At 43.5% G+C, this 63,528-nt stretch overlaps 1 protein-coding gene and 1 pseudogene across 1 annotated transcript; both read left to right on the top strand.

Moving 5' to 3' along the window:
* The first annotated feature begins 20,859 nt into the window (after positions 1-20,859).
* LOC132223611 (farnesyl pyrophosphate synthase-like) lies at positions 20,860-23,572 on the top strand (annotated as a pseudogene).
* Positions 23,573-29,956: 6,384 nt separating this feature from the next.
* Positions 29,957-34,557, top strand: LOC132223326 (uncharacterized). The gene is given in 2 exon segments (XM_059678559.1): positions 29,957-34,517; positions 34,520-34,557. Coding segments are annotated over 2 exon segments (4,437 nt in total). The 5' UTR covers positions 29,957-30,118.
* The last annotated feature ends 28,971 nt before the right edge of the window (positions 34,558-63,528 follow it).

The following is a 63,528-nucleotide window of genomic DNA, read 5'->3' as shown; positions in this document are numbered from 1 at the left end:
TGGCATTGGAGTATCTGTCCCATATCCATCCGGCCATCATGGGAGAGGGATGGGAGCAACAGGATGCACGAATTTCCTGCCCACTCCCTCATGTATGCTACGCTGTGACCAAGGAGTAGGGCGTGGGCCAAGGTGGAGCCACTGCAGGTACAGTTCTTGGTGAGAAATTTGCCTAACCCTGTAGATATTGCAGGCAGGCCTGATGGCAGCTGGATAGCTTGGCTTCTCTGCCCTGAGGGGCATATTGAGACTCAATCATGAGATTCCAGCAGAGATGGTCAATTCTTATTGTGTTTATGCAAATGATCAGACCAAATTGAAATTTGACTTAATGCAATAGATAAATTGGTCTTAATTTGGCTCTTTAATAAAAATAAGGGTGATTTTAGGGAGGAAAAATTACATTTTAATAGGGAATTATAATTAGAATTGAGATTATTTTTTCTTCTACCAGATCATTAGTCATAATTCTTGCTATTACAACTTTTGAGATTTTTCTAACACAGTTTGTCTCTACCAGGTTATAAGCCCTACTCATATTCAGGGAATACCACCTCTAGACATCTCCTTCCATGCCCAGGCCCCATCATCCTGTGACAGACAGCAAGGATCTCTTGGCTCTGAAAGAGAACCTCTGTCCCTCCTCAGCAAGGAAGTAGCTTAACCTTATAGCCCTTTTCCCTGGAAGAATTCAGAGCCAAGATCCCTGAGGGGATGTGGTAGGCAGTTATACAGACATAAGCAGAGCAAGGATGATGGGCCAACTGGAAAAGAAATGGAAGTTACCCTGAGATGTGCTTCTCACCATCCAACTGCTCTGAAGTTGGCAATGGGGGAACCTGTGTAGACTCGCTCTCCCTCTCCCTTCCTCTAAGAAAGCCAACAGGTTTTAGAACAGCTAATGGAGATAGGATCAATTAGTGTAAAAAGAAGAGGAGGGAATTTCTATGAAATGGACCTTTGTGATCCATCTCCAGCATGGTTGGCTTTTGATGGAAGCTGCTGAATTTCACCAGGGCAAACAGAATGTAGGAAGGGGATGTAGGAACAAAGAACTGTGGATGTGGGCTGGCATCATGGTGAAAACCCCTGAGGCATCTGCCTCAGGTAGACAAGGGGAGGTCGAGGCAGCTAGAAAGGCCTCAGCCCAATTTTTTAAAATGGCCTAATGGGAGACAGCAAGACCTAGGTGGCATATGAGGAAACAGGTGACTCCATAGGACTCAGCCAATGAGGAACTGGAGGAGGGACAAAATAAATAGGCTATGTTCACTGCCTCAGGTGTGCCTGTACAATGGGATAGACACCTGCTCCTGAGAACATATTAAAAGTCTTGTTTTAATCATACTTCTGTCTCCAAATCTGTTATTTGAATTTTAACAGGTGAGCATTTTCTCACAAGGACCATTATCCTATATAATAAAAGGGTAATATGCAAATTGACCCTAACAGCAGAAAGACTGGAAATGACTGGTCACTATGACACACACTGACCACCAGGGGACAGACGCTCAATGCAGGAGCTGCCCCCTGGTGGTCAGTGTGCTCCCACAGGGGGAGCTCTGCTCAGCCACAAGCCAGGCTGATGGCTGCCAGCACAGCGGTGGTGGCAGGAGCCTCTCCAGCCTCCGCAGAAGCACTAAGGATGTCCGACTGCAGCTTAGGCCTGCTCCCCACTGGCAAGTGGACATCCCCCGAGGGCTCCCAGGCTGCCAGAGGGATGTCTGACTGCCAGCTTAGGCCCAATCCCCTGGGGAGTGGGTCTAAGCCAGCAGGTGGACATCCTTCGAGGGGTCCCAGACTGAGAGAGGGCACAGGCTGGGCTGAGGGACCCCCCAAGTGCACAAATTTTTGTGCACCCCAGGGGGGAAAGAGGGTTCCCTCAGTCCAGCCTGTGCCCTGTCGCAGTCTGGGACCCCTCAGGAGATAACGCCCTGCTGGCTTAAGCCTGCTCCCAGGTGGCAGAGGGCAGGCCCAATCCCTAGGTGCAGCCCCTGGTCGGGCTCAGAGCAGGGCTGATTGGGGAGTTGGAGCGCCGCCCCCAGTCATGCACAGACCAGGACAGATTGGGAGGTTGCAATGCCACCCTCAGTCACGCTCAGGGTAGGGCCGATTGTGGGGTTGGGGCACCGCCCCCTGTCACCCTCAAGGCAGGGTCAATAGGGAGGTTGGGGCGCCACCCCCTGTCAAGCACAGAGCAGGGCCAATCAGGGGGTTGGGGCACTGGCCCCTGTCACGCCCAGAGCAGGGCCCATCAGGGGGGTTGGGGCTCCGTACCCTGTCACACACAGAACTGGGTTGATAAGGAGGTTGGGGAGCTCCACCCTGTCACGCACAGAGCAAGGTCGATCAGGGGGTTGGGGAGCTCTCCCCTGTCACACACAGAGCAGGGCCCATTAGGGGGTTGAGGAGCTCCCCCCTGTCACAGAGTAGGGCCGATAGGGGAGTTGGGGCACCACCCCCGTCACACACAGAGCAGGGCGGATCAGGGGGTTAGGGCGCCGCCCTCTATCACCCTCAGAGCAGGGCTTATCAGGGGGTTGGGGCGCTGCCACTGTCACACTCAGGGCAGGGCCGATGGGGAGGTTATGGCTCTACCCTATCACACACAGAGCAGGGCCCGCGGGGGGGAGGGGGTTGGGGCACCGCCCTCTATCACCCACAGAGCAGGGCCGATCAGGGGGTTGGGGCGCTGCCACTCTCACACTCAGGGCAGGGCCAATGGGCAGGTTATGGCTCTACCCTGTCACACACAGAGCAGGGCCCATGGGGGGGGGGGGCGGTTTGGGCACTGCGCCCTGTCACACTGATCCCAGTGCCAGGAGGCCTCTTGGCTCTGCTGATCCTGGTGCTGGGAGGCTTCGCAGCTCTGCTGATCCCGGTGCTGGGAGGCATATTACCCTTTTACTATATAGGATAGAGGCCTGGTGCATGGGTGGGGCTGGCTGGTTTGCCCTGAAGGGTGTCCTGGATCAGGGTGGGGGTCCCCACTGGGGTTCCTGGCCAGCCTGGATGAGGGGATGATGGCTGTTTGCAGCTGGTCACACACCCTTCAGGGTGGGGGTCCTCACTAGGGTGCCTGGCCAGCCTGGTTGAGGGGATGATGGCTGTTTGCAGCTGGTCACACACCCTTCAGGGTGGGGGTCCTCACTGGGGTGCCTGTCCAGTCTGGGTGAGGGGCTGAGGGCTGTTTTCAGACTGGCGGGTGACTGAAGCTCCCAACTGCTGCTTTTTTTCTTTTGTTTTTTATTCTGGGCCAGCTTTAGCTCTGGCTCCAGCTCTGAGGCCTCTGCTGCTGAAAGCAGGTATCTGGTTTGTTTGGGTTCTATAATCGAAACACTGTATCAATTCCAGCTCTGAGATCCCAGCCAGCTGAAAGCAGGTTTCTGGGGTTTTGTTTAGCTTCTATATTTGTTACAGTGTTTTAAACTCCAAGCTCAGAGGCCGGCAAGGCAGGCGGGGAACGTTGGAGTCCTCCATCACTGAAGCAAGCAAGCCTCATGTTCGCTTCCAGCTGCCTGGCTGCCGGCCGCCATCTTGGCTGGCAGTTAATTTGCGTATTGCCCTGATTAGCCAATGGGAAGGGTAGCAGTCGTACGCTAATTACCATGTTTCTTTTTTATTAGATAGGATATGTCTGAGCAGTAAAATATAATAAAAGCCATATGACTATACCTTTTATTTGTTTAAAATTTACGCTAAATGATAAATATAATAGCAGATGATTTGAAAATATAAGATCATTCTTTTTTTAAATATACTTTTATTCATTTCAGAGAGGAAAGGACATGGTTAGAGAGATAGAAACATCAATGATGAGAGAGAATCATTGATCGACTGCCTCCTGCATGCCCCTTACTGGGGATTTAGCCTGCAACCTAGGCATGCACCCTTAGCTGGAATTGAACCTGGGACCCTTCAGTCTGCAGGCTGATGCTCTATCCACTGAGCCAAACTGGCGAGGTCTACAAAATCCATCTTGACAAAACTGAATTGTGTGTATACTGCTGTAAGTAAGGTTATTTGAGAATATATAATTGGTAAGATATAAGATATGAATGGATAATAAAGTACTTGTAGCAAACTTTGAAGATGGTGGTAGAGTAGGTGGATCTTGCACTCACCTCCTTTCCCGATCAAAATAGAAATAAAACTAAGTTGGGAAACAATCACCCTGAATAAAAAACTGAACATTAGCTGAAGAGGAATCTTATGACTAAGGGTTTGCAGAAGAAGCCAAGAGGAGAATGCTAAATGGCAGAGAAACAAAAGGGGCTTGCCCTGCTTCCACAGGCAGTGGCTGAGGTGCTCAGCTGTGGGAGGTTTACACTGCGAGGTGTGGGACCTAAACTCCAGGCCAGGCTCCCCAACCCAGAGCACCAGAACCAGGAAGAGGTGCCAATATAGCACCCAGCTGTGAAAAAGCAGCAGGGTTTCTGTCCACCAAGGAGAGACCAAACGCTGGAGACACAAACACTCCCTTAAAGGGCCAACATGCAAAATTTTGTTTTTGCAGCCACTCTCTCAGGGCATCAGCAGAGAAAAGGTGATACAGATTAGAGTCATCTGAGTAGAGTCTGGGATTTGTGGCTCTGGGAAGAGATGTTGAGGGACAGTTGCGGCTATGTCTCCTGGAATCGGTAGAGGTGCCTTGTATAGTATGTGTCCTGTAAGGCCCAGTGGCACAGCCTCCCCAGTCACCTGAGCTGGGCACTCTAGGTGAACTCCTGAGTGGGCCGTGTGCACTGTCTTGCTATAGTTGAGCCTTGATTGCTATGAGCATCAGTAGGAGGAATTGAGACCCTCAGGCCAATTTTCTGTGAGAATCAGCTGTACCTACAGTGGAAGAGCTGCTGTGCGGAAGACAACACTATGGAGCAGGATTTGCTTCATTGGGGCTTTGGTGCTTTCCAAGTCCTCCCCTTGAGTGTGTTGAGTATGATCTACACTAATAAAAGAGAAAAATGGTAATTGGCGTATGACGATACCCTTTTCATTGGCTAATCAGGGCTATATGCAAATTAACTGCCAACTATGATTGGCAGTTAACTGCCAACAAGATGGCGGTTAATTTGCATATGTAGGCACAATGCAGGGAGGCGAAAGGGAAAGCAGGAAGAAGCCCCCTGCCACTGACAGTGATCGGAAACCCAGGGGGGAGCTAAGAGCTGGGGGGCAGGGCAAAGGTGGCCCTGGGGCTGCCTTTGCCCTGCCCCCCAGCCATGATCGGAGAATCAGGTACCTTTTCCGCCCTGGCCAGTGATAGCAGGAAGTAGGGGTGGAGCCAGCGATGGGAGCTGGGCACGGTCGAAGCTGGCAGTCCCGGGAGCTAGGGGTCCCTTGCCTGGGCCTAAAGCAGAGCCCACGATCGCGGGGCCACTGCAGCTGCGGGTCCCCGCTGCCCGAGCCGGACACCTCAGCCAGAGGCGTTAGGCCTGGGCAGGGGCGGAGCCTGCAACTGCGGGGAGCTGGGGGTCCCCTGCCCAGGCCTGACACCTCTGCCAGAGGCCTCAGGCCTGGTCAAGGGGCCGATCCGGTGATTGGTGATCGGAGGGTGATGAGGGTCAACTCCTCTGGCCGAGGCATCAGGCCTGGGTGGGGGGCTGAGCCGGGGTTTGGGGGGATATGATGGTCCCCTTGCCCAGGCCTGAAGCCTGGGTCAGAGGTGTCAGGCTTGGGCGGGGAGTGGAGCAAGCGATCAGAGGGAGATGGGGGTCCCCTGCCCAGGCATGATTCCTGGGCCAGAGGCCTCAGGCCTGGGCGGGGGCCAGAGCCAGTGATCGGGGGGAGATGGGGGTCCCTTGTCCAAGCCTGACACCTCTGTCAGAGGCGTCAGGCCTGGGCAAGGGGCCGATCCTGCGATTGGAGGGTGATGGGGGTCAACGCCTGAGGGCTCCCAGTATGTGAGAGGGGGCAGGCTGGGCTGAGGGACACTCCCCCCACACACACACACCCAGTGCAAGAAATTCGTGCACCGGGCCCCTAGTAGAGTTATAATCTGGTGTGGTCTGAAGCTGTCCACCAGGGCCTGGTGTTTCCCAAGAGGTTCAAAGTCAGCCATTGCTTGTGACCTGCCTGGGGCCACCTGGCACAAGCTGCTGAGTGATTTGTAGATGGCTGCTACTTGTTTTGGGCTTGGAGATGCCCAGGAGTGGCCAAATTATGAACCAAGGTAGGCTGCTGCTAGTGCTGGTCCTGGGGCCATTTATCAAGAGGTATAGGGCATGCTGAGTCCAGCTGCTATTTGTTTGAGAGATTTTAGGAAAGCCTGAAGTCTGTGCCAGGAAAGGCCATCTATATGGAAAAACCACTGCAAATATCTTGGGTGGGGCAAGATCTCAGGAAATCAATAGGGTGGGGAAAATGGTGTGGGACAGGTTGATGGAGACTCAATTATGGTGCCTTCCAGTCAGCTCTGTGGCAGGGGCGCGGTCTCAGCACTTTTGTCTAGGACAGTGGTCGGCAAACTCATTAGTCAACAGAGCCAAATATCAACAGTACAATGATTGAAATTTCTTTTGAGAGCCAAATTTTTTAAACTTAAACTATATAGGTAGGTACATTGTTATTAACTTAATTAAGGTACTCCTAAGGCTTAGGAAGAGCCACAGTCAAGGGGCCAAAGAGCCGCATGTGGCTCGCGAGCCACAGTTTGCTGACCACGGGTCTAGGAGAAAGCTGCCCCTGAGTTTTTGCCCTGATGTCAGACAATTTAGTTCTTCTTCGTATGTCTTAGGATTCTTTCAAGCTGCTGCCCCAATGCTGAAACTCAGAGGGAGTGAATCTGAGTATGTCCAGTACAAAGTTACAGGGACTTCTCTATCTGGCACTGGAATCCTGGCTGAGGAGTCTGATGTGTGGTAGCTGGGTCATCTTGCGCCTCAGGGGAGCACCTCCACAGCCAAGATATCCCTCCCAATTAAAAGCATGGCACTTGTGGCAATTAGACGAGCCCATTCTGTGCCTCCATCCTCCTCTTAGTCTCAATGTGCCTTCTTCTTTAATTCTCTAGTTGTAGGACTTCCATTCGGTCAGATTTCAGGCAGTTCTGAATTATGATTGTTCTGTATTTTAGTTGTACTTTTGTTGTGGTTGTGGGTGGTGGTGAATACCAGCATTTACCTATGCCATGATCTTGGTTCCTCCTTCTTTTTATTTCTTATTCCTTTTATTTTTTTGCCTTTAACTTTTCTCATTCTTTTTTTTTCCTTTTAATTTTTATTGGAATGCACCTGCACAATAGCTTGCATGCCATAGACAATGTTGTGCCTCACAGTCAGCCAGCCTGAGGGTCGATCACACTCATGAATGAATCAACAGCATTCAAGCCTGAATTATACCAGTAGGGCCCACATAACCCACACAAAGGACATTCCCAGAACAACCAGCTCAAAATATCAAGGTGACCACACCACTGGGTACTACAAGATATCTACTACATAAGGCTGCCTCCCCAAAGCCTAGAAGTTATAGTAGGTCCACATAATACATAAAGTCAAATACAAAGAGATAGCCTAAATGTGGACACAAAGAAACAGACCCCAAATGAAAGAATAGAAGTAATCCCCAGAAAACCAAGTACATGAAATCTATCAGATAGAGTTCAAAGTAATTTTTATTAAGATGCCCTAGAAACCTAGTGAGAATTACAGCAGCATGAAAAAGGACATAGAAACCATGAAAAATAACCAGACAGAAGTGGAGAATACCACATGTAACATCAAGAATACAATGAATGGAATGAAGCAGAAGAACAAATCAGAGATTTGGAAGACAAGGTAGAAAATAAACACCCACTCAGAGCAGCAAAAAGAAAAAAGAATTGCCCTCACCCCCTTGGTGTCTGTGTCCATGGCATGAATGGGAGTGGGGTGGAGGGGCAATGGGGGGACAAGGACACATATGTAATACCTTAATCAATAAAGAAAAAAAGAAAATATAAAAAGAATTGAAAAGAATCAGGATAATTTAAGAGAACTTTGGGACAACATGCAGCATAACAACATTCACATAATAGGGGTACCAGAAGGAGGAGAGAGGGGGGAGAGAGGGGGAGAGAGGGAGAGAGAGAGAGAGAGAGAGAGAGAGAGAGAGAGAGAGAGAGAGAGAACCTATTTGCAGAAATAGTGATATGAAACTTCCTAACCTCATGAAGGAAAAAGGCACACAAATCAAGGAGATGCAAAGTCTCTCAATCAAGATAAACTCTAAAAGGCCCACACCAAAACACATCATAATTAAAATGTCAAAGGTTAAATACATAGAGAGAATCTTAAAAGCAGAAAGAGAAAAGTAGTTTATTATGTACATTAGAGTTTCCATAAGACTGTCAGCTGATCTCATAACAGAAACATTTAAGGGCATAAAGGAATGGCATAAAATATTCAGAGTAATGAAAAGAAAGAACCTACAACAAGAATATTTTACCCAGAAAGGCTATAGTTTAAAATTGAAGGATAAATAAGAGCTTTTTAGGCAAGAAAAAGCTAAAGAAGTTTCTTTCCACTAAACCAGTATCACAAAAAATGTTAAAGGGACTGCTTTAAGAAATAGAAGAGACCAGGCTGGTGTTTCTCAGCTTTTTGGAGTATGATTTATACATCAGAAGGTGGCAAGTTAAATTCCTTGTTGGGGCACATACCCAAATTGTGGGATCAATCACTAGTCATGGTGTGTGCAGAAGGCAACTGGTTGATATTTTTCTCTGACATCCATCTCTCTCTCTCTCTTCCTCTTTCTCTCTTTCTCTCCCCCTTACTCTCTCGCAAATCATTTTTTTTAAAGTAGAAGGAAAAAGAGTTAAAAGAATAAAATGGCAATAAATATATACCTATGAATAATCACTTTAACTATAAATGGCTTAAATGCTCCAATCAAAAGACATAGGATAGTTGTCTGGATAAGAAAGCAAGGCCAATAGATATGCATTATACAAGAGACCTACCTCAGAACAAAAGATACACACAGTCTAAAAGAAAAGAGATGGATAAAGATATTTAATGCAAAAGGAAATTTTAAAAAGCTGGGGTAGCAATATTTACATATGGCAAAATAGACTTTAAAAAGGCTATAATAAGACACAAAGAAGGTTCATATTTAATGATAAAAGGAGTAACCAACAAGAGGATATAAGCCTGATAAACATTTATGCACCCAACATATGAATACCTAAACATGTAAAGCAAATATCTATGGAGATAAAGGGAGAGATTGACAGTAATACAGTCATAGAAAAGTGTAACACCCAGTTGACATCAATGGACAGATCTTCTAGACAAATAATCAAGTAGTAAATGGTGGACTTAAATAACACACTAGATCATATGGATTTAATTTATATCTTCAGAGCATTTCACCCCTAAGCATCAAAACATACATTATTTTCAAGTACATATGGAATACTTTCTAGGATAGACCACATGTTAGGACACAAAATAAATTACAATAAGTTTAAGAAAATTGAAATCATATCAAGCATCTTCTGTGACCATAATGGTATGATGCTAGAAATCATCCACCGGGTGGAGGGAAAGGAACCTGAAAAACACACAAGGTCATGGAGGCTAAATAACATGATACTGAACAATGAATATGTTAAGAATGAGATCAAGGAAGAAAGCAAAGGTTACCTTGAAATAAATATAAATGAGAATACCACAACCCCAAATCTATGGGACACATCAAAAACAGTCCTAAGAGGGAAAGTCATAGCATTACATGCCTAAGTCAGGAAACAAGAAAAAAAATCAACTAAACAAACTAACATTACATTTAAAGGAACTGGAAAAAAATGAACAAAACACAAAGTGAGTAGAAAGAAGGAAATTATAAAGATCAGAGCAGAAATAAACAACAGAGAGTCTAAAAAACCAAAACCCACAATACAAAAGTTCAATGAAACCAAGAGCTGATTCTCTAAAAATATAAATAAGATTGAATAACATTTAAACAGACTTATCATGAAAAAAAGATAGAGGACCCAAATAAATATAATCATAAATGAGAGATGAGAAATAATATCTAGCACCAAAGAAATACAAAGGATTGTAAAAAAAAAAAATTACAAACAACAATATGCCAACAAATTGGATAATCTGGAAAAAATGGATAAATTCCTAGAAACATAAAACTAAAATCTTCCAAAAGTAAATGAGGAAGAATCAAATAATCTGAATAAGAAGATTATAACTAGTGAAATAGAAGCAGTTATAAAGAAAAACTCCCAATAAAATACAAGCTGTAGATCCAAGGGCTTCACATGTGAACATTACCTAAAAATTTAAAGGTGGAACTGCCTTTTAACCCAGTGATCCCACTTCTGAGACTATCTATCTTATCTACTAATAGACAAACAGGATAATTAACTGTACCTCTGACGCACTTCCCATTGGCTAATCAGGGTGATATGCAAATTAACTGCCAACCAAGAAACAATGTTGCAATTATAGAAGCTAAACAAACCCCATGCTTTCAGCCAGCCGGCCAAGCTGGAGTTGCAACAGTGTTTCAATTATAGAACCCAAACAAAACCAGATACCTGCTTTCAGCAGCCAAGGTCTCAGAGCTGGAGCCGAGACTCAGAGCTAAAGCCGGCTCTCAGTTCCAGTGACAGCCATAGAAGTTAAATAAATCCCAGAAAAAAAAAAAAAAGTAGAGGTTGGGAGCTTCAGTCACCTGCCAGCCTAAAAACAGCCCTCAGCCCCTCACTCAGACTGGCCAGGCAACCCCAGTGGGGACCTCCACCCTGAAGGGGGTGTGACCAGCTGCAAATAGCCATCATCCCCTCACCCAGGCTGGCCAGGCACCCAAGCGGGACCCCCACCCTGATCCAGGACACCCTTCAGGGCAAACCAGCTGGCCCCCACCCATGCACCAGGCCTCTATCCTATATAGTAAAAGGGTAATATGCCTCCCAGCACCGAGATCAGTGGAGCTGCGAGGCCTCCCGGCACTGGGATCAGCAGATCAGTGAGGCCTCCTGTCACCGGGATCAGTGGAGCCTCCCAGCACCAGGATCAGCGGAGCAGCGAGGCCTCACTGCCCCGGTGTCAAGCGGAGCCACTAGGCCTCTCAGCACTGGGATCAGCAGAGCAGCGAGGCCTCCTGGCCCCTGGAGCAGCGTGACAGGGGCCAGCGCCCAAACCCTGTGATCGCCCTGTGGCTCTGTGTGTGACAGGGGGCGGGGCCACAACCTCCCTATCCACCCTGCTCTGTTCGTGACAGGGGAAGGCGCCCCAACCCCCTGATTGGCCCTGCTCTGTGCCTGATAGGGGGAAGCTCCCCAACCCCCTGATTGGCCCTGCTCTGTGTGTGACAGGGTGTGGCGCCCCAACCCTCCCATGGGCCCTGCTCTGTGTGTGATGGGGTGGAGCCTCAACCTCTATGTCTCTTTCTGTTCTGCCCATTCTTAGCATATGGCTTTTTTCTTCATGATCCCATGATGGCTAATGTACCTCAGGCATCATGTCTGTATTCCAAGAATGAAGAAACTATGTGGTAACTAAGAAGTATGATTACTGTGTCATAAAGACTAAGAGATTTCCCAGAATCCCTTGATTTATGACTTGTTAGCCAGTACTATGTTATGTGCTACCTTGGCTGAAATGAATTCTGAGGAAGTAAGCATGTTAACCAGGCACATTTCTGCACTTACTGAATTATAATGAAATTATGTTTTTTAATGAATAACTTTATGTGCCATATATCTACTAGATGCTGAACAATCACATTTCCTATGAAATTAGGCTGGTGTGTGACTTACAAGACTTTGTTTGAAATGAAGTGTTACCATGGTAAAGGAAATATTTTTAAATTTTGATTATGAAATAATACAACACATAAAAATATAGAGATGAGAACAATCACATTTCATGTGTCAATTATCCAGCCACAACACATAGAATCTTGCTTCACTGGCTCCTACCATTCTGTATCATATTGAAACAAATCTCATACTTAATAACAGTTTTTAAGAACTCTGCTTGTTTTATTCATTGTTTTTTTTTCCTATTACCTAGAATATTGCCTGGAAGTAACATGTGCAAAAGAATGTTTATTGAATAAATGCAGGAGACAAAGAGAGAATAGCAACTCACCTTCTGAAGGGAAAATAGTAATATCACAAACACAAATTGAGGGGGAAAAAACGTATCTCATTACTAGGAAAAAAATAGGGTATATATTTCTGTGGCTCTATGGCTCTGGCATTTCCACAGGTTAAACTAATGAGTACTTTGAAGACTACTAATAATATTGGGTTGTAGTTACAAAGTGTTGAGCTCTTCAATTTTATTCTACCTCTTCAAGTTTGTTTTGTTTTGGGGGCTGCTTGAAATATCATATGGATTTTAAGATTGGCTTTTTCATTTTTTAAAAAAGCTATTGTAATTTTGATAGGATTGTTTTGAACTTATAAATTGTATTCGGTAGTATTGATATGTTAACAATATTAAATCTTTTTATCCATAACCATGGATTGTCTATCCATTTATTTAGGTCTTCAATTTACTTTACATGTTTTGCAGTGTATAGTGCAAAGTCTTTTGAATCCTTGGTTAATATTCCCCTAAATATTTATTTAGTTTAGATGCTATTTTAAATATTTTTAAATTTTTTCTTGTCTGATTGCTTATTGCTGGTATTTAGAAACAACTGCTTTTTGTTTGTTTCTCTTGTACCCTGCGACTCTACTAAACTTAGTTATTGTCTCTAATAGCTTCTGTCTGGATTTTGTGAGATTTTCTCTATATAGGACAATTTATTTTTCAAAAAAAATAAAATTTTACTCTTTCTTTTCCAATTAGAATGTTTTTACATTTCTTTAACTTGTCTAATAACTCTGTCTATGACTACTATTGCTATGTTGAACAACTTCAATAAAAATGGAATCCTTGTCTCATTTCTGATCTTAGGGAAAAATCTTTCCATCTTTCACCATTGAGCTTTATGCTAGCTATGGATTCCTCCTATATTTTTAATATGTTAATGCCCCCTATAATTCCTAGAAGATGGTTGTTAGAAATAGATTCTTGATCAGATTCAGATTCACATTTTGGTAACAAATGATAGATGTTGTTGAGTAAATTTCTCATTACATACATTTCAGATTATCTCACTTTTTTCAGATGTTAACAACCATTGGTAATTATTGCATAAACCCCTTAATCCTGACAAGTTTCAGTTTCAGTAATAAATTTAAAATAGGTCTTTAAGGTTTAAAAAAAATTAAGAAGGCAGAGAAGTACTTGATGCCACAATATGTTGTTTAAGTGATAAACACACAATGCAACATGCAGATGATGTATCATACAATTGTCCACTTGAAACTTATGTAATTTTAGTGACCAATAGGACCCAATAAACTTAATAAAAAAGCTATAATAACCAAGGAATTGTGATACTGTATTTGATTATAGTTCAATTCATAAGTCATCAGTACAGGAAAAATGTATTTCTTTTATAATGAATGGTGTTGGGAAACTGTAAAAAAATAAAATAAATAATGATATATTACAGATGGTTCTTTTGTCATAGTCAATACTTCATGGATATGAGCACCAAATGATCCTCCAAATCTCTTCCTTGGTCTCTGACTCATGATTTTATATTGATTCCAGGTTTCCCTATAGGTGGTGAGGCTTGAAAAAGGGGATGAGAGGAAGAAACAGAAGCCAAGAGAAAATTATTTTATCCTATATAATAATAGACAAACGGTAATTAACTGTAACTTTGCTACCCTTCCCATTGGCTAATCAGCAAGATATGCAAATTTTTTTTTGAGTTCCTTTTTTAAAAAATATATTTTATTGATTTTTTACAGAGAGGAAGGGAGAGAGATAGAGTTAGAAACATCGATGAGAAAGAAACATCGATCAGCTGCCTCCTGCACATCTCCTACTGGGGATGTGCCCGCAACCCAGGTACATGCCCTTAACTGGAATCGAACCCGGGACCCTTCAGTCTGCAGGCCGACGCTCTGTCCACTGAGCCAAACCGGTTTCTGCAAAGAGTTCCTCTTTATTCCACAGCCGTGTAGTATTCCTTTGTGTAAATGTACCACAGCTTTTTTATCCACTCATCTGATGATGGGCACTTAAGCATATAAAATCATATGGTAAGATTCCCTCCCTGAAGCAGGCTTTTCCATCTTATTCCTTGGGCAGGAAAGGGGGAGGGTCAAAGGTGCTTTCTGAGTCTTTTATTTCTTAATAACCACTTAAAATCAATATATTGAAAGTCACATTTGGGGTGGCAAAACTTTGGTACCCCTCCCTCAGTATTTATATAGTTGCCTTCTCATTGAAGTAACTTATAGCAGTTTTCCATTTATATTAATAAATACAAGTTTTCCATTTTAGATAAAAGTAAATTTAAAATGGTTGATTTAAAGAAATAATATAGTACTGACATATGACAAATGAAGGCAATTTACAGATGACCGAAGAATAGAAGACCTTAAGAAACATTATATGCTACGTGCAAGCTAATTAATTTTTATTGAGTACTAGAGGCCCAGTGCATGAAATTCATGCACAGGTAGGGTCCCTAGGCCTGGCCAGCAATCAGGGCTGATCAGATTCCCTGCCTCCCGCCATCTCCTTCCCTCGCTCCCTCAGCACCCCACTGCTGCTGGTGCTAACCACGATCCATGCCGCCCCCAGGTGGTCAGCACATATCATAGTGAGCAATCGAACTCCCAGTCTCTCAGTTGAACTCCCGAGGGGACACTTTCCATATTAGCCTATCTATCTATCTATCTATCTATCTATCTATCTATCTATCTATCTATCATCTATCTATCTATCTTTTTTTTTAATCTTTATTGTTCAGATTATTACATTTGTTCCTCTTTCCCCCCCCCATAACTCCCCTCCTCTCAGTTCCCACCCCACCCTCCGCCCTCACTCCCCACCCACTGTCCTCATCCATAGGTGCACGATTTTTATCCAGTCTCTTCCCGAATCTACCACACCCCTTCCCCCCCCAAGAATAGTCAGTCCATTCCCTTTCTATGTTCCTGATTCTATTATAATCACCAGTTCATTCTGTTCATCAGATTATTTATTCACTTGATTCTTAGATTCACTTGTTGATAGATGCATATTTGTTGTTCATAATTTGTATCTTTACCTTTTTCTTCCTCTTCCTCTTCTTAAAGGATGCCTTTCAGCATTTCATATAATCCTGGTTTGGTGGTGATGAACTCCTTTAGCTTTTCCTTATCTGTGAAGCTCTTTATCTGACCTTCAATTCTGAATGATAGCTTTGCTGGATAAAGTAATCGTGTTTGTAGGTTCTTGGTATTCATCACTTTGAATATTTCTTGCCATTCCCTTCTGGCCTGCAAAGTTTCTGTTGAGAAATCAGCTGACAGTCATATGGGTATTCCCTTGTAGGTAATTGGGTTTCTTTCTCTTGCTGCTTTTAAGATTCTCTCTTTGTCTTTTGCTCTTGGCATTTTAATTATGATGTGTCTTGGTGTGGTCCTCTTTGGATTCCTTTTGTTTGGGGTTCTCCGTGCTTCTTGGACCTGTAAGTCCATTTCTTTCACCAGGTGGGGGAAGTTTTCTGTCATTATTTCTTCAAATAGGTTTTCAATATCTTGCTCTCTCTCATCTTCTGGCACCCCTATAATTCTGATGTTGGTACGCTTGAAGCTGTCCCAGAGGCTCCTTACACTATCCTCGCATTTTTGGATTCTTTTTTCATTTTGCTTTTCCCGTTGGGTGTTTTTTGCTTCCTCACATTTCAAATCATTGACTTGATTCTTGCGCTCCTCTGGTCTGCTGTCGGGAGTCTGTATAATATTCATTATTTCAGTCCGTGTTTGCTTAATTTCTAGTTGGTTCCCCAATATAACATCGAGGGTCTCATTAGATTTCTTGAGGATCTCACTACATTTATCGGCGGTCTCACCAGTCTTTTCGAGGGCCTTACTAAGTTTATCGGCAGCTTCTAGACAGTTCTTAAGAGACCTTAAAAGTGTGGTTCTGAACTCAATATCCTCCATTGACAGTTTTGTCCTGTTTCTTTGTCTCTGCATTTTTTATGCTTTCTTGGTACACCCCCTAATGGTCTTTGTGTGCAGTCTTGTTGCCTTTAAGCCTTGATTGATGTCGGCAATACCGGGGGTGATTTGACCTCCAGGCTAACTGGCTATGAGAGTCCGCTGGGTCTGCAGTGGGAGGGCTTCTGTGCTGGATCTCTAAGGCGGTGCTAATCTAGCCTTTGCCTGAGGCTATCCGGCAAATGGTTCTGCGCAGGGCTTGGGCGGGGCGGGTCCCAGGGGAGCTACAGGGCGGGCCGGAGCGAGCAGTTATGGCTGCTCTCAGTTCCTTCCCCAGGGGCTCTGCCTCTCAGAGTCCCAGCAATGGCTGCAAACCTCGGAGAGAAAGCTGCCTTCGAGTTCCGACCGAAGCCAGACAGTCCCGCTTCTCCCGTTTGAGTCTTGGTCCCCAGAGACTCGCCCGGATCTGGAGCTCAGAGTTTGAAACTCCCTCCGGATTGAAAACAACAACCGCGCCCTCCGCCACCAGCCCGCTCCGCGCGCGCACTCTGCACCTGAGTATTTCACTTCAGCACTGCGCCTCCTCTGAGTCTGGGTATGATATTCTCTTTCCTCCTAGTTGTAGAATTTCCACTCAGCCAGCCTTCCTGTGGTTCTGGATGATGTCCGTTCTGTCCTTTAGTTATATCTCTGAAGTGGTTGTTCGAGGCAGCGTTCTCCGGCGTTAACCTATGCCGCCATCTTGGTTTCTCCCTATCTAAGATATGCAAATTAACTGCCAACCAAGATGGCGGCCGGCAGCCAGGCAGCTGAAGCGAACTGGAGGTGCTTGCTCCAGTGAAGGAGGAAGCCAGGTTTCCCTGCCTGCCGCTGCTGGGCTCTGAGCTGCTCTCTAAGAAACAATGTTGCAAATATAGAAGCTAAACAATACCCAGAAACCTGCATTCAACCAGTCGGGATCTCAGAGCTGGAGTCGCAACAAAGTTTCAAATACAGAAGGTAAACAAACCCAGATATCTGCTTTCAGCAGCCGAGGTCTCAGAGCTGGAGCCGAGACTCAGAGCTAAAGCTGGCTCTCAGTTCCAGTGACAGTCATAGAAGGTAAATAAATCCTAGAATAAAAAAAGAAAAGAAAAAAAGGAGAGGTTGGGAGCTTCAGTCATCCGCCAGCCTGAAAATGGCCCTCAGCCCCTCACCCAGACTGGCCAGGCACCCCAGTGGGGACCCCCACCCTGATCCAGGACACCCTTCAGGGAAAACCAGCCATCCCCCACCCATGCACCAGGCCTCTATCCTATCTCATTACCAGGAAAAAAATAGGGTATATATTTCTGTGGCTCTATGGCTCTGGCATTTCCACAGGTTAAACTAATGAGTACTTTGAAGACTGAAGGGTAATATGCCTCCTAGCACCGGGATCAGCGGAGTCACAAGGCCTCCCAGCACCAGGATCAGCGGAGCACCGAGGCCTCCTGGCCTGGGATCAGCGGAGCCTCCCAGCACCGGGATCAGCAGAGCCGAGAGGCCTCCTAGCACTGGGATCAGTGGAGCCACGAGGCCTCCTGGCCCCTGGAACAGAGTGACAGGGGGAAGCGCCCAAACCCCCTCATCTCTCTGCAGCTCTGTGTGTGGCAGGTGGTGGGGCCACAACCTCCCTATCCGCCCTGCTCTGTTCATGACAGGGGAAGGTGCCCCAACCCCCTGATTGGCCCTGCTCTGTGTGTGACCGGGTGTGGCACCCCAACCCCCCCATGGGCCCTGCTCTGGGCGTGATGGCGTGGAGCTGCAACCTCCCCATCGGCCCTGCCCTGAGGGTGACACGGGGGAGTACCGCAAACCCCTGATCCGCCCTACTCTGTGCGTGACAGGGGGAGCTCTCTAACCCCCTGATCTGCCCTGCTCTGTGTGTGACAGGGTATGGAGCCCCAACCCCCCTGATGGGCCCTGCTCTGTACATAACAGGGGCAGCACTCCAACCCCCTCATCAGCCGACTCTGTATGTGATGGGTGGCGGCACAACCCCCTGATCCACCCTGCTCTGTGCATGACAGGGGGTGGCACCACAACCTCCCAATTGACCCTGCCTTGAGTGTGACAGGGGGCGGCGCCCCAACTCCCCAATCAGCCCTGCTCTGAGCCCGACCAGGGGCTGCACCTAGGGATTGGGCCTGCCCTCTGCCACCCGGGAGTGGGCCTAAGCCAGCAGGTCGTTATCTCCCGAGGGGTCCCAGACTGTGAGAGGGCACATGTGGGGCTGAGGGATACCAAACGCCCCCCCCCCCCCCGGCCAGGGCACAAATTTTTGTGCACCAGGCCTCTAGTTATTACATAATATTGATTATTTTAAGAATTTAAGTTAGAAAAAATATTTTTAAAGAAACAACTCAATAAAGAAATAATAGCCTTTTAAACAATGTATTAGACCAAATGGACATTATTTACATTTACAGACCTTTTCATCTAAGAACATCAGATTACACTTTCTTCTCCAGTGCACATGGAACATCCTCAAAGTTAGACCATATGTTAGAATACAAAACTAGCCTCAACAAACTTAAAAATATTGAAATTATACCAAGTATATTCTCTGACCATAAGGCTTTGAAATTAGAAATCAAATGCAAAAAGTTAAGTAAATGACACCACAAATATGTGGAGATTAAACAACATGCTTCTAAAAGATGACTAGGTCAACAGATGAATAAAAGGTGAGATCAAAACTATATAGAGACAAAGGAAAATGACAATATGACATATCAAAACTTTTTGGATGCAATGAAGCAGTACTAAGAGGAAAGTTTATATAATTGCAGGCCTATCTAAAAAACAAACAAACAAACAAACAAACAAACAAAAACACACAAGAAAAATTTCACATAAATAATCAAATATTACATCTTAAAAGCACTTTAAAAAGAACAAAAAAGATCCAAAAGTCAGAAAAAAAAGAAATAATAAAAATTTGAGGAGAATTAAATGAAATATAGACCAAAAAGGCTATAAAAATAATGCAACAGCCATGGCCAGTTTGGCTCAGTGGATAGATTGTCAACCTGTGGACTGAAGGGTCTTGGGTTCAATTCCAGTCTAGGGCACTTGCCTGGGTTGCAGGCTTAATCCTCAGTGGTGGTTCTGCAAGAAGTAGCCCATCAGTGATTCTCTATCATCATTGATGTTTCTATCTCTCTCCATCTCCCTTCCTCTCTGAAATCAATAAAAATATAATAAAAAATAATGCAACAAAGAACTGGTTCAATGGTGAAACAGATTATAATTTGACACACCCCCCTGATAGAATCATTAAGGAAAAAAATGAAAATATTCAAGTAAATAAAATAAAAAATGAAAGAGAAAAAGTTACCACAGACATCACAAAAATATAAAGAACTATGCTAGAATATTATGAATGTCTATATGCCACCAAATTCAATAATCTAGAAGATATTAAAAAACATGAGTATGTTTCTAGAATCATATAACCTTCCTAGACTGAATCATGAGGAACTGGAAAATCTACATAGACTGAGCAGCAGTGAGAAAATGGAAAAAAACATAAAAAATCTTCCCTTTTTGGCGAAGTGTCTATTTAGATCCTTTGCCTAGTTTTAAATTGTATTGTCTTCTTTTTGTTACGTTTTATGAGTTCCTTATATACTTTGAATATTAACCCTTTATCAGGTGTATCTTTGGCAAATATGTTCCCCCATACAGTGGGCTCCCTTTTCATTTTGTTGATGGTTTATTTGCTCTGCAGAAGCCTTTTATTTTGATGTAGTCTCATTTTTTTATTTTATCCTTAGTTTCTCTTGTCCTATCTGTGACAATTCTGCTATATAAGATGCCTGAGATTTTTCTGCCTATCGTTTCTTCTAGTATTTTTATGGTTTCACAAATTACATATCCATTTTGAGTTCATTCTTGTGTATGGTGTAAGTTAGTGGTCTAGTTTCATTTTTTTTTGGCATGTACTAGTACTTGCCCAGTTTTGCCAACACTATTTACTGAAGAGACAGTCTTTACTTAATGCTCTTGCCTCCTTTATCAAATATTAATTGAGCATAATGGCTTCGGTAGATTTTGGAGTCTCTGTTATTTTCCATTGATCTATATGCCTGTTTTTGTGCTCGTACCCAAGTTGTTTTGACCCAGTGATCCTATTTCTAAGAATATATCCTAAGAAACCAGAAACACCAATCAGAAAGAATATATGCACCCCTATCTTCATAGAAGTACAATTTACAATAGCTAAGATCTGGAAACAGCCCAAGTGCCCATCAGTAGATGAGTGGATATAAAAGCTATGGCACATTTATACCATGGAATACTATGAAGCAGTAAAAAAGAAGGATCTTTTACCCTTTGAGACAGCATTGAGGGACCTGGATAGTATCAAGCTAAGTGAAATAATTCAGCCAAAGATAAACAAATATCACATAATTGCACTCATATGTGGAATCGAAGTAACAAAATAAACTAATAAATGGAGTGGATCCAGAGACATGAAATCATGGAGCAGAGTGTGGAAATTCGGGGGGAGAGTAGGGGAGGATGGGTTAGTGGGAAGAGATCAACCAAAGACTTATGTGCATATATACATAACCCATGGACACAGACAATAGTGTGGTGAAGCCCTGGGGCAGGGTGGCGATGGTCTAGAAGGGTTCAATGAGGGTAAAAAGTGGACATATGAAACATAATGATTTTTTTAAAAATAAGCAGAAGACCTGAAGGGACACTTCTCCCCAAAAATCATATAAATACCCAACAGATATTTGAAAAGATTCTCAACTTCACCAGCTATTAGGGAAATGCAAATCAAATCTACAATGTGATACCCCCTCACACTTCTTAGAATGGCTATTATCAACAAGATAGGTAGTAACAAGTATTGGAGAAGTTGTGGAAAAGAAGAAACACTCATTCATTGCTGGTGGCAATGTAAACTGGTACTGGCACTATGAAGTATGAAGGTTCCTCAAAAATTAAAAATCGTTATCATATGACCCAGCAACCCTTCCTCTAGGTATCTACCCCCCAAAATTTACCAACATTTATTCTCAAACACATATACACAACTGTGCTCATTGTGGCATTATTCATGGTGGCCAAGACATGGGAGTGTCCTTCCATAGATAATTGGATAAACAAGATTTAATACCTATATACAATGGAATACTACTCAGCCATAAGAAAAGTTGAACTATTGCCATTTGCAACAACATGGATGAACCTTGAGAATATCATGCTAAGCAAAATAAGTCAGACAGAAAAAAATAAGTACTATATGATTGCACTCACATGTGGGATTATAAAATTGAGACCAACAAATAAACAAACAAGAAAAACAAACAAGCTCATAGACACAGACAACATGGTGGTTACCAGAAGGAAGAGGGATAAGGTGTAACAAAGGGTGAAGGCAGTCAAATATATGGTGACAGAAGATGGTTTGACTTTGGGTGTTGGGTTCATTATGCAATATTAAGATCATATATCATAGAAATATATACTTGAGACATATATAAACTTAATAATTAATGTCATTTTAATAAATTTAACAAAAAGATAGACTAGGCCCTGGCCAAGTGGCTTTGTTGGTTGGAGCATCATCCCATATACCCAAAGTTGGCAAGTTAAATTCCTGGTCAGGGCACTTACCTAGGTTGTGGGATCAATTTCTGGTTATGGCACATACAGGACACAAACTATCAATGTTTCTCTTTCCCTCCACCCTCACCCTCCTCTTTCTTAAAAAAAAAAAAAATCAGTGAAAACATATCCTCAGAAGAGGATTAATTAAAATAATAAACTAAAGTAAATTAAAATAAAATAACTCAAAGCTAGTGAGAGCATAAATTAATTAAAAGCATTCTGATTGAAAAGTAATCTGATATGCAAAATGTTGATATCTAAATATATCGTTTGTTCTATTGTAATTAACTAGAACATATATGCATGTATGCATAACCTATGGACACAGACAATGATGTGGTGAAAGCCTGGGGTAGGACAGGGACTGGGTAGAGGGGGGCTGCTAAGCGGGGGTAATGGAGAACATCTGTAATACTGTCAATAATATAAATAAATAAATAAATAAATAAATAAATAAATAAATAAATAAACAAACATTTCTCAAGTCAACTATCTGGTTATTCTGAGGTATAGTTTGTACAGAATGGGCAGTATAAATGCCTACTTTATCTTTTTTTTCTATTTCAGTTTTAAAAATAATTAGTTGGCTTGTTAGTATCCTCACAAGGTGATCTATGGGTTTCCATTTCTAAGTATAATTTTGAATGGATGAGTTTTAATGCATTTCATGTTTTGATTCATTGCAGTTATTTCCTTTATTGAAGTGAAAATTGACTTATAGTTTATCAGCTAGCTCTGGAGCTCTTTTGACATGATTGCGATAGTCTTTTATGTCATTCCAAAAAACAAGGAAAATAAAATATATCAGAATCATTCTTTTTTTTGCCACATGCCTCTATTTAGCCATTTCACTATGAAACCCTGGTTCCCATTATTGGGAAATGCTATTTAGAGATCACAACAGCACTTTTCCCTGGTTGTCAAGGTGCTAACTGAGAATGACATGGGACACCCAGATACAGGAGATGCTATTGCCCAGCTCAAGGAGGTCCTTGAGTACAATGTCATTGGAGGAAAGTACCAGAGCGGTATGACAGTGCTGATAGCATTCCAGGATCTGGTGGAACCAAGAAAGCAAGATGCTGATAGTCTCCAAAGGCCCTTGCCTATGGGCTGGTGTGTGGAACTATGTCAAGCTTTCTTTCTGGTGTCAGATGACATTATGAATTCATCCCTCACCTGATGAGGGCACACCTGCTGGTATCAGAAGCCAGGCATAGGTTGGATGCCATCAATGATGCTATGCTTCTGTAAGCATGTATCTAGCATCTGGTGAAGCTCTACTGCCGAGAGCATCCCTATTACCTGAACCTGATCAACCTCTTCCTGCAGAGTTTCTATCAGAATGAGATTGGACAGATCCTAGACCTCATCACAGCCCCTGGAGGCAATTTGGATTTTGGCAGATACACTGAAAAGAGGTACAAATCTATTGTCAAGTATAAGACAGCTTTCTGCTCTTTCTATCTTTCTATAGCTGCTGCCATGTATATGGCAGGCATCAATGGGGAGAAGGAACTTGACAATGCCAAGGAGATCCTACTGGAGATGGGAGAGTGCTTTCAGATTCAGTATGATTACCTTGACCTCTTTGGGGACTCCAGTGTATGGACAAGATTGGCACTGACATCCAGGACAACAAATGCAGCTATCTGGCTGGTGGTTCAGTGTTTGCAATGGGCCTTTACGGAACAGCATCAGATCCTGCAGGATAATTATGAGCAGAAAGAGCCTGAGAAGGTAGCCCTGGTGAAGGCACTCTAGAGGAGCTGAATCTGCAGGCTGTGTTCAAGAAGTTTGAGGAAGATAATTACAGCCACCTAATGTGTCTCATTGAGCAGTAAGTACCCTTTGCTCCTGCCCCCAGGCATCTCCCTGAGGCTAGCAGATAAGATCTACAAGAGGAAAAAATGACCTAGAGACTTCCAGAGCAAGGAGGGGGCTCTCTCAATAAATTACAGCAACTCCTCACTGAACATCATCCATAGGTGCTTGGATACTGCAACAAAATTTTGCCATAGGCTAATTGATATAGACAAGAGTTAAGTTTCTATGTCATATTTCTGGTCACAAAAATATCTCCAAATATTTCTAATATTAAACGCTGAAATAAATGTGAGCTATATAAACGTTTAAGGAAGGAATAAAAGCAGATAAGATTATTTTTTTAAAAAATCTATAAGCAGAATTATGAGCATATTAATGAGATATATAATTACATAAAATAAGCACTTAAAACAAGTGAAAGAGGTCAACTATAAAGAGGTGGAAATAGGATTGGCATGGGCAAGAGACTGCTACTTTCTGTAACAACTGTGACTTTATTAAACCCAAGATATTACCACAAAAGCTAAAAACATCATGCAACTTGATTTTAACAATTCCTCTGGACACACACAGTATCTATAAATATACTTAACAGCCTAAGAGACTGTTAAGACCCGTCTATTGAACAACCAGTTGACCAGTCGCTGTGATGCACACTGACCACTGGAGGGCAGATGCTCAACCTCCCACAGCCAGCCAGCCCCGATCATCCCTGATCGTGACTGGGATAGATGGACTTGATCAGCTGCGATTACTGGCCAGGCTGAGAAACCCCACCTGTGCACGAATTTGTGCACCGGGCCTCTAGTATCCTATATAATAAAAGCCTAATATGCTAAGTGTCCAGTCATCCAGTCATCCATTCAACCAGTCAAAGCGTAATATGCTAATGATATACTAAGGCCGCTCAACTGCTTGCTATGACATGCACTGACCACCAGGGGGCAGATAGTTGACTGGTCAACCAGTCGCTATTATGTACACTGACAACCAGTCGCTATGACGTACACAGACACTCGGATCAGTAGGTTAGCTTGCTGCTGTGGTCTGGACACTGGGACTGATTTTGATGGGTGGACATGCCCTAGAGCCCTCCCATGGCCCCTCCCTGGCTGGCTAAACTCCCGCATTCTTCCCCAGCCCCAATCATGCACCAGTGGGGTTCCACAGCCTGGCCTGCACCCTCTTGCAATCTGGGACCCTTTGGGGGATGTTGGAGAGCCAGTTTCGGTCCAAACCCGCAGGCCAGGCTGAGGGACCCCGCTGGTGCATGAATTCATGTACCAGGCCTCTAGTAATTATATATGTTGGTGTTGAATTTTTACCTCCCACCCTCACCAAAAATAAGATATTTTGAAGTCCAAACTACATATTTTTCAGAAAGGCACCTTATTTGAAAATAGAGTTTTTGCATCTGTAATTATTTAAGATGAGGTGATGCTGGAGTAGGTTGGGTACCAACCAACTCCAGTAGCACTGAAGTTTTTATTAGAAGGTTATCTGAAGACAGAGTGTGAACACCATGCTACAAGGAAAGCAGAGATTAGAGTCAAGCAGCTTCAAGTGAAGGAACAGCTAAGATTGTAGGCAAACCAATAGAAGTTAGGAAGAGGAAAGGAAGGCTTCTTCTTTAGGTGTCACAGGGGACTTGGATCTGCTGTTATCTTGACTCTGAAATTCTAGCCTCTAGAATTGTAAGAATTAATTTCTAAGTCATCCTGTTTTTTGGTACTAGTTATGGCTAGAGTCAAATATCATTTCTTTAATCTAGATAAAGCACTTTCTCAGCCCTTATAAATAACACATTATAATTTTTAGAGAATAATCTATAATAATAAAAGAGTAATATGCTAATTATACTGGATGACTTTCTGGATGAAGCCAGGGCTGTGAGGGAAGCCCGGGTCCCGGGTGCCTGCCAGCAGTCAGAGGGAAGCCCAGGTTCTGGGTGCCTGTTGGTAGCCAGAGGGAAGCCCAGGTCCCAGGTACTGGAGGGAAGCTGGTGCAGGAAGCTGGGGAAAGGAAGACCTACTCTTGCATGAATTTTGTACATCAGGCCTCTAGTATTACATATTAAGAGAAATATACATAAGAAATGGTTCTCATTGTTTCTAAAGGTGTTATGGAAAATATTTCCCACAGAAATCCTATATAATAAAAGGCTAATATGAAATTGACTGAACAGCAGAATGACCAGTCATTAAGATGTGCACTGACCACCAGGGGACAGATGCTCAATGCAGAAGCTGCCCCCTGGTGATCAGTGTGTTCCCACAGGGGAGCGCTGCTCAGCCAGAAGCTGTACTCATGGCTGGCGAGCACAGCAGCAGTGGCAGGAGCCTCTCCTGCCTCCTCGGCACTGCCTCCAACTGATGGCTTAGGCCCATGGGGAGTGGGCACAAGTCATCAGTCAGACATCCCCCAAGGGCTCCCAGACTGAAAGCAGGTACAGATGGACTGAGGGATCCCCCCCCCCAAGTGCAAGAACGTTGTGCACTGGGCCTCTAGTATCTTACATAAAAGCAAATCTAGAGAGTATATAGTTGTGTATATATATATGTGTGTATATATATATGTGTGTGTGTGTATATATATATATATATATATATATATATATATATATATATATATATATTGAAGTATATAATATATAGTAGAGGCCCGGTGCACAAAAATTTGTGCATTCTGGGGGGAGAGGGGGTCCCTCAGCCCAGCCTGTGCCCTCTCCCAGTCTGGGACCCCTCGGGAGATAATGACCTGCTGGCTTAGGCCTGCTCCCGGGTGGCAGAGGGCAGGCCTAATCCCTAGGTGCAGCCCCTGGTCGGGCTCAGAGCAGGGCCGATTGGGGAGTTGGGGTGCCGCCCCCTGTCATGCACAGAGCAGGGTAGATAGGGAGGTTGCTATGCCACCCTCAGACATGCTCAGGGTAGGGCCGATTGGGGGGGGGCACCGCCCCCTGTCACACTCAAGGCAGAGTCGATGGGGAGGTTGTGGCGCCACCCCCTGTCACGCACAGAGCAGGGCCCATCAGGGGGTTGAGGAGCTCCCCCCTGTCACACACTGAGCAGGGCCCAACAGGGGGTTGAGGAGCTCCCCCCTGTCACTCACAGAGTAGGGCCAATAGGGGAGTTGGGGCACCGTCCCCTGTCACACACAGAGCAGGGCGGATCAGGGGGTTGGGGCGCCGCCCTCAATCACCCACAGAGCAGGGCTGATCAGGGGATTGGGGCGCCGCCACTGTCACACTCAGGGCAGGGCTGATGGGGATGTTATGGCTCTACCCCATCACACACAGAGCAGGGCCCGTGGGGGGGGCGGTTGGGGCGCCACCCTCTATCACCCACAGAGCAGGGCTGATAAGGAGGTTGGGGCGCCTTCCCCTGTCATGAACAGAGCAGGGCCGATAGAGAGGTTGTGGCCCTGCCCCCTGTCACACACAGAGCCGCAGGGCAATCAGGGGGTTTGGGCGCTGCCCCCGTCACACTGATCCCGGTGCCTGGAGGCCTCTCAGCTCCGCTGATCCCTGTGCTGGGAGGCATATTACCCTTTTACTATATAGAATAGAGGCCTGGTGCATGGGTGGGGCTAGCTGATTTGCCCTGAAGGGTGTCGTGAATCAGGGTGGGGGTCCCCACTGGGGTGCCTGGCCAGCCTGGATGAGGGGATGATGGCTGTTTGCAGCTGGTCACACACCCTTCAGGGTAGGGGTCCCCACTGGGGTGCCTGGCCAGTCTGGGTGAGGGGCTGAGGGCTGTTTTCAGGCTGAGACTGAAGCTCCCAACTGCTCCTTTTTTTCTTTTTTTATTCTGGGCCAGCTTTAGCTCTGAGGCTCCAGCTCTTTGGCCTCCACTCCTGAAAGCAGGTATCTGGTTTGTTTCGGTTCTCGAAACTCTGTATCAACTCCAGCTCTGAGATCCCAGCTGGCTGAAAGCTGGTTTCTGGGCGTCTATATTTGTTACAATGTTTGAAACTGCAGGCTCAGAGGCCTGCAGCAGCAGGCGGGGAACGTTGGAGTCCTCCGTCACTGAAGCAAGCAAGCCTCATGTTAGTTTCAAGCTGCCTGGCTGCCGGCTGCCATCTTGGCTGGCAGTCAATTTGCATATTGCCCTGATTAGCCAATGGGAAGGGTAGCGGTCATATGCCAATTACCATGTTTCTCTTTTATTATATAGGATATACATACATAAATACAAAAGCATATATAAGCATCTACACTAATAAAAGAGAAACATGGTAATTGGCATACGACCGCTACCCTTCCCATTGGCTAATCAGGACAATATGCAAATTAACTGCCAGCCAAGATGGCAGCCGGCAGCCAGGCAGCTTGAAACTAACATGAGGCTTGCTTGCTTCAGTGATGGAGGACTCCAACGTTCCCCGCCTGCCGTTTCAAACATTGTAACAAATATAGACACTAAACAAATTCCCAGAAACCTGCTTTCAGGGAGCTGGAGTTGATACAGAGTTTCGATTGTAGAACCCAAACAAACCAGATACCTGCTTTCAGGAGCAAAGGCCTAAGAGCTGGAGCCTCAGAGCTAAAGCTGGCCCAGAATAAAAAAATAAAAAGAAAAAAAGGAGCAGTTGGGAGCTTCAGTCCCAGCCTGAAAACAACCCTCAGCCCCTCACCCAGACTGGCCAGGCACCCCAGTGGGGACCCCCACCTTGAACGGTGTGTGACCAGCTGCAAACAGCCATCATCCCCTCATCCAGGCTGGCCAGGCACCCCAGTGGGGACTCCCACCCTGATCCAGGACACCCTTCAGGGCAAACCAGCCAGCCCCCACCCATGCACCAGGCCTCTATTCTATATAGTAAAAGGGTAATATGCTTCCCAGCACTGGGATCAGTGGAGCTGAGAGGCCTCCCGGCACTGGGATCAGTGTGACAGGGGTAAGCGCCCAAACCCCCTGATCACCCTGAGGCTCTGTGTGTGACAGGGGGAGGGGCCACAACCTCCCTATCGGCCATGCTCTGTTCATGACAGGTGAAGGCGCCCCAACCCCCTGATCAGCCCTGCTCTGTGCCTGATAGGGGGGAGCTCCCCAACCCCTTATCACTCTGAGGCTCTGTGTGTGACAGGGTGCGGCGCCCCAACCCCCGCACCCCACGTGCCCTGCTCTGTGTGTGATGGGGTAGAGCCATAACCTCCCCATCAGCCCTGCCCTGAGTGTGAGAGTGGCGGCGCCCCAACTCCCTGATCCTCCCTGCTCTGTGTGTGACAGGGGGCAGTGCCCCAACTCCCCTATTGGCCCTACTCTGTGAGTGACAGGGGGGAGCTCCTCAACCCCCTGATGGGCCCTGCTCAGTGTGTGACAGGGGGGAGCTCCTCAACCCCCTGATGGGCCCTGCTCTGTGCGTGACAGGGGGTGGCGCCACAACCTCCCCATTGACTCTGCCTTGAGTGTGACAGGGGGCGGTGCCCCCCCTCCCAATTGGCCCTACCCTGAGCTTGACTGAGGGTGGCATCGCAACCTCCCAATATGCCCTGCTCTGTGCATGACAGGGGGTGGCGCCCTAACTCCCCAATCAGCCCTGCTCTGAGCCCAACCAGGGGCTGCACCTAGGGATTGGGCCTGCCCTCTGCCACCTAGGAGCAGGCCTAAGCCAGCAGGTTGTTATCTCCCAAGGGGTCCCAGACTGGGAGAGTGCGCAGGCCGGTCTGATGGAACCCCCCCCTGCCCCCCTGTAAGGCTGCTGAAACCTCCCTTTTCCCTTAACCAACTTTTCCAGTAAGCTCTGGTTAATGTAAGATTAAAGAGAAGACCTCCCCCCTCCTGTGTCTCAACTGACCCTTCCCGTAAAGCTCTGGTGCCCTGGTTTGGTCATAGCATAGCTATCTTATCACTCCCTGGGATCGGTCTGCGCATACCAGACCACCCTGACCCCCTAGGAAATGAGTCAACTAATAACAAAGGCCTGTCCCTGTAAGAGATGAGTTATGAGTTAACTGTTAACCCCATTCCCTGTTTCCCTGGCCACCTGCGTGTGGTTTTTGCCTTTATAAACTCCTGCTCTGCAATTGCTCAGGGCTCCAGTCAGCCAGCACTTCCCTTGTGTTGTTGTCTGCCTGCCTGAGAGCCCCTGCGCTGCGCTTGTAATAAAGAACCTCTTGCTTTTGCATCAAGTTTCGGTCTCTGCATTTGACTTGGGGTCGTCGCCTCCTCCGCCGGACTCTCCGGGGGTCTTAGGGCCTTACATTTGGGGGCTCGTCCGGGATTAGGCGACCCCCTTCAAGCGCTGGGATCGGTCTTGGAGGTAAGCAGACTCCGGAGTCGTTCAGTGTTTGTCTTGTCCTTTGTTCGTTCTTAGTTTCGGTTTTTCAGGAAGACAGGTTGTCGGCTCCGTAAGGAGTCGGCTCCTCTGGTCGAAGGGGCTTCGGCCAGAAAAACTGTCACCCTGGGGGACGCCCCAGGAACGGGTGGTGACCAAGAGGAGGTCTTGGTCACTTCTGGTTCTGGCTGTCCGGCAACAGGCACTCGCGTGTCCGGCCGGACTAGCATCAGGGAGGGATATCATCCCTCAGCGGCCGTTCTGTATCTGGGTAAATTCTTGTGGATCCGGTGTCTTGTCGCGTCATTGTTTGTTCTTTGTTTTTGTCTTTTACTCCTCCTCTCCCATCCAGGTAACATGGGCCAAGGAAGCAACACCCCTCTTTCTCTTACAGTGGCACACTGGACGGATGTCCGGAGTCGGGGACTCAACCTTTCCGTCAGTGTCAAGAAGGGTCCTTGGCAAACTTTCTGTTCATCCGACTGGCCAGCCCTAGGCGTGGGATGGCCAGCGGATGGGACTTTTGATCTGTCTATTATTTTTGCAGTAAAGAACAAGGTGTTCCAATCAGGCCCGGCGGGCCATCCAGACCAGCAGCCGTATATTGTCGTCTGGCAGGACCTGGTCCAAAACCCTCCCTCTTGGCTGAAACCCTGGCTGACGTCCGGAACCTTCCGGGTTCTCGTGGCCCAGGCCCCTCCTGCAGAACAGACGAAACGTCCCCTGGCTGACTCTCAAACCGATCTTCTCCTCTTGGACTCCCCTCCCCCTTACCCCACTCCTCTCCAACCAGAGCCGCCGGAGAGACCAGAGCCCTCAGCGCCTCCCCCCGCTCCTCTGGCAGAGGGACCGGCTCAGGGAACCCGGAGTCAGAGGAGACATCCCGCGTCTCCGGATTCGACTGTAGCCTGCCCCCTCCGACCATACGGGCCTCCGCCCTCTCGCGGGGACGATGAGGAAACGGCTCCGCTTCAGCCACTCCAATACTGGCCCTTCTCCTCGGCAGACCTCTATAACTGGAAAACTAACCACCCTCCCTTTTCAGAGGATCCCCAGCGTCTGACGGGGCTGGTTGAATCCCTTATGTTCTCTCACCAGCCCACTTGGGACGACTGTCAGCAGCTTCTCCAGACTCTCTTTACTACAGAGGAAAGGGAGCGGATTCTTTTGGAGGCCCGGAAGAACGCCCCCGGCCCCGATGGCCGGCCAACTCTACTCCCTCATTTGGTGGATGCGGCCTTTCCTTTGGCCAGGCCGGACTGGGACTTCAACACGGCAGAAGGTAGGGAGCACCTGAAGGTCTACCGCCAGACTCTAGTGGCCGGCCTCAGAGGGGCGGCTCGGCGCCCCACGAATTTGGCTAAGGTAAGAGAGGTCATCCAGGGGCCCACTGAACCGCCTTCTGTTTTTCTCGAGTGATTAATGGAGGCGTTCAGACGGTACACCCCATTTGACCCCACCTCGGAGGGACAGAGGGCCTTGGTAGCTATGGCCTTCATAGGGCAGTCAGCGCTAGATATTAAGAAAAAGCTGCAGAGACTTGAGGGGTTGCAGGACTTTACCCTCCAAGATTTAGTTAAGGAGGCAGAGAAAGTGTACCACAAGAGGGAGACCGAGGAGGAGAAGGAGCAGTGGAAGGAGAGAGAGAGAGAGGAAAAGGAGGAGAGAAAGGAAAAAAGGGAAGAGCAAAGACTAACCCGTATCTTGGCCGCAGCAATAGAAGGGAGTAAGCCACAGGAGAGAGGAAAAGGAAGGCAGGCAGGGGCCCTGGGCAACAGGCCACCGTTAAGGAAGAATCAATGTGCTTATTGCAAGGAAGAAGGACATTGGAAGCTGGAGTGCCCAAAGAGACTAGCGAAGAAGGCGCTGGCACTCCAGGAAGATAGTGATTGAAGAAGTCGGGGCTCGGACCCCCTCCCCGAGCCTAGGGTAACTCTTAAGGTGGAGGGGAAGCCTGTTAACTTCCTGGTGGACACAGGGGCCCAATATTCAGTTCTTAAGAAACCGCTAGGACCAGTCTCCCAGAAGACCTCCTGGGTGATAGGGGCAACGGGAAATGAGCAATACTCCTGGACCACCACCCGGACAGTAGATCTAGGCACGGGAAGAGTGACTCATTCCTTCTTGGTAATACCCGAGTGCCCAGCCCCCCTTCTGGGGAGAGACTTGTTAACTAAAATGGGGGCTCAGATCACTTTCACCCCCAAGGGGCCTACCCTGACCCAACATGGGGAGCCAATTACCCTCTTGACACTTCAGCTCGAAGATGAGCATCGGCTGTTTGAGAATAACGTCCGAGAGGACGAGGGGATAGCGGAGTGGTTACAGCAATACCCTGAGGCTTGGGCTGAAACCGCAGGGATGGGCTTAGCTACCAAACGGCCCCCCGTAATGGTAGAGCTTAAGTCCACTGCAACCCCGATTGCAGTACGGCAGTATCCCATGGCCAAAGAAGCCTGGAAGGGAATCAAAGTTCATGTCCAACGCCTCCTACACCTAGGGGTCCTCGTTAAGTGCCACTCCCCGTGGAACACCCCACTCTTCCCGGTAAAGAAACCTGGAACTGATGACTACCGACCGGTGCAGGACTTAAGAGAAGTCAACAAGAGGGTACAGGATATTCATCCCACGGTCCCCAATCCTTACAATCTCTTGAACTCTATCCCTCCGTCCCATGTGTGGTATTCAGTTTTAGATTTAAAAGATGCCTTCTTCTGCTTGCGACTGCATCCTGCCAGTCAGAGCATTTTCGCTTTCGAATGGAGAGACCCAGATTCGGGGATGACAGGGCAGCTGACTTGGACCCGACTTCCCCAGGGATTCAAAAATTCCCCCACCATCTTCGATGAGGCACTTCATCAAGACCTGGCTGCTTTCCGCGCTGACCACCCGCAAATCACCCTTCTCCAGTACGTAGATGACCTTCTCCTCGCGGGAGCTACTAAGGAGGACTGTAAAGCAGGTACCGGTGCTTTGCTCTTAGAGCTCTCCCGCTTAGGATACCGGGTCTCGGCCAAGAAAGCCCAGATATGTCAGCGGAGAGTAACCTATTTAGGGTACGCACTAGAGGGGGGAAAGAGGTGGCTCACTGAAGCCCGAAAAAGCACAGTCACCCAGATTCCCAGGCCACAGACCCCCCGGCAGGTACGCGAGTTCCTGGGGACAGCTGGATTCTGCCGCCTCTGGATTCCGGGTTTTGCAACCTTGGCGGAGCCCCTCTACCCGCTGACAAAGCAAGGGAACCCCTTTGAATGGGGGGAGACTCATCAGAAAGCCTTTGACAACATTAAAAAGGCTCTTCTCTCGGCCCCGGCATTGGCCTTACCAGACGTGGCCAAACCCTTTACCCTGTTCATAGATGAGAGGAAAGGGGTAGCCAGAGGGGTCCTAACTCAAACTTTAGGCCCCTGGAAGAGGCCGGTAGCCTATTTATCCAAGAGACTAGACCCAGTGGCTAGAGGGTGGCCAGGCTGCTTGAGAGCAATTGCAGCTACTGCCCTGCTCGTAAGAGATGCGGACAAACTTACCCTGGGGCAGAAACTGACTGTGGTGGCCCCACACACTCTCAAGAGTGTTATTCGGCAGCCACCAGACCGGTGGCTATCCAACGCTCGGATGACTCACTACCAGAGTCTCCTGCTAAATGAAGATCGAATCCACTTCGGGGCTCCGGTAGTTCTCAACCCAGCAACCCTACTACCGGAAGTAAATCCTGAGAGCAAAGAAGTCCTACACTCATGCCGTGACATTCTGGCAGAGGAAACAGGGCCGAGGAGAGACCTCAGAGATTCTCCCTTGCCGGAGCCTCAACTCACCTGGTTCACGGACGGAAGCAGCTACCTCCATGAAGGTAAGAGGGTGGCGGGAGCGGCTGTGGTCAGCAAGGACCGGACTATTTGGGCTAGTAGCTTGCCCGAAGGGACTTCGGCCCAGAAGGCCGAATTAATTGCCCTGACACAGGCTCTCAGGCTGGCAGAGAGCAGCCGGGCCAATATTTATACTGACAGTCGTTATGCTTTTGCCACTGCTCATGTGCACGGGGCCATATACCGTCAGAGAGGTCTCCTCACTTCAGCAGGAAAGGAGATTAAGAATAAAAAGGAAATCCTCGACCTCCTAGAAGCCGTCCATGCCCCTCGGGAAGTAGCTATCATTCATTGTCCCGGGCACCAGAAAGGGACCTCGGAAATAGCTATAGGCAACAGGAAAGCGGACGCCGAGGCGAGACAGGCAGCTCTCGGACCCCGGCTACTCGCCCTCGCTGCTGGTCCCGCGGTACCACAGCCAGAGACCCTCCACTACACCCTAGAGGAGGAAGAAGACCTGCTTAAAAGGCCAGAAAAGTACCATAAGGACAAACTCGGGGTGTGGAGGACCACAAGGGAAAAGATGGTAGTACCAAGGGAGGCAGCCACTGCCTACCTCCAACAACTGCACCGCCTTACTCACCTGGGGGCCAAACACCTCAGCTCCACCAGCCGGGAAACTGGACACTATGTCAAAGGACTTGATCGCCTTTCAGAAGAAGTAGTTAAGCAATGCAAGGCGTGTCAGCTGGTGAACATACATTCATCCCAGGTCGGGACCGGACAGAGACTCAGGGGAGACCGGCCCGGGAGTTACTGGGAGGTAGATTTTACAGAGGTGAAGCCCGCCCGATACGGTTATAAATATCTCTTAGTTTTCATAGATACCTTCTCAGGTTGGGTAGAAGCCTTCCCTACCAAAAGAGAAACTGCAACCGTGGTCGCCAAGAAGATCTTAGAAGACATCTTTCCGCGGTTTGGAATTCCTAAGGTAATTGGATCAGACAACGGTCAGGCTTTCGTTGCCCAGGTAAGTCAGGGAATGGCCAAGATACTAGGGGCGGATTGGAAATTGCATTGTGCTTACAGGCCCCAGAGTTCAGGTCAGGTAGAAAGAATGAATAGGACATTAAAAGAGGCTATGACTAAATTATCCTTAGAGACTGGCGTGGCGGACTGGACGGTCCTCCTTCCCTTTGCCCTTTTCCGCGCGCGAAACACCCCAGGCCCCTTGGGGGTGACACCATTCGAGGTTCTGTTTGGGGCCCCTCCGCCCCTAGCCGCTGACCCTTGGTCTGTGCCCACAGATACTCACACCCCTCAATCCCTGCTTGCCAGGCTGAAGGCCCTCGAGACTGTCCAGAAGGAGGTGTGGACTCCCCTGGCTGCCCTCTACCAACCGGGGGAGTTGCAGGTCCCCCACCAGTTCCAGGTCGGAGACTTCGTCTACATCAGACGCCATCGAGCTGCTAATCTCGAGCCGAGGTGGAAAGGACCCCATCTGGTATTGCTGACAACCCCGACAGCGGTCAAGGTAGACGGCGTAGCCGCTTGGATCCACGCCTCCCACGTTAAGCGAGCACCTCCACCAGATGATGACGGCCATGGATGGACTGTGGAGAAAACTGACAACCCTCTCAAGCTGCGGATTCACCACCGCCCTCCTCCTCTTGCTGAGCCTGCCACTGATAAGTAGCAACCCCCATGCCCCAAAGAGACTAACCTGGAGGGTGCTGTCCCCCCATACTGGGCAGACGGCTTGGTCAATCACCAATATTGCACCTAAAGGGACATGGTGGCCGGACCTAACGCCGGACCTCTGTGCCATGGCAGCCGGACATAGACTATGGGACCTCCCATATGAATCGGTAGAGGAAACCAAGTCAGGTGTAGAGTCCCGAACTTACATAGGAAAGGGAAAAGATGGCTATCCTAGACTCTGCAGTTATTCCGAAGCCCGAGAGGCTCTTTCGGAGTCCCAATTCTATGTGTGCCCCAAAGATAGGCAGGGACACGGGAAAAATTGTGGATCTGAACATGAATACTTTTGTGCAGAATGGGGGTGTGAGACAACTGGTACTGCATATTGGATCAAAGAGCCCCCTGCATGGGATCTCATCCAAGTTCAGAGAAATAAGAGCAAATCCTCCGGTCATAGGGGATGGATTAATACTCTAAATATCTCTTTTACCCCAGCTGGCCGGTCATATGAGCTAAACAAATGGCGCTGGGGACTAACATGGGGGCTACGGTTGTATGATAAGACCCGGAAATATGATGGCTTCCTTTTTAAGATAAAATTAGATGTAGACGATTACAGACCACCAGTTGCAGTAGGTCCCAACCCCGTCTTGTCCAGCCGGCAGCTCCCCACGAAAGGAAAGCCTTTTACCACTACTCCAGTGGCAGAGACCAGCCCAGCCTCCTGGGAGGAACTGGCCAGCCCCATAGACCCGGAGGTAAACTCTGGTCAGAGACTGTTAGGCTTAGTGGAGGGGGCCTTTAGTTCTTTAAATATGTCCAGGTCTAACCTAACTGAGTCTTGCTGGCTCTGCTTAACTATAAGGCCCCCCTACTATGAAGGAATAGCCTTCCGGGGAAACTATACCAACACCACAAGCCACGACCATTGTTCATGGGGACAGCAGGGGAAGCTGACCCTTACTGAGGTCTCGGGGCAAGGCACATGTATAGGACAAGTGCCAAAAGACCGCCAGCATCTCTGCAGCGAGAACTTAGCATACCCTTCTCCCGCAAGCTATTACTTAGTGCCCCCGACAGGGGGATGGTGGGCCTGTAGTACAGGGCTTACACCGTGTTTAGCAGCCCAGGCCTTCAACCGCTCTCAAGATTATTGCATCCTTGTCCAGTTAGTCCCCAGAATCATGTATTATCAAGCGAATGCGTTTGAAAAGGAATTTGACTTCTATCCTCCCTCCCATCGAGATAAGCGGGAACTTGTGTCACTGACCTTAGCCGCTCTCTTGGGTTTGGGGGTCGCGGCAGGAGTTGGGACAGGGGCGACAGCCCTCATTAAAGGCCCCACTTACACTGAAGAACTCAGAGCTGCTATAGATGAAGACCTCAAACATATAGAGCACTCCATTACCAAACTTGAGGAGTCTCTGACCTCCCTGTCTGAGGTAGTCCTACAAAATAGGAGGGGTCTTGATCTCCTGTTCTTAAAGGAGGGAGGGCTGTGTGCAGCCCTCAAAGAACAATGCTGTTTCTATGCTGATCATTCAGGGGTGATAAAGGATTCCATGTCAAAACTTAGGGAAAGGTTAGAGACTCGCAAAAGAGAGCGAGAAGCCAAACAGGGCTGGTTTGAAAGTTGGTTTAACAGCTCACCTTGGTTCACAACCCTAATATCCTCACTGTTAGGGCCCCTAATTATTCTACTCCTCCTGTTAACATTCGGGCCGTGCATATTAAATCACCTAATCGCCTTCATCCGGGATCGGATCAGTGCGGTCCAGGTGATGGTCCTTCAGCAACGGTATCAAACTGTACCCCTAGACGAAGGACCTCTAGTTCCATGATTGGAACTCTCCAAAAGAAAAGGGGGGAATGTAAGGCCGCTGAAACCTCCCTTTTCCCTTAACCAACTTTTCCAGTAAGCTCTGGTTAATGTAAGATTAAAGAGAAGACCTCCCCCCTCCTGTGTCTCAACTGACCCTTCCCGTAAAGCTCTGGTGCCCTGGTTTGGTCATAGCATAGCTATCTTATCGCTCCCTGGGATCGGTCTGCGCATACCAGACCACCCTGACCCCCTAGGAAATGAGTCAACTAATAACAAAGGCCTGTCCCTGTAAGAGATGAGTTATGAGTTAACTGTTAACCCCATTCCCTGTTTCCCTGGCCACCTGCGTGTGGTTTTTGCCTTTATAAACTCCTGCTCTGCAATTGCTCAGGGCTCCAGTCAGCCAGCACTTCCCTTGTGTTGTTGTCTGCCTGCCTGAGAGCCCCTGCGCTGCGCTTGTAATAAAGAACCTCTTGCTTTTGCATCAAGTTTCGGTCTCTGCGTTTGACTTGGGGTCGTCGCCTCCTCCGCCGGACTCTCCGGGGGTCTTAGGGCCTTACACCCCCAGATCACAAATTTTTGTGCACTGGGCCTCTAGTGTTATAATATAAATATATATATGCATACATTTTATCTGTACATGTATGTTTATGTGTACATAAACATATACACACATATATACATAAGCAGATATATAGTGGGGCCTTGACTTACGAGTGTCCCGACTAACGAGTTTTTTGAGATACCAGCTGTCTCTCGGCTGATTTTTTGCATTGAGTTGACAGAGTAATTTGAATTAACGAGCTCCTTAACGAGCTCGGTCTTGGAACGAATTAAACTCGTAAGTCAAGGCTCCACTGTATGTGTTTTTCAATAAAAAAACATTTAAAATATTTTATGCTTTTCTTCACCATAAAACTGCAAATCAAAACAGAAACAGCAAAACAGCATTTCTGAAATTTGTTATCCAAAGTATTTTATAATTAGTTGGTGTCAGTAGTGAACTGAGTAAAAACTTTAAATGATTAATGATTTATCAAAATACTAAAGGCCCATTGCATGAAATTCGTGCACTCGGTGGGGGGGTCCCTCAGCCTGGCCTGCACCCTCTCACAGTCCAGGAGCCCTTGGTGGATGTCGGACATCCTTAGCCCTGCCAAGGAAGCAGGAGAGGCTCCCACCACCACCGCTGTGCTCACCAGCCATGATCCTGGCTTCTGGCTGAGTGGCTCTCCCCCTGTGGGAGTGCACTGACCACCAGGGTGCAGCTCCTGCACTGAGTGTCTGCCCCTTAGTGGTCAGTGTGCATCATAGTGACAGGTTGTTTGCATATTATCCTTTTATTATGTAGGATGAGCCCGGCCATCATGGCTCAGTGGTTGAGCATCAACCTGTGAACCAGGAGTTCACAATTAGATTCCAGGTCAGGGCACATGCCTGGGTTTCAGGCTCAATTCCCAGTGTGGGGTGTATAGGATGAAGTTGATCAATGATTCTCATTCATCACTGATGTTTTTATCTCTCTCTCCCTTTCTCTATTACATCAATAAAAATATATTTGTAAAAACATGAATTGCAATAATGTTTGATTATGATTAAAATGGCAGTTCTTTTAGGCATACAGAAGACCTCTGAATCTAATATTACCTTATCAGAAAGCTCAGAGATATATTAACATTAACTTTATTTGTTTATTATATTGCATTTTTTTCCTATGCACATGTGCATGTATTTTCTGGGCTCTCTATGCTATTTTATTGTTTTATAAATCTGTCTTTATGCCAGTACTATTATGTTTTGATAGCTGTAGTTTCATAATGTTTTGAAATCAGGAAACTTAAAACTACTGACTGTTATTTTTTACATTGTTCTGGCTTCCAATTTTTAAATTATAAACACAGTTATAATAATAAATATGCACCCATATATCTCATAAAGTGTTTGTTCTGCCATCATACTGTTTGAGATGTAATCATATTTTATAAACTAAACACTAATATGTAGGGTAGAGTTAAGGATTCTAGCTAATAAATAAATTGTACCATTTACTCATTAATTGGGCTACAGAAGAGTTCTTACTTGTTTTCAGTCCCAAACATATGGATTGACTGAATTTGATCAATCTTGGTCACTCCCAACTTCCCTATTCATTGAAAAGGACAAGGTCTTTGATAATGCTAGATTTAAGCTATTTAACTTTGTTCTAAGCAAGCAGAAACTCATAATCACAGACAATAGTATGATGATTACCAGAGGAAAGGGAGGTCTAGGGGTAGAAAAAGATATAGGGGGTCAAATATATGGTGACAGGAAAAGACTTAGAGTGCTGGGCACACAATGCAATATACAGATGATGCATCATAGCATTGGACACTTGGAACCTATATAATCTTATTAAACAATGTCACCCCAATAAATCTAATGAAAAAAACTTACCTTTTTTTTTCTTCTTTTTTACTTCTCCAAGATTGTATAGCCTATTTAGGGTCCTTTTAGATTACATATAAATTTTAGGATGAATTCATATATTGCTGCAAAAAAAACTTACTTGGGATTTTGATAGACATTATATTGAATCTGTAAATCATTTTGGGTAGTATGCACTGTTATCTTAATTATATTGTTTCCAATACAAGCACAAGGATTATCTTTCCTTTTACTTGTGTCTTCTTTCAGTAACACTTTTTTTAGCTTTCAGTATACAAGACTTTTGCCTTTGTTACATTTATTTCAAGTTATTATTTTATTATTTTTGACATTCTATTATAAATGAAATTGTTCTTTATTTTACATTGTTCTATATTAGTGTATAGACATATATTGAATTTTGAGTATTGATTTTTGTTGTGTTCTACAACTTTGCTTATTTATTTGCTTTTTAGTTCTAAGAGATTTTTGTGGAATATGTACTGTTTTCTAAACCTAAGATCATTTTACCTTTGGTCAGAGAGAGTTTTCTTCTTCATATGCAATTTGAATGCTCTAGTGATGACTTGGAGTATTACATTAAATAGGAGTGGGAAAAGCAAACTTTTTTTCTTGTTCCTGATCTTAGAGGGAAAGCATTCATTCATTTAACATTGGGTATGCTGTCCACTGTGGGCCTGTCATATATGGACTATGTTATCTATACCAGGGGTCCTCAAACTACGGCCCGCGGGCCACATGCAAATACAAATATTGTATTTGTTCCTGTTTTGTTTTTTTACTTCAAAATAAGATATGTGCAGTGTGCATAGGAATTTGTTCATAGTTTTTTTTTAAACTATATTCCTGCCCTCCAACGATCTGAGGGACAGTGAACTGGCCCCCTGTTTAAAAAGTTTGAGGACCCCTGATCTATACAATAAAAGCCTAGGTGTCCCTTGCACCCTCACACCCTTGCACAGAACCCTCTCGTCACATAAGATGGCCACCCTCACATTACAAATGGTTGCCACAAGATGTCTGGCAGGGGAGGGCAGTTGAGGGCAACCAGGTCAGCAGGGGAGGGTAGTTGGGGGCAATTGAGCTGGCAGGCAGAAGTTGTTAGGGGCAATCAGGTAGGCAGGCAGGTGAGCGGTTAGGAGCTAGCAGTCCCAGATTGTGGTATCAGGCCTAAACTGGCAGTCGGACACCCCCAAGTGGTCCCAGATTGGAGATGGTGCAGACCAGGCACGAATTTCGTACACTGGGCCTTTAGTGTTTATATAAATTCCTTTTTTTCTAGTTTGCTTATCATTGTTAATGTTAACCTATATTACCTGGCAGAGGTAATGTTTGTTTAAGTATCTCCAATGTGAAGTTATTCTTTCTTTCTATTTTCATATTGTACTTGTAGGAAGGAATTCACTATGCACAGCTGAAAAAGAGGGAATTTCCCCAGCCAATGTTGCTCAGTGGTTGAGCATTGACCCATGTACCAGGAGGTCACAGTTTGATTCCCAGTCAGGGCACATGCCTGGGTTGAGGGATTAATCCCCAGGAGAGGGTGTGAAGGAGGCAGCCCATCAGTGAGTCTCTCTCATAATTGATGTTTCTATCTGGCTGACCCTCTCCTTTCCTCTATCTGAAATCAATGAATATATATATATATATATATTTTAAGAATGGGGAACCTAGCCCAGTGAATAGAACATTGGCCCGCAGATTGAAGAGTCCTGGATTTAATTCTGGTCAAGGGCATGTACCTTGGTTGCAGGCTCCTGTCCTGGTCAAGGGTATGCAGGAGGCATGTCTCTCTCACATCAGTGTTTCTCTCTGTCTCTCCCTATCCCTTCCACTCTCTATAAAAATCAATGGGAAAAATATCCTCAGGTGAGGATTAAAAACAAAAAAAAAATATGGGGAATTATGTTCCCTTCTTTGAGGGTGGTTCACCTACATTATTAATTATTTTATAAAGGATATTTGTCTAAATTACACATTTATTTGTTTATTATTATATCCTTCATGAAATTTATTTTATATCTTGGGTAAAAATAAAGTACTTTTATTGTTTTTATTTATTTTTTAAATTTATCTTTACTCTTGAAAGTATTACAGATGTACCCTCCCCCTACCGCCCCCCATTGACTCCCTCCACTCTGTACATGCCCCTCTCAGGCCTTCACCACAGGATTGTCTGTGTTCATGTGCTATGCATATATGCATATAAATTCCCCTGTTAATCTCTCCCCCCAATCCCCACCCTTGCCTTTCCACTGAGATTCGTCAATCTGTTCCATGCTTCTATGCCCCTGAATTTATTTTATTAATCAGTTTGTTCATTAGATTCCAAAAAATGAGTGAGACCATGTGATTCTTATCTTTCACTGACTGGTTTCTTGCGCTTAGCATGATACTCTCCAGGTCCCTCCATTCTGTCTCAAAGGGTAAGAGAGCCTTCTTTTTTTACTGCTGCATAGTAATCCATGGTGTAAATGTACCACAGCTTTTTTTATCTACTCATCTACTGATGAGCACTTAGGCTATTTCCAAATCATAGCTATTGTAAATTGAGCTGCTATGCATATATTCTTTCTGGTTGGTGTTTCCAAATTCTTAGGATATATTCCTAGAAGTGGGATCACTGGGTCAAATGGGAGTTTCATTTTTAATTTTTTGAGGAAACTCCATACTGTTTTCTATAATGGCTGCACCAGTTTGCATTCCCACCAGCAGTGTACTAGGGTTCCCTTTTCTCCACATCCTCATCAGCACTTGTCATTTGTTGATTTGTTGATGATAGCCATTCTGACAGGATTGAGGTTATAGTCATTGTTGTTTTGATTTGCATCTCTCAGATGATAAGTGACTTTGAGCATTTTTTCATGTCTCTTGGCCATCTGTATGTCCCCTTTGAGAAGTGTATATTTAGGTATTTTGCCCATCTTTAATTGGGTTGTTCGTCATCCTTTTGTTAAGGTGTATGAGTTCCTTATATATTTTGGATATTAACCCATTATCAGATTTATCATTGGCAAATACGTTCTCCTATACAATGGGCTCCCCTTTCTTTTTGTTGATGGTTTCTTTTGCTGTGCAGAAGCTTTTTATTTTGATGTAGTCCCATTTGTTTATTTTTTTCTTAGTTTCCTTTGACCTAGGAGATGCATTGGCAAACATATTGCTATAAGAGATGTATAAGATTTTGCTGCCTATAGTTTCTTCTAAGATTTTTATGCTTTTTTGGCTTACATTTAAGTATTTTATCCATTTTGAGCTTGTTCTTCTCTATGTGGTAAGTTGGTGGTCTAATTTCATTTTTTTGCATGCATCTGTCCATTTTTCCCAACACCATTTATTGAAGAGACTATCTTTATTCCACTGTATGCTCTTGTCTCCTTTGTCAAATATTAATTTGGCATAATGGCTTGGTTCGATTTCTGAGTTCTCTGTTCTGTTCTATTGATCTATATGCCTATTTTTGTGCCTCTACCAGGCTGTCGTGATTGCAGTTGCTTTTTAGTACAACCTGATACCTTGTGTTGTGATCTCCCCAACTTCCTTCTTCTTTCTCCAGATTGCTGCAGCTATGCAGGGTCTTTTCTTTAAATTCCAAATAAATATTTGGAGTGTTTGTTCTTAATCTGTGAAACATGCCATTTGTTGTTGTTGTTTTTTTTTTAATAGGAATTGCATTAAATCTATAGATTGCTTTGGATAGTGTAGACATATTGATGATGTTGATTCTAGCAATCCATGAACACAGTATATTCTTCAACTTGTTTATATATTCGTGTATCTCTTTTTAAAAGGTGATGTCCTTTCCTTAGGTCTTTTAAATCCTTGGTTAAGTTTATTCCTTAGTGTCTTAATTTTTTTGTTGCAATGGTATATGGGATTTTTTTTTAGTTTCTCCTTCTAAGAGTTCATTATTGGTGTATAAAAATGCCATTGATTTCTGGGTATTAAATTTGTATTCTGCTACATTGTTGAATTCATTTATTAAATCTAATAATTCATTTATTAAATCTAATAATTTATTTATTAAATCTAATAATTTTTGGTGGAGTCTCTAGGGTTTACTATGTACAATATCATGTAAGTGGTGAATAATGACAGTTTTACTTCCTCCCTTCCAATTTGCATGCCTTTAAGTTTTTCTTCTTGTCTGATCACTGTCTAGGATTTCCAGAACTATGATGAATAAGAGTGGCGAAAGTGGAAATTCCTGTTTTTTTCCTGTTCTTTAGTGGAAATTGTTTTAGTTATTGCCCTTTGAGTATGATGTTGGTGGTAGATTGGTCAAATATGGCCTTTATTATGTTGAGGTATGACCCCTCTATTTCCACTTTGCTGAGAGTTTTTATGAAATAAAGGGTGTTAGATTTTGCTGACTGCTTTTTCTGCATCTGTTGATTTGATCGTGTGACTTTTTTCTTTCAATTTGTTTATGTGATATATCATGATTATTGATTTGTGAATATTGTACCAGCCTTGCATCCCCAGAATACATCCCACTTAATCATGGTGTATGGTCTTTTTATGTATTGCTGGATCTGATATGATAAAATTTTGTTGAGAATTTTAGCATCTATGTCCACCAGGGCTTATTGGCCTGTAATTTTCTTTCTTCGTAGTGCCTTTATCTAGTTTTGGAATTAGAGTAATGCTGATCTCATTTAAAGAGCTTAGAAGTGTTTCTTCCTCCTTTATTTTTTGGAATAGTTTGAGGAGGATAAGTTTTAGTTCCTCTTAATGTTTGGTAAAAATTTTCTGTGAAGCTGTCCAGACCAGGGCTTTTGTTTGCTGGGAGTTTTTTGATTATTGCTTAAATTTAATCAGTAGTTATCACCCTATTCAGGTTTTCTGATTCTTCCTGATTGAGCTTTGGAAGATTGTATTTTTCCAGAAATATGTCCATTTTGTACAGGTTATCCAGCTTGTTGGAATATAGTTGTTCACAGAAAATTTTTAAAGATCCTTTGTATTTCTGAAAGGACAATTTTTGCTTCACCTCTTTCATTTCTGATTTTGTTCATTTGAGTCCTCTCTCTTTGTTTGTTAATGAATCTGACTAGTGGTTCATTAAACGTGTTTATCTTTTCAAAGAACCAGCTCTTGATTTCATTGATCTTTTGAATCATTTTTTTAGTCTCTATGTCATTTATTTCTGCTATGATATTCATTATTTCCTTCCTTCTACTTTCTCTGGGTTTTTGTTTTTCTCCTTCTAATTCTTTAAGTTGTAGGGTTAGATAGTTTATTAGAATTTTTTCTTGTTTTTGCTATGGACTGCTTTCTCTGTGTCCCACAGATTTTGGGTTGTTGAGTGCTCATTTTTAATTGGCACGAGGATGTTTTTAATTTCTTCCTTGATCTATTTGTTAACTCATTAATTGTTAAATAATATGCTATTTAGCCTCCATGCTTTGAATGTTTTTGAGTGTTTTTATTGCAGTTAATTTCTCATTTCATGCTGTTCTGATCTGAGAAGTTGCTTGATATGACTTCAATCTTCTTGAACTTGTAGAGATTTAGTTTGTGTTTTAACATGTGATCTATCTTTGAGAATGATCCATGTGTACTTCAGAAGAATGTATATTGTGCAATTTTGCATTGAAATGTTCTAAAAATGTCAATTAATTCCATCTGATCTATTGTGTCATTTAGGATAGCTGTTTTTTTAATTGATTTTTAAGATCTATCCAGTGATATTAGTAGAGTGTTAAAGACCCTTACTGTGATCTTCCTGTCTATCTCTCACTTAAAATCCTCTAGAAATGTTAATAATTTGTGTGCTCCTATATTGGGTGTATATATATTTACCAGAGTTACATACTCTTATTGTATCTAGCCATTTGTTATGATGACATGGCCTTCATTGTCCTCTGCTTATGGCCTTCATTTTGAAGTGTATTTTCTCAGATATGAGTGTTTCTACCCCAATATATTTTTAATTTCCATTTGCCTGGAAATTTTTTTTCCATCCATTCACTGTCAGTCTGTGTGAATCTTTTGTGCTGAGGTGGGTCTCTTGTAGACAGCATATATATGGGTCATGTTTTCTTATCCATTCAGCTACCCTATGTCTTTTGACTGGAGCATTTAAGCCATTTCCATTTAAAGTTATTATTGACAACTATTTATTTATTGCCATTGTTATTTTCTTTATGCCTATGATCCCCTCTCTCTCTCTCCTTTTCTTCTTAAAGCAGTTCCTTTAACATTTCTTGCATTGCTGGTTTGGTGGTAATGTACTTCTATACTTCCCCCCCCTTTTTTTGTCTGGAAAGTTTTTTTATTTTACCTTCAATTTTAAATGAAATCCTCCCTGGATACAGTAGTCTTGGGTTCAGCCCTTTGCTTTTCATTACTTTGTATACTTCAGGCCACTCCCATCTGGTCTGAAGTGTTTCTATTAAGAAATAAGCTAACGGTCTATTGGGAGCTCCCTTGTAGGTAACTTTCTCTTTCTTGCAACCTTTAAGATTACTTCTGTGTCTTTAATGTTTGCCATTTTAATTATGATGTGCCTAGGTGTGGGCCTTTGGGTTCATCTTGATTGAGACTCTGTGTTTCCTGAACTTGAATAACTTTTTCTTTCACCAGGTTAAGGAAAGTTTCTGCCATTATTTCTTTAAACAGGTTCTCTGTTCATTTCCAGAGTCTTTTCCTTCTGGTACTCCTATGATGCAATTGTTACATTTCATATTATTGCAAAGCTCCCATAGATTCCCATTCTGCTTTTATTTTATTTTTTTCATTTGCTGCTCTGAATGGGTGTTTTATTCTACCGTGTTTTGAAATTTCCTAATTCAGTTCTCAGCTTCTTCTAGTCTACTGTTGAATCCTTTCAGGGTGTTCTTTATTTCAGCTATGTCATTCTTCATATAATAATGTATTTAAAAAACTGATTTTTCTGCTTCACTTTTTCCAGCTTTGGATATTTTAGGAGCACATTCAGTTGGCTCCTCCATCCCTTTTATATGATGGTTGGTTTTGTTTTGTCTTACTTTTATTTTTCTTAACATTTTTTATTGATTTTTAAACTGAGAGGAAGGGACAGGGAGAGAGAGAAACACTGATAGGAAAGAGAAACATCCATTGGCTGCATGTGCTCTGGACATTACCAAGCAGCAATGTTTTTACACAGGGTGACGCCCAACCACCAACTGAGCAACACTGGCCAGAGTTATGTAGTTTTGTTTTTAGAATGTTCTTACTGTTTTGCTCTACTAGATGCTCTAGTTTCATCTTGCATATTCCCTGCTCCAGTCTTATTGTCAGGCATTTCTCCAAGGACCTTGGTATTGAAACTAAGAGCTGGGTTCCCAGTGTACTTATTGCTATTGAGCACCTTTACACATCAATATATCATCTTCATTCATTTTAGGTTCTCTCAAGTGGACAGAGCTATAAAACAAATGTATGTATACTGATACATATGTATATCATGTAGATATACATTTATATCTACAGTAGGCATTATATGAGTTTCTACATAGTCATCCAATTTTTATCTAAGGAACACTGCCTGGTTCATTCTAGCCATTTCCCCTGGTTTATCTGTACTGCCCATTTTAATAGTGAGAAATCTGGCTCTCACCATCTGTCATTCATTTAATTATTTGATCAATACTGTTATACAGGTATCTTCAATACAGTGTTTATTAACAGTTTCTTTTGTCTTACTGTTTCCATACATTTACAGATTCACATAGGTCAGTATTTTCTCCTCTTCAGTGAGGTGATAAGAGTTTTTGCTTATATATTGATAACTTTACATTATAATGTGGGCATTTTTCCACATGAATAAGTAGTCTTCAAGAACAGGTTTTTAAGAATTGCATAATAATCCATCTTGTGGGTAAACTATAACTAAATGACCATTTGTGTAAATGTTTTTTACAATGAATGACATTGCAATACATTATTTTAGTTAAAAATATTTGAACAAAGATCTTATTATTTTCTTAGGAAAATATCTAGAAATAAAATTATTGGAAAAGTCAGAAGGACTTTATAAAGTCCCTGATGTATTTTGACAAATTATTTTTCAGAAAACATTCCTACTTAACAAAACAACATTCCTTTTTCACCACACCCTTCTAAAGTTAAGAATCATATGTTAATATATATATATATACACACAATGGAACACTACTCAGCTATAAGAAAAATGAAATATTGTCATATGTGACAAGATGAATGGACCTCAAGAATATCATGTGAAGCAAAATAAGTCAGATAGAAAAAGTTAAGACCATATGATTGCCTCATATGTGGGATATGAAACTGACAGCAACAAATAAGCATATAAGAAAAAAACAACTCATAGACACAGACAACATTATGGTGGTTGCCAGAGGGAAAGGGGGTGGGAAGGTAGTAAAGGGTTAATGGAGTCAAACATATGGTGATGAGAGATTATTTGGCTTTGGATGGTGGGCACACAATGTGGGGATAACATAACAGAAATATACATTGAAATTTGTATAATGTTATTAACCCATATAAACACAAAAATTTAATTAAAAAGATACTAAAGAATATTAAGAATAGAATCATATTTTAAATGTAATTTTCATAGCTCAAATGCTATTCTGTTAGTTCAAATTGTACTTTTTAGTTATCAGTAATTTTCAATGTTAATTTTTCCTTCTCTATATTTTTTCTTGTTTTAGTATTTTACCTGTAGTTTTATTATGTACCACTCTAAAATTTTAAAGATATAATTGTTGGTATGTCCAATTTGAGGTAAATATTATTTCCACATCAGTTTTGTTATTTTTTATATACAATATTAAAAAATTTACACAAACTTGAAAAAAGATAAATGGAGTATAGCATGCCCTTCAGTATCATACTGCAACAATGTTTTACAGGATTATCCAAGGATATTTGAATTCCCTAGGCGCATACTTTTGTGTCTGTTTTTGCTACATTCTGATTTATGTGATTTAAGACACTGTAAAGTTTTATGTTAAATTGTAGGTTTGTGTACTGTGGATAATACTAAAGGATGGCTTTGTTGTCCTTTTGGAAATTACCTAGTTTGTATCTTACATAAATTCTTATTCATAGAATCTTTTTTTATGCCCATAAATATGCTGTTCCTCAAATTTTCTTGGAATAAATTTAACATCTTAATGGTTTCTTCACTAATGAATTAACATATCTTTGGCATACGTTTATTCCATATTTGTGTGAGTTATATTTTTTTTACCTTTTCTGAGCATTATATTCTGATAATAGACATTTACTTTCTATATTCTCAAAGATTATTTCTCCTCTTTGATTTATTCAACTACTCTTGGTGACTTATCTTTTTCAAAATTGAGATAATCAGGTAGAAACTTTATTATAGTTGTTATTTCTGTTTTTGTTTTTGTTTTTAGGTTTCTTTCCTTGTCTTCCTCCTTTTTTGATTTTTTCCATTTTTATCTCTCTTTTTCTCTCACTGTTCTATTCCTTTTCTTTCTAAATTAACTCTTTCAATCTATTTTGAATTTACTTTTGTGTATGATTATCTGAGAATTTCTCCAGAAATTATGAAAAGCATTACAATTATATTCTATACTTCTAAAAGTTTCATTCAAGTAGTTTTATTTATTCTCATATTTCTGTGAATTTAGATATTGAATTTCAAAAAGTGATCAATAACCTTTTCCTGCTTGGAATTCCTAATGTGGAATATGTTTTCAGAAGGAAAACTATCTTAATTTAGTATGCTTATTTGTGCTCAGTTGCTCACACTGCTGGTGAACCAGAATTGTTGGTTTAATCCTTGTGTGGTCAGTTACTTTGGCTTAATACCATGACTACGGACCATACTACTCATTTGAAATACTTCACAAATGCATCCTGTTAGTCACAAATAATACTGTGTGAATGTTTGTGACAAAAATAGCACAGATTCATAGACATTATTGGAAAATAAAAACTGCTACTGATGGCTTCAGTGATAGTAGATTAGTACTAACTTTCACATGCAGAATAAAACACACATAGATTGTTGGAATCTTAAAAATGTATAGATTATTCCAAACAAAATGTCAATGGTACACTAAAACACCCTATATAATAAAAGAGTTATGCAAATTGACCCTAACTGAGAAACAACCAGGAACAACCAGTCACTATGACTCACACTGACCACCAGGGGGCAGATGCTCAATGCAGGAGCTGACCCCTGGTGGTCAGTGTGCTCCCATTGGAGGAGCTCCTTTCAACCACAAGCCGGGCTGACCACTGCAAATGTAGCAGCAGTGGCGGAAGCCTCTCTCGCCTCCTCGACAATGCTAAGGATGTCTGATTGTCACTATGACATGCACTGACCACCAGGGGGCAGGCACTCTGATTGGTAGGTTAGCTTGCTGCTGGGGTCTGGCTGATTGGGACTGAGACAGGCCTGACTCAACCTGGAGCCCTCCCATGGTCCCTCCCCAGCTGGCCAACCTCCCATGTCCCTCCCTGGCCCCAATCATGCACCAGTGGGGTCCCTTGCCATGGCCTGGGCCCTCTTACAGTCTGGGACTCCTTGGAAGATGTTGGAGATCTGGTTTCAGCCTGATCCCGCAGGCCAGGCCGAGGGACCCCACTGGAGCCTGATTTCATGCACTGGGCCTCTAGTCCTATATAAATGACTAATATACAAATCGATCAAAGGGTAGAATGACCAGTCACTATGATACACACTGACCACCATAGGGCAGACACTCAATGCAGGAGATGCCCCTGGTGGTCAGTGAACTCCCACAGGGAGATCACCGCTCAACCAGATGCCAGGCTCATGGCTCGCGAGCGTAGCAGGGAGCTGGCCTAAGCCGTCAGTTGAACATCCCCTGAGGGCTCCTGGACTCCAAGAGGGTGTAGGCTGGGCTGAGGGACCTCCCGAGTGCATGAATTTTGTGCATCAGGCCTCTAGTTGTAAATTATGCTGCTTTGAATATAGGAGTGTATATATTCTCTCTGATTGGGGTTTCATGCTTCTGAAGATATATCCCTAGAAGTAGGATCACTCGGTCAAATGGCAGTCCATATTTAATTTTTTGAGGAAGCTCCACACTGTTTTCCATAATGACTGTACCAGTTTGCATTCCCACCAGTAGTGTACTAGGATTCATTTTTGTATACATCCTCACCAGCACTTGTTTGTTGATTTATTGATGGTAGCCATTCTGGCAGGAGTAAGGTTATACCTCATGGTCATTTAAATTTGCATCTCTGTGATGATTAGTGACTTTGATTTTTCATCTGTCACTTGGTCATCTGTATGTCCTCTTTAGAGAAGTGTGTATTTAGATCCTCTGCCCATTTTTTAAAAATTGGATTATTTATCTTTCTTTTGTTGAGTTGTATGTGTACTTTATATATTTTGGAAATTAACCCTTTATCAGATATCTCATTTACAAATATCTTCTCCCATATAAAGGATTCCCTTTTCATTTTTGTGCCAGTTTCTTTTGCTGTACAGAAGCTTTTTATTTTGATGTAGTTCCATTTGTTAATTTTGTCTTGTTTTTCTTGCCCTAGGCATTGTATCAGTTAAAATTTTGCTACATGAGATGTCTGAGAGTTTTTCTGCCTATGGTTTCTTCTAGGATTTTTATAGTTTCACAACTTATATTTAAGTTTCTTATCCATTTTGAGTTTATTCTTGTGTACTTGTGTATGGTGTAAGCTGGTGGTCTAGTTTCATTGTTTTGCAGGTACTTGTCTGATTTCTCAACACCCTTTATTTAAGAGATTATCTTTAATCCATTGTATGCTCTTGCCTCCTTTGTTAAATATTAATTGATTATAATGGCTTGGGTTGATTACTGGGTTCTCTGTTCTGTTCTATTAATCTATAGTCTTGTTCTTGTGTCAGTACCAGGTTGTTTTGATTAGAGTGGCTTTGTAGTATGGCTTGATAGCTGGTATTGTGATTCCTCCAACTTTGTTCTTCTTTCTCAAGATGGCTGAGGCTATTCAGGGCCTTTTTTTTGTTCCATATGAAATTTTGTTCTAAATCTGTGAAATATGCCATTGCTAATTTTAACTTGGATTGCATTGAACCTAGAGCTTGCTTTGGGTACGATGGAAATTTTAATGATGATAATTCTACCAATCCATGAATAGAATATATTCTTCAACTTGTTTAGATCTTCCTCTCTCCCTTTTTTTCAACCTCTTGTTATTTTCCAAGTATAGCTCTTTTACATCCTTGATTACGTTTATTCCTAAATATATTATTTTTTTCTAGCAATTATAAATGGGATCATTTTCTCAGTCTCTCTTTCTGAGAATTCATTATTTGGTGTATAAAAATGCCATTGATTACTGGTTGTTAATTTTGTATCCTGCTACATTGCCGAGTTCATTTATTAAATCTAGTAGTTTTTTTGGTGGAGTCTTTAGGGTTTTCTATGTACAATTTCATCTCATCTGCAAATAATGACAGTTTTACTTCCTTCTTTCCAATTTACATGCCTATATTTTTTTCTTGTCTGATTGCTGTGGCTAGAACTTCTAGTACTATATTGAATAAGAGTGGTGAAAGTAGATATCCCTTTCTTGTTCTTTTTCTTAGAGGAAATGGTTTTAGTTTTTGGCCATTGGGTATGATGACAGTGGGTTTGACATATATGGCCTTTATTATTTTATGGTATGATCTTTCTATTCCCACTTTGCTGATAGTTTTTATGAAAAAATGGTGTTGAATTTTGTTGAATGCTTTTTCTGTGTCTATTGTGATCATGTGATTTTTGTCTTTCAATTTGTTTATGTGATTTATCATGTTTATTGATTTGAAAATGTTGTACCAGCCTTACATGCCTAAATAAATCCCACTTGGTCAGGGTGTGTGATCTTTCTAATATATTGCTGGATCTGATTTGCTAAAATTCTTTGAGGATTTTAACATCTCTGTGCATCAGGGCTATTGGCATTTAATTCTCTTTCTTTGTAGTGTCTTCATCTGGTTTTGGAATTAGGGTAATATTGTCCTCATAAAAAGAGCTTAGAAGTGTTCCTTCCTCTTAAAATTTTTGGAATAGTTTGGAATATGAGCATATGTGTTAACTTTTCTTTGAATGTTTGGTAAAACTCTCCTATGATGCCATCTGGACCAGAGCTTTTGTTTTCTAGATTTTATTATTATTACTGCTTCAATTTCATCAGTAGTTATCCATCTATTCAGGTTTTCTGATCCTTCCTGATTGAGTTTTGAACGATTGTATTTTTCTAGGAATATGTCCATTTCATGCAGGTTTCCTAATTTGTTGGAATACAGTCATTCATAGTATGATTTTTTATGATCCTTAATAATTCTGTGGGGTCAGTTGTTACTTCACCTCTTTCGTGTCTAATTTTCTTTATTTGAATTCTTTCTCTTTGTTTCTTGATGAGTCTTGCTAGTGGTCATGGATTTTATTTATCTTTTCAAAGAACTAGCTCTTGGTTTTATTGACTTTTTAAATATTGTTTTTAGTCTCTATATCATTTATTTCCACTCTGATATTTATTATTTTCTTCCTTCTACTTACTCTGGGCTTTTCTTGTTGTTCTTTCTAATTCTTTAACTTGTATGGTTCGATAACATTAAAAGTGTTCCTTGTTTTTTGGTTTAGTCCTGCAATGATATAAACTTTTCTCTAAGGACTGAACTCATTGTGCCCCATAGATTTTGTTTGTTGTATGTTCATTTTCATTTGTTTCCAGGATATTTTTTTGTTTCTTTTTTGACCTCTCTGGTAACTCATTCATTTTTTTTTTATAGCTTGCTATTTAGCCTCCATTTTTTTGAATTATTTTGAGTGCTTTTACTCTAGTTGATTTGTAATTAAAAACCATTGTGATCTAAGAAGATATTTGATATGATTTCAGTCTTCTTGAACTTGTAGAGACTTAATTTGTCTCCTAACATGTGGTTTATATTTGAAAATGTCCCATGTGCATTTGAAAGAATGTATATTTTGTAGCTTTCAGGTGAAATGTTCTGAAAGTATCAATTAATTCAATTTGATCTAGTGTGCTGTTTAGGGTCTCTGTTTCCTTGTTGATTTTTTTTTTTTGTCTAGAAGATCTATCAAGTGATGTCATTGAGGTATGAAAGTCCCCTACTATGATTGTATCACTGTCAACTCTCCCTTAAAATCCTCCAGAAGTTATATATATACATCTGAATGCTCCTGTGTTGGGCATATACATGTTTACAGAATTATATCCTCTTGTTGTATTGATCCCTGTAGTATTATGAAGTGACCTTCATTATCTCTTGTTATGGCCTTCACTTTGAAGTGTATTTTGTCGGACATGAGTATTGTTAACCCAGGTTTTATATTTTTATTACCATTTTCCTATAAATTTTTTCTATCCCTTCAATTTCCGTCCGTGTGAGTTATTTGTTCTGAGGTGGGTTTCTTGCAGAAAGCAAGTATATGTGTCATGTTTTCTCATCCATTCAGCTAGCCTATGTCTTTTATTGGAGCATTTAAGCTATTTACATTTAAGGTTATTATTGACTAGAGGCCCAGTGTATGAAAATTCAAATGCTCTGGATGTCCCTCAGCCCAGCCTGCACCCTCTTGCAGTTCAGGACAACTCGGGGGATGTCCACATGCCAGCTTAGGCCTAGTCCCAGGGGGATCAGGCCTAAGCTGGCAGCCCTCAGGGGATGTCCATCTGATGGCTAAGCTGCAGTCAGACATCTTTTAGCACTGCTGAGGAGGTGGGAGAGGCTCCTGCCACTGCCACTGTACTTGCAGCTGTCAGTACAGCTTGTGGCTGAGTGGAACTCCCCCTGTGGAAGCACACTGACCACCAGAGGACTGCTCTTGCATTGAGCGTCTGCCCCCTGGTGGTCAGTGTGCATCATAGCGATTTGTCATTCCTGGTCATTCTGCCATTAGGGTCAATTTGCATATTACCCTTTCATTATATAGGATAGTTAGTTATGTATTGCCGTTCTTGTTCTTCATGCCAGTGTTCTCTTTCTATTTCTTCTTCTTCTAACAGTCCCTTTAACATTTCTTGCAGTGCTGGTTTGGTGCTAAGAAATTCTTTTAGCCTTTTCTGTTGTTGTTTGTGAAGCTCTTTATTTCACTTTTCATTATAAATAACTAGAGGCCCGGTGCACAAAAATTTGTGCACTGGTGGGGGGGGGTGTCCCTCAGCCCCACTTGTGCTCTCTCACAGTCTGGGACCCCTCGGGAGATAACAACCTGCTGGCTTAGGCCCACTCCCCGGTGGGGACCAGGAGGCCTCATGGCTCCGCTGAAACAGTGCTAGGAGGCCCCGCTGTTCCACTGATCCCATTGCTGGGAGGCCTCGCAGCTCCGCTTGACACCGGGGCAGTGAGGCCTCGCTGTTCAGCTGATCCTGGTGCTAGGAAGCCTCACTGCTCCGCTGATCCCAGTGCTGTGAGGTCTCGCGGCTCCGCTTGACAAGGAGGCTGTGAGGCCTCACTGCTCCGTTGATCCTGGTGATGGGAGGCATATTACCCTTTTACTATATAGGATAGAGGCCTGGTGCATGGGTGGGGCTGTCTGGTTTGCCCTGAAGGGTGTCCTGGATCAGGGTGAGGGTCCCGCTTGGGTGCCTGGCCAGCCTGGGTGAGGGGATGATAGCTGTTTTCAGCTGGTCACACCCCCTTCAGGGTGGGGGTCCCCAGTGGGGTGCCTGGACAGCCTGGGTGAGGGGCTGAGGGCCGTTTTCAGGCTGGCGGGTGACTGAATCTCCCAACCTCTCCTTTTTTTCTTTTCTTTTTATTCTGGGATTTATTTACCTTCTATGGCTGTCACTGGAACTGAGAGCCGGCTTTAGCTCTGAGGCTTGGCTCCAGCTCTGTGACCTTGGCTGCTGGAAGCAGGTATCTGGGTTTGTTTGGGTTCTATAATTGAAACACTGTTGCAACTCCAGCTTGGCCGGCTGGCTGAAAGCATGGGGTTTGTTTAGCTTCTATAATTGCAACATTGTTTCTTAGAGTGCAAGCTCAGAGCCCAGCAGTGGCAGGTGGGGAACTTTGGCTTCCTCCTTCACTGGAGCAAGCAAGCCTCGTGCTCACTTCAGCTGCCTGGCTGCCAGCAGCCATCTTTTTATTTTTTTATTTTTTTTTATTATTATTTTTTTTATTGCTTAAAGTATTACAAAGGGTATTACATATGTATCCATTTTATCCCCCCCGCCCTAGACAGTCCCCTAGCCTCCCCTATCCCCCAGTGTCTTATGTCCATTGGTTATGCTTATATGCATGCATACAAGTCCTTTAGTTGATCTCTTACCCCCCTACCTCCTGTCCCCCAACCCTCCCCGGCCTTCCCGCTGCAGTTTGACAATCTGTTTGAGGCAGCTCTGAACAGCCTAAGTGCCCATCAGTAGATGAATGGATTAGAAAACTGTGGTACATCTACACGATGGAATACTATGCTGCTGTAAAAAGGAAGGAACTCTTACCATTTGCAATGGCATGGATGGAACTGGAGAGCATTATGCTAAGTGAAATAAACCAGTCAATAAAGGAAAAATACCACATGATCTCACTCATTCATGGTCAATAGAGACCATTATAAACTTTTGAACAATAATAGCAGCCATCTTGATTGGCAGTTAATTTGCATATCACCCTGATTAGCCAATGGGAAGTGTGTCGGAGGTACTGTTAATTACCATGTTTGTCTATTATTAGATAGGATAGCCTTGCTGCATTGAGTAGTCTTGGGTTCAGTCCTTTGGTTATCATTATTTGTATACTTCACACCATACCATTCTGGCCTGAAGTTCTTCTATTGAGAAGTCAGCTGACAGTTTAATGGAGGATCCCTGTATGTAATTTTCTTTCTCTCTATTGTAGCCTTTAAGATCCTTTCTTTGTCTTTAATGTTTGCCATTTTTCTTAATATGTGCCTAGGTGTGGGTCTTTTGGGGTTCATCTTGATTGAGACTCTCCTTTTTTCCTTAACTTGAATGAATTTTCCTTCACCAGGTTAAGGAAATTTTCTGCCATTATTTCTTCAAATAGGTTTTCTATTCCTTTCTTAGGTTCTACTCCAGGGGTCCTCAAACTACGGCCCGCGGGCCACATGCAAATACAAATATTGTATTTGTTCCCGTTTTGTTTTATTTACTTCAAAATAAGATATGTGCAGTGTGCATAGGAATTTGTTCATAGTTTTTTTTAAAACTATAATCAGGCCCTCCAACGGTCTGAGGGACAGTGAACTGGCCCCCTGTTTAAAAATTTTGAGGACCCCTGTTCTACTCCATCTGGTACCACTATAATGTGAATTTTGATATGTTTCATATTTTTCTAAAGCTACCTTAAACTTTCTTCCTACTTTTTAATTTTTTTTTCCATTGGCTACTCTGAATGAGTGGCTTTTTTCTACCTTGTCTTCTAATTCATTCATTTGGTCCTCAGCTTCTGCTAGTCTACTGTTGGATCCTTTCAGGTTTTTTTTTTTTTAATTTCAGCTATATCTTTCCTAATTTCCTATTGATTCGTATTTATTGTTTCACAGTTTCTTTTAATGTTGATGTAGCTCTCATTAAGACCCTTATTATTCTCATTAAGTTACCTGCAGTTCTCACTGAATTATTTGAGCACCTTATTACCATTACTCTGAATTATTTATCTGACAAATTGTTTACATCCATTTCATTTAGCTCATTTTCTAATGAGTCCTTCTTTTCTTTCATTTGGGGTTTTTTATTTGTCTCCCCATTTTTGCTGTCCCTTTGTATTTGTTTCTATGTATTAGACCAAACTACTATGCCTCTCAGAATTTGTGGAGTTGTCTTATGCAGTAGGTATTTTTTGGGACCCAGTGGTGCCGTCTGTATGATCTCCTGAGGTGGGTGCTCTAGGAAAGCCACTTACTTGAGTTATTTCAGTTCTCCTGTTCTAGTTGGATCTTGTCCTATTTGTGGATAGGACAACTCTCCTCAAATTGGCTGATTATCTGGCTCATCCCAAACCATATCATGCAAGCTCTTGTGGAGGTGCTGTTTTACCTCCTCTGATCTTTCCTTTTCACTTCCAACGTTGTCCTTTGTCTCTTAAAGTTTTTGTAATTACTTTATTTAAGGTGAAGCACTGCCTCACATCACCAAGTTACTCAACAATTGAAAGAAACATTTTTAAAAATGGCAATAGAAGGTGCTTTGTGGTAGAACTGTTTTTTATCATGCCTATATCAATATTAATATCCTCTTGTGATATTGTCCTATGGTTTTTAAAAATGTTCATTTTGGGAAAACTATGGTATAGATAGGGGTATCTGCATTATTTATTATCTATGCAAGTGGATCTGTAATTATCTCAAATAAAGGAAGTTTAATAAAAAGTACATGTAAACACATCATAATAACCTTTAATTTGAATGATTATCCTTTTATTATTGTACTAAAGGCCCGGTGCACAAAAATATGTGCACTTGGTAGGGAGAGGGGATCCCTCAGCCCGTCCTGTGTCCTATCACAATCTGGGACCCCTCGGGAGATAATGACCTGCTGGTTTAGGCCTGCTCCCGGGTGGCAGAGGGCAGGCCTAATCCCTAGGTGCAGCCCCTGGTCGGGCTCAGAGCAGGGCCGATTGGGGAGTTGGGGCACTACCCCCTGTCATGCACAGAGCAGGGCAGATCAGGAGGTTGCGATGCCACCCCTAGTCACGCTCAGGATACGGCCAATTGGGGGTTGGGGCACCGCCCCCTGTCACACTCAAGGCAGGGTCAATAGGGAAATTGCGGCAGCACCCCCAGTCATGCACAGAGCAGGGCCCATCAGGGGGGTTGGGGCTTCGTACCCTGTCACACACAGAGCAGGGACGATCAGGGGGTTGAGGAGCTCCCCCCTGTCACACACAGAGCAGGGCCGATCAGGGGGTTGAGGAGCTCCCCCCTGTCACTCACAGGATAAGGCCAATAGGGGAGTTGGGGCACCACCCCCTGTCACACACAGAGCAGGGCCGATCAGGGTGTTGGGGCGCTGCCCCCTGCCATGCACAGAGCAGGGCCCATCAGGGGGTTGAGGAGCTCCCCCTTGTCACACACAGAACAGGGCGGATCAGGGGGTTGGGGTACCGCCCTCTATCACCCACAGAGTAGGGCCAATCAGGGGGTTGGGGCGCCGCCACTGTCACACTCAGGGTAGGGCCGATGGGGAGGTTATGGTTCTACCCCCTCACACACAGAGCAGGGCCCGTGGCGTAGGGGGGTTGGGGCATCACCCTCTATCACCCACAGAGCAGGGACGATCAGGGGGTTGGGGCGCTGCACCCTGTCACACACAGAGCAGGCTGATCAGGTAGTTAGGGCGCTGCACCCTGTCACACACAGAGCCGCAGGGCGATCAGGGGGTTGGGAAGCTCTCCCCTATCAGGCACAGAGCAGGGCTGATCAGGGGGTTGGGGCACCTTCCCCTGTCACAAACAGAGCAGGGCGGATAGGGAGGTTGTGGCCCCGCCCCCTGTCACACACACAGAGACACAGGGCGATCAGGGGGTTTGGGTGCTGCCCCCTGTCACGCTGATCCCGGTGCCGGGAGGCATATTACCCTGTTACTATATAGGATAGAGTCCTGGTGCATGGGTGGGGGCCGGCTGGTTTGCCCTGAAGGGTGTTCTGGATCAGGGTGGGGGTCCCCACTGGGGTTCCTGGCCAGCCTGGGTGAGGGGATGATGGCTGTTTGCATCTGGTCACACACCCTTCAGGGTGGGGGTCCCCACTGGGGTGCCTGGCCAGTCTGGGTGATTGGCTGAGGGCCGTTTTCAGGCTGGCGAGTGACTGAAGCTCCCAACCGCTCCTTCTTTTCTTTTTTTTTTTTTTATTCTGGGCCAGCTTTAGCTCTGAGGCTCGGCTCCAGTCTGAGGCCTCGGCTGCTGAAAGCAGGTTTCTGGCCTTTGTTTACCTTCTGTATTTGAAACAATGTTGAGGTACTGCTGGCTGAAGCCTGGCTGACTAAAGCAGGTTTCTGGGGTTTTGTTTAGCTTCTATATTTGTTACAATTTTTCAAATTGTAAGCTCAGAGGCCGGCAAGGCAGGCGGGGAACTTTGGAGTCCTCCGTCACTGAAGCAATCAAGCCTCATGTTCGCTTCCAGCTGCCTGGCTGCCGGCCGCCATCTTGGCTGGCAGTTAATTTGTATATCGCCCTGATTAGCCAATGGGAAGGGTAGCGGTCGTATGCTAATTACCATGTTTCTCTTTTATTAGATAGGATTCCATCTTGAAGACCAATGTGTTGAACCAGCTGAAGAAATGCTAAAAGTTAACAAACTGTTTTGAGATGTCTTAGCCTATCCTATCTAACAGCCATCATCCCCTCATACAGGCTGGCCAGGCACCCAAGCGGGACCCCTACCCTGATCCAGGACACCCTTCAGGGCAAACCTGCTGGCCCCCACCCATGCACCAGGCTTCTATCCTATATAGTAAAAGGGTAATATGCCTCCCATCACTGGGATCAGTGTGACAGGGGGCAGCGACCAAACCTCCTGATCGCCCTGCGGCTGTGTGTGTGACAGGGGGCAGGCCACAACCTCCCTATCCGCCCTGATCGGCCCTGCTCTGTGCATGACAGGGGGGAGCTCCTCAACCCACTGATCGGCCCTGCTCTGTGTGTGACAGTGTACAGAGCCCCAACACCCCTGATGGGCCCTGCTCTGTGCGTGACAGGGGGTGGCGCTGCAACCTCCCTATCGACCCTGCCTTGAGTGTGATGGGGGTGGTGCCCCAACCCCCCAATCGGCCCTACCCTGAGTGTGACTAGGGTTGGCATTGCAACCTCCTGACCTGGCCTGCTCTGTGCATGACAGGGGGTGGCGCCCCAACTCCCCAATCGGCCCTGCTCTGAGCCCAACCGGGGGCTGTACCTAGGGATTGGGCCTGCCCTCTGCCACCCGGGAGCAGGCCTAAGCCAGCAGGTAGTTATCTCCTGAGGGGTCCCAGACTGCAAGAGGACACAGGCCGGGCTGAGGGACCCCCTCTCCCACCTGAGTGCAGAAATTTTTGTGCACTGGGCCTCTAGTTTATTTATAAACAGAAGGAATCACCACATTTTGAAAGATAGTGATGAAAACTGCTATTTTGTGGATCTCTTCTGTAAAACAGAAAGTCAAAATTTATTTACTCGAAAGCAGGAATACTAAATATATTGCAGGTATGTTGTCGCCATTGGGATTGAATGTATCTAGCTAACTTAATCTGATACCTTTGATTGTTCTGATCCTATGTTCACCAACTACCCTTTCTTTTGAATTTTCTTTCCTGAATATGATTTACCTACATGAAAAAGTGCTCTTTATATTATCAATAATATTAATATATTAGCATTCTGATTTAATTTCTAAATCTTACTGAACTTGGTTGATTCCCCTCTAAGAAGTCCATTGAATTTGGTTTATTACTCCTTTACAGATAAAATTTGTTATCAATGTCATGGCAAACTCAAGATTCTGTGTTAACTGTTTGAATTATCAATGTGGTGAAATAGCTTAGTGGGCAAAAACCCGTCATCAGTCTACATCACTGAGCATTTCCTGTTCAAATTTTTACTGGGATTATATAAGAATATATATAAATTGTTCTAAGTTATTAACTCTTTGAGAAGATACGTTATATTTTTTCCATTACTGTCTCCGCAACTGTAGAACATCTTTTGGTACAAACTAGGCACTCAACACATATTGTTGAATAAATTAATTAATATAAATATTCATCATTTTCATATTTATTTTTATGCAAAGTTACACAAGCCATTTAAGACTTTAAGTCAGGGGCCCTCAAACTACGGCCCGCGGGCCACATGCAAATACAAATATTGTATTTGTTCCCGTTTTGTTTTTTTACTTCAAAGTAAGATATGTGCAGTGTGCATCGGAATTTGTTCATAGTTTTTTTTTTGAACTATAGTCCGGCCCTCCAACGGTCTGAGGGACAGTGAACTGGCCCCCTGTTTAAAAAGTTTGAGGACTCCTGCTTTAAGTTATAAAATTTGAATTCCTGGTAATTTATTATAGGCACATATAGCTCCATTTATTAAAAAATAAAATAAAAATCTCTCAACTAGTAGTTATATCAGCAAATAAACCTCCTCATCATTATTTCAGCATATCCATTTACTATCAGCTTTCTGTCACAGATGTGTTTGGTTCAATGAAAGAATGGTGAGAAATTCTATCATTAGATAACATTACACCATAGACTGGAAAATCTCATGATACTGTTTTGTTTCTACTGTCAACAATTCCATGTACTCCCATTGTTCTTTTGTAACCAGCTTTGTTATTTCAGGGAACAGGCAATCAAAGGCTAGTTCCCCAACATATATCCTATGGCAGTAAATCCTTGTCTAAAATGTCATTCATAGGCTTGAAATTATTTTTTCTCTTGGCTCTTTAAATATGTTGTTCAATTCTTAATGTTTACAATGAACTTTCACCTTGGAAATGTAGTCAGGATGACATCAGAAACTGCTGATTATTTCATTTTTAAAAAATTGCCTTATATCCTTTACTAATCCAAGATTTATGGGAGGTCATATTGTAGTGCCACTAAGTATATAGGTTGTATGTGAATTATATAAGACTAAAAATTTAGTTTTGGCACATAGAATTTTAGTATGCCACTAAAAATTAGTTTGAAAAAGCTGTTACACAGAAAATTCCTCTGCCAATCATATGGAAAATATAATTATTAGTACATTTGGAACCTTACTCTAATTTTGTCCTTCAAGTGCACAATTGCTGATTGTGTTATAATAGCATTTTTTTAGTATTATATATAAATTTTCATGCTGTTAGATTTCAATAGTCACATATTAGTACACATTATCTAAAAGTCAATAATATTCAGCATATTTCAACTTTTCAAGAAAATAAAAAGTTTAATAAGATAAAAATAAGATTCTCCCTGAATTTCTCATTATATATGCTAATTTCATAGGACTCAAATGTAAATAAGAGTATTAGTGCCAAAATGTTTTGTTTTTTTTTAATACATAGTACCTTTCCCTTACCCCAATCTATTCTAAAACATTGCCAGTTTCACATTTGGGGTAACAATAAATTTGAAACATATTCTATTTTATTTCTAAACATTACCTTTAGAACCTAGGAAAAGAGGGAAAGTGGACACTGGAGGTATGAGGATAGAGATAATATATTTGTCCCACATTTTTTGGTGTACACTACTGTCTTCTGACAGTATTTACTGTTTCTGGTTTTCACATAAAGTAGAAGTACATGAAGGAAAGAGGTAGCCAATGAAACATAGTATTTTATTAGACTTTATAAAACTCTATCTGTATTCATAAGTGTCAGATTCAATATTAGATGTCTGGCAAGCACACATATTTTATTTCAGTGTCAACAGAGATGACAGTTGCATGATTTTTTCTTATGCCTATCCTAATTTACAAGTAAACATTTTTCTTCCTAGTCGGCTAACAGAATAAAGAGATAATTTCTGTGTTCTGCTATTTTTAAAATAATGAAAAACTATGCATTATATGACCTTTCATCCTCGTTGGGGTCAATGGATTTACATTCTTATAATTTTTCTCCTTATAGATTGTTTCTTAATTTTGAGCTTACATTTGCTGTTTTCTTGATATACTTAAAGTTCAAGTATCCTTACAGAATAGATATATTGTGAATATTTTAATGTCTAACTATCTTGTTGAGGAAAATTATATTTCTCTTTTAAAAAAAACTCATTTAAAGCCTGGCCGGCATGGCTCAGTGGTTGACCAGGAGGTCACAATTCAATTCCTAGTCGGGGCACATGCTCAGGCTGTGGGCTGGATCCCCAATGCGGGGTGTGCAGGAGGCAGCTGATTGATGATTCTCTCTCATCGTTGATGTTTCTTTATCTCCCTCTCCCTTCCTCTCTGAAATCAATAAAAATGTATTAAAAAAATAAAAACTCTTTTAGGCATGAAATCTATGTAAATTTTCTAAATATTTAGATACAAAACATAAATGTTACTTTTAAGTAGAGTCATTGGTCATTTCTATGCTTTCTTATATAATCTCCTAATATTTATAACTATTGCA

The sequence above is a fragment of the Myotis daubentonii genome, chromosome X (genome assembly GCF_963259705.1).
Source record: "Myotis daubentonii chromosome X, mMyoDau2.1, whole genome shotgun sequence".
NCBI lineage: Eukaryota > Metazoa > Chordata > Mammalia > Chiroptera > Vespertilionidae > Myotis > Myotis daubentonii.
The sequence above is the reverse complement of the archived record's forward strand: the minus strand, read 5'-3'. Positions and strand labels throughout refer to the sequence as shown.